The 72089-nt window shown below is 37.0% G+C and overlaps 1 protein-coding gene across 2 annotated transcripts; it reads right to left on the reverse strand.

The window, feature by feature from the left end:
- Nucleotides 1-37078: 37078 nt before the first annotated feature.
- Nucleotides 37079-41969, reverse strand: LOC113062742 (protein ALP1-like). 2 transcript variants are annotated; one of them, XM_026232703.1, is made up of 4 exons: nt 40903-41969; nt 40327-40561; nt 38409-38523; nt 37079-38014 (listed from the first exon to the last, which is right to left on the reverse strand). In XM_026232703.1, exons 2-4 carry the CDS (start codon nt 40509-40511, stop codon nt 37751-37753), a joined length of 564 nt encoding a protein of 187 aa, XP_026088488.1. In that variant the 5' UTR covers nt 40512-40561; nt 40903-41969; the 3' UTR covers nt 37079-37750. The 2 variants fall into 2 exon arrangements, 1 of the variants encoding a protein (XP_026088488.1); XR_003278579.1 differs by lacking the exon at nt 40327-40561 and having other exon boundaries at nt 41557-41969.
- Between the last annotated feature and the right edge of the window lie 30120 nt (nt 41970-72089).

The following is a 72089-nucleotide window of genomic DNA, read 5'->3' on the forward strand; positions in this document are numbered from 1 at the left end:
ACCAATAAACCATGACAAAACATGCTCAAGTATGTAAACTTACATATATATATATATATATATATATATATATATATATATATATATATATATATATATATAAAATCATTTTTTAATCTGCTTGTTTATAATTATTGTTATTAGTCTTTTTATGAATGTTTATATTTTTTGCATTATTTTTCTTGAATTAGGACTATATTATTTTGTAATTATTCGCCCCATTTTTATCTAAACAATTTATTTTTTACAACTTTTTATAAGGCCAAATTGTTTATGGCATATGATTAATTATTATGTATATATTAAGGATTAATATATATATATGATAAATTAATAAATAAGGCCTAATTAAGGCATTAATTGTAATATATTAATTTATCTGTCTAATAATTTCTAAAAATATGATAATTATCTTTACCAAACTCTGATAATATATGGAATATTTTATTAACGGACTATCCATATTGTAATAAAATAATAGGCCTATGCCTTTAGAATCATGGATGTCTCACACAAAAATGAAATTAGTCATAATTTACTCGGGTTGTTCTAAACATGCATAAATTTCCTTATTCTGCTGAACACAAAAGATTATACTTTGAAGAATGTGTCTCAAGGAACTAAACAGCTGCTAGTTGTCACTTCCAGATCAATGTTAAAAAAAAAAGTCCTATCAGAGTCATTAGGTACGAGATACAGTTTTGTTACCCACATTATTTAAAGTATCTCCTTTCATGATCAACAGGAGAAAGAAATTATTAAAGGTTTGGAACTACTTGTGGGTGTTTAAACATTTTTGGGTGAATTGTCCTTTTAAGTCAGACAGTCCACCGTGAAGAACTTAAATGCTTCTTTGCAACTGCGTGTTCATTGTTAGTTACAAGACAGCCACATTAATAACTTTCCCATTCAGCCTTACATCTGGAGAGTCTTGTGTTCAAAGGGCAGATGTGAGCTCCTATGTTCTCAACTGCGCATGTTTGTTTACTGCATGCTGCGCTCGTGTGAAAGGGATTTAATGGTCCGTGCTCTGGAGACTCCGTTGCTATGAAAACAAAGACACCAATACATGTGCAAATGAATACTTCTTATGAAACCGATTTAATACTAATTGCTATTAGTATTATAAACACTGCAACATACTTATTTGTTTATTCATATGTGTTGGCATTTGTAAAAAACGGGACAAATCTCATGCTGTATTGGTTTTGTTACTGAATGCATAGTTTTACCTTTAAATACGGCACCATTCTTTAATTTAAGGGATGGGTGGCAACCCTACCTGTTCCTGTCACACGATGCGTGTTTTCCGAGAATGCGTTAGTGTGAGAATGGTGAGTTCTGAAATTTTACAGGGGTGAGTTTGGTTACAGAATGCAGCTGTAAATCCTTTAAATAACTGTATTGTGTATGAACGTAACTGTATTAACGACTCAAATACAAGACTGACAACCGTATTCTGGTGCAATGTGAACATGTCCTACACGTACTGCTTAAAAGGTGTGATGGGGGCAGTTACAATCAAGCATTCACATTAAACCAGGCCTCCCTGCTAAATAAGATGCAGCCCATGCATTCAATTCTTTCCCCCAGTGAGACGTGAGGAAAACATTACGGGTGCTACTTCAATAGCCCGTCCCCTTGCCTAAAATGAAGGACTTACATCCATCCCCACTACTCTAAATGTGTCCAGACATTCCCAAATACTTCACATCCTATAATGTTGAGGCAACAGTCCCTTTGTGACTGATGTGGACTGCCTCAAGTACTAGGTCTGTGACACAGGTAAGCTAAAGGGATCTTCCCTTGGTGCAGTCTGTAATGTTCCTTCAGCAATGTCATTATAAGGGCCTCTCCCTCCCTCTGTATGGGGGCTGGTGGCCATGTAAGACAGCCCCCCACCCAATGATACATACATTAATTACTGTTCACAGGATTGACACTAGAATCAGAAGGACAAGGCTATATCAAATTTACTTGGGCTTAACATACTTCCATGCAACACCCTCTCGCCACCATCAACCCATTCCCTCTTAACCACATAAACTATAAACCACAGGTATATCAAGATTATGTTGTGACATGACAATATATACAATCCACCTCTCAATGTCTCTCTGCCCAATCGACAAAGGTTCCCCCTTGACTTTACGATCAAACCCCTTCTTTTGAGGAAATTGAAACTTCTGAACTTGTTTTCTGGCTTATTTATAGGCAGTTACTAATCTTTTATGAGCACTTTATTTGATCTTTTACTGATGCACCCAGCTGCTGACTTTCTCTAAAAAATCCATCTCCCCCCGGCCCAGCATAACATCAATTGGCAATTTTGCATGATGGCCAAACATTAAACAAATAAGGGGAATAGTCTGTAGAATGATGGGGTATGTTATTTTAGGTTTTTACCAATTCTGCACTATAGTGTAATCCTATTTTATGATCATGCCTTAAAGGGATAGTTTGCCAAAAAATTTTTTAATTAGGCCATGATTTAAGGAAAATCAGTCTCCTGCTTATATAACTGCATTTCGTTGCCTTATACCTTACATGTGCAATGAAAATAAAGTTTAATCTAATCTTATATTGAAATCCTCCAACATTTTTCTTTACAGATCCTAGTTTTGAACTTCTGATTTCTGATTTCTGCTTCCGTATTCGCATGCACTAAGCCTTCGTCCTAAGTTATCTGCTGGAACGTCTTCGGCATACAACAGTTAGCGCAAACTACAGAAAAGTGGTTATAACATTTTAAATATGGATATGTTTCTTACAAAAAAGCAATAATTCACTGGTGGCCTTAATTCACCCCCCGAAGTCGCGTGAGGCACTTTATGTTACGGATCTATGTGCTTTATTGGACTTTTTTTGGACTTTATAAATCTTAGAGGACAAGGGAATATTGTTGCGCTCAGATGAAGGCTAGTTGTAAGTCCAGGTGCGTGAAAACCAGTAAAATGTAGAAGAGACTGTAAATGGTTCGCACTCTGAAAGACTAGACAAAGTCTTTAACAAAAAGAATCAATCATTCATTTAGAGCAAGAGCAGACGTTTCAGCCATCCAGCTACTCTCAATGCTCATGGACTTTATAAATCTTGGAAAGAGCCAGGACATTATAACTCAGATTGGATTCGTCTGAAAGAAGATAGTCACAAACACCTAGGATGCTTTGAGGGTTAGTCTATCATGGTGTTATGTGTTTAAAGATGGAACGTAACACATGGGCCAATACAATTTTTGGGGGGAACCACCCCTTTAAAGTACCCAGCATACTCAACATTGTCTGATTAAAACATTCACCTTGTCCATTTCCTGGGTGATAGTGAGTCGTATGAGACTGATGTTACAATGAACTTGAGCATAACCCAAATGGCTGTATAAAGAATTTGCACAACACTGATCCAGAGGGGGCATTGCAACTGCATGAGTAAAGTGGTTCATCATAAATAAAATGTTACTGTTCCCACTATCCCCACACTTTAAACATTCCTTTTCCGGCTTGCCGCTACGATGGCGTCGCTGATGAGCGCTCTGTGCAAACTTTGCTGTTTTTTGTGTTATTCGTGTTACTTAGTATACTTACTTTTGCTCAGACAGTACAGACTCTGATACAGTATGATCGACAAACACTACTGGACATCCGATCAAATTTAAATTTCAGTTCGGAAACAACAGAACCTCTGAACTCCAGCTTCAGCGTCTACGTGCTCCCTCTGTTGCCGGCTTGCGTCCTAAGACACCGTCGGAAAAGGAGGAAAGGCAAACGTGCTGGAATTCTATGCAGATCGCGAAAAAGAAGTTGTAATCCTCCTCTCCCTACCATCTTGTTAGCCAACATACAGTCTCTGGATAACAAACTTGACGAACTTAATGCAAGAATCACATACCAACGGGACATTCGTAACTGCTGCGTTCTGGCTTTCTGTGAGATGTGGTTACATTCAGAAGTACCCGATACAGCCATTACACCGGATTCTCCATTTTTCGCCACGACAGATCGCTAAACTCCGGTAAGAGCAGAGGTGGAGGTGTGTGCTTTATGATAAACACTCACTGGGGCTCTGATGTTAGTTTTATCTACACACTGCTCCCCTGAGATTGAACTGCTCTCCATTAAAGTGCGCCCCTTCTACCTCCCGCGGGAGTTATTCAATCATTCTCACAGTTGTTTACATCCCGCCTCACGTGTACAAATCTAAAGCATTGGACGAACTGTACAGCACCATAAACGGATTAGAAATTGCTCACCCTGATTCTGCTTTTATCGTTGTTGGAGATTTTAACAGGGTGAATATGAGAAAAGTTCTTCCCAAATTCTACCAACACACAAATTTCCCTACAGGTGGTGATCAGACATTAGATCACTGCTATTCAACACTAAAGGACAGTTACAAACCCCTCCCCTGACCAGCATTTGGCAAAGGTCACCACATTAGCATACTGCTGTTACCAGCATACAGACAATGCCTCAAACAGGAAAAACCAGTTACTAAAACAGTCTCCAAATGGAGTGGCCATCGCCACACTGCAGGACTGCTTTGATTCCACAGACTGGCAGATGTTTCAAGATGCAATAGGAGACAACATACAGGAATACACAGACTTTGTGATAGGCTACATTAACAAATGCACAGAGGATGTTGTTCCATCCATTAACGTTAAATCATTTCCAAACCAGAAACCATGGGTCAACGGTGAGGTGCGGGCCAAATTAAGAGCACGGACTGCTGCCTTACACCTCTGGTGATTTAACTGCTTATAAGAAGTCCAGGTATTACCTTCAAAGATCAATAAAAACAGCCAAAAGAGCCTTTGGGACAGAGTGGAGTCAGAATATCATGGCTCTGACCCCCAATGCATGTGGAGCAGTCTACGCTACATCACAGACTACAAAGGAAGGAAAAGCAGTGGTGTGTCTTTGTCTGCCTCTTTATCAGATGAGCTCAATACATTCTATGCTCGCTTTGAGGCAAACAATACATTTCCTGCTGTGAAAATACCTGCTGACACTGACACCTGCCCCTTGGTTCTAACCACACACAAAGTTAGTAATGCCTTCAAAGAGAGTCAACGGCCACAAAGCTCCAGGTCCAGATGGCATACATGGACGTGTCGTGAGGGCCTGTGCTGTCCAGTTAGCAGATGTCTTCACCAACATCTTAAACCTCTCCTTGAGACTTACAGTGATCCCCACATGCTTCAAGCAAACCACGGTCATCCCTGTTCCCAAGAAAACAACTGTCTCCTGCCTGGACGACTACCGCCCTGTAGCACTGACATCAGTCATTATGAAGTGCTTCGAACATCTAGTCAAATCCCACATCTGCTCCTCTCTGCCTGACACCTTGGACCCATTACAATTTGCTTACCGTTCTAACAGATCCGCTGATGATGCCATTGCAATGGCCATACACTCTGCCATGGAACACTTGGAGGGAAGAGACACCTATGTGCGGATACTGTTTGTTGATTACAGCTCTGCATTTAACACCATCATCCCTACCAAACTTATAGCCAAACTGAAAATTCTGGGTCTTAACAGTTACTTATGTAACTGGGTCCTGGACTTCCTGACCGGAAGACCCCAGGTGGTCAGAATTGGCAATCACACATCCTCCTCACTTATACTCAGCAGTGGTGCCCCACAGGGATGTGTACTCAGTCCTCTCTTGTACTCCCTGTTCACTTATGACAGCTCTGCTAAGCATAGCTCCAACATCATCATCAAATTTGCTGACGATACTACTATCCTAGGACTCATCACTAATGGCGATGAGACATCCTACAGAGATGAGGTTAATAACTGTGAGATTGGGAGAATTGGGAGATGATTGTGGACTACAGGAAGTCACAGAGAGAGGGTCACGTTCCCCTTCATATCAACAGAGAGATAGTAGAGACAGTTAAGAGGTAAAAGTTCCTTGGCATTCACATCTATGAGGATCTTTCCTGGAGCCTTCACTCAGAGACCATAGTGAGAACAACCCGTCAGTGTTTCTACTTCCTGCGGAGACTGAAGAGGTTTGGCATTTCCTCTAACATCATGTCAAACTTCTACTTCTGCACTATTGAGAGCATTCTGACTGGCTGCATCACTGTATGGTACGGCAACTGCTCTTCTTTGGACCGCAAAGCTCTTCAGCGAGTGGTGAGAACAGCAGAGCTCATCATTGGACATAAACTTCCAGCCTTACAGGACATCTATCATACTCGCTGCTTGAGAAAGACTCGCAGCATCAAGGACCGCACTCACCCTGCTCATCGCCTGTTTGCCACACTGCCATCTGGCAGACGTTTCCCATCCATCCGATCACGGACAACCAGACTTAAGAACAGCTTCTATCTTCAAGCCATAAGACTACTTTAACAATCAGCTGTCTTCCATCTGAAAAAACAAATACATGAATACATGCTGCTCTTATGCTGCTCTTATGTTTACTTTCATTGTACTTGCACTGCCACTTTATTTTTAATATTCCTTAATGTTACTCTGTGACACTCCACAATGGCATTTTGGACATTGCTCTACTCAGGAATACATCTGAATGTGTGCTGCTCCTAAGTTTATTTATTGCATCTGCACTGCCACTTTAATTTTCCTCCTACGTCACTCTACAAAGACATTTTAGACACTGTTCTACCCCAGTAATCATAATATTACCTCAGGACTTCTTATGTACACTATAACTCTAAACACTGATTACCTTTATTGTACCTGTCACTTCCACTTATTTGTATGTAATGCTCTGTCCATGTCTTTCTGTCTATGGGCACTGTAGTCACTCAACGACTTCAGTGCTCTCCATGTACGTCTATGTCTTATGTCTTGTTATTGTCACTGTGTGTCTGAGCCTCGTCACAAGCATTTCAATGCCCAGTTTTCCCCAGTGTTAACTATGCAAATGACAAATAAATGCCTCTTGACAATGCAGTCTCCAATGACAAATAAGAAAACAAACATCTGAAGGAGGTGCTCTGATTGTATAGATTCAAGAGAGGCACTCGTGGGCTGGAGTCTTATGCAAGCTGCTTGAGGCACCACTTCTCAACAGTTATCAACAGGTAACAGGTATCAACAGTTACTAATACCAAACCTTCAGGTTAGGCGCTCCATTTTCCAGAGAATTCCAGTGTTATCAGTGAAATCATGCATATGTTCATGTGACTTGTTATGTCTTCATACTTCTCTCATACCACATCAGAGAGGACTCTTTTATAGCTTATTTTCTGGCAAACTGTTCAAGGAAAGATTTACTGAAATTCAGTGAAAACACTACTGAAACACTTAATGAATTACAGTGCTTTAATATTTAAAAAAACATTAGTGTACTGAAATGAAAGTCATATAATGAGACTTTCATGATGGCACAATGTGGTGTGACTCCTGTGGACCTTCATGAAAAAGCAGAAAATTTGACAAGGTTAGTAAGTTTGACTAATAATCCAGAAAATGCTAGCATATATTTATACAGGAGAAACCTTCGTAAAGTTCAATAACTTAAGAGGTTATCACATTTAAGTTATCCAATAATAGCTGGAAAACTACTTTTTTTTTTTTTTGTACTTTTTTTTTTACTTTGTTGTGTCTTTCAGTTAAACTTGAAACAGTAAATTAATATAAAATCAATCTTAACACTAATAACCTGGAGCAGTAATAGAAATTCGTTTTTGTCTACCTCTCAACATTTCCAAGTTGTTTTTGTATAGGGAAGTTTATTTTCGAGAGAAGTTGAAATGAACAGGGTTTTTTTTATGGTCTCATTGTTAGAGTGCTGACTATGTTTAGACAGTAATGAATGGAGGTGGTTGTAGACAGTGTGTGTAGTAGAAGGTGTGAACGTGACTGCGTGTGTAGGTGGGTGTTTCTCTGGGCGGGTTCAATGGCTTTGGGATCTCTGGCTAATGATGAAACAGTCAGTGATGATGAAACTGACTGGCTGTAAAAAGGGTTTCACTAAAGTATGATGCAACAATCAAAGAGAATTCCCCGACTCATTATTTGTCGACTACTCTCTCTCTATGTTTGTAATTCTCTCTGGCCTCTTCGCCCACACTTCTTTCTGCCAGCAAACTGTAAAATCTATAAATATAGACATGCAGCAAATTGTAAAGTGAACACACACACACACACACACACACACACACAGTTCACTGATTAGCATATGTAATATAGCCTGCATAATCCTCCTTTTAATTTGTGACAGTACAGGTCAATGCTGAATTGCAAAATCAACCTGGAAATCTCAACCATTACTGAAATACTTCTTCTTTTTCTTTTTTTTTTTTTTTTAAGCTTCCCTTTTCCTGTAGTTCCTCGTGATTTCTGTCAATCTTTTGGGAAGGCACAAGCTTTGAGGTTAACAGCTTGACTAGAAAAGACTAAAAGACAAGTAACTGTACGAAGTCAAATGAAGTAGCTTTCTGTAGTATTGATCACATGAATGTATTGCATATTTTACACATATTTTGCTGTAATGACATAAATTAGAATGTGATGATATAATACATTTCCATAATTCCAGTAAATCTAAATGTAGTGCAAATGTGCACTACATCTGCAAGATGTTTGTGATGTTTTAAACACTTTTAGGAATAGCCTTAAGGCATACCATACTTGCAACAATATTTTTTTCTATACCCATCCATGACTCGTTTAGTGTCGGTTTATAAAAAATAAAAAGGTTAATTAGGATTATATCAAGTGACAGAAGAGGTCACTTCAATATGTATAAAACTATATAAGGGTTAAAATAAACGTTTTATTTTTTTAAGTATTTATTATGTAAGGACAGTTGTACCAGACTGGTTTATTTTTATTTATTTTTATTTTATTTTTTCACCGGAAAATATCTACATGAATTTTAATTCAAACATAAAAAAAAAAAAACAACAGAAAATCTGTAATCAAGTCATGTTTATTGTATTTTGGAGCACATCATTTAATATTGCGGTCTTCATAATATTTTTTGTGACCCATCAACTTTCATTATTTATCCACTGATGAAGTAAGAACATTGCATAGTTTAACACCTGCAACTGGGTTTGTGAATATACACAGGGACAAAGGTGAACCACTGGCTGGCTATCTTTATCTTTTGTCACATAAAACACTTTATGGGATGTAAAAAGGATGTAAAATAGCTTTTCCTTCTGTGCTGGAGATAGATTCGACTTTCTTGATTGATCTCTCATGTGCCTGCAAGCATTTGTGTGGGCGTTGGGTAATCCCAGCTCTCTCTCTCTCTGTTGTCCTGGCTCTTTGGAGGCAAGCCATAGCAGCATGCCACCATTTGTCTGGTTTCAGTAAGGGAACTCTCTTGAGTGGGCAGATCCCTTGCATAAAAGGAGGCCAGGACTACAGGGAGATGCTCATTCTGCACCTCGCTCACTCATTCATTCAGCATGGCAAAAGCTCTTTACATCTGTGGTGTGGAGGACCCTGAAGAATCTCTGAAGATTGCTGAGAGCAGCCACCAGCTCAGGCATCGGGTCTGTTCCTACAGTCTCCTCCAGGTCCTTGTGGGTTTACTGGCGGTCTCCGTGCTGGCGCTGGCTGGAGGGTTCATCTGGATGAAGCTGGATCAGGTAAGGAGACTGGGTCTTTTTGTATTTATGATACTTCCAAGGAAAAAGCATGGATAGCAAATAACAGCATCCAGATTTATAATACTACAGAGTGGCTCAGAAAAAAATCAGGTGTATCCATGCTGTCATTTTATACTAACAGCAGGTGAACAAAAAAGGTTGAATAATTATTCAAAATATCTTTTCTTTTTAGGAGAATAAATTCGTATCGGTTTCGTAAATATGACAGTTTTCATTTTTGGGTGAACTGTTCTTTAAAGCTAAATTTAGTAAAAACATAATAATGAAAAGGAATTGAAATAGACTGCTTCTCCTTTAGAGGATGTTTTTCAGTAAAAATCTGTAATCCAAATAATGCAACTGCAATACGATTAAATGTTCAGTTCACTCAATAAAATTGTATTCACTATTTAAATTCTACAGGTTTCCCAAGAGAGGCTTTGGACTGTCAAGATCTCCGGTGAGTGTTTCACATCAATGATTGATGTATAATATGTTAAACTATGTTCTCTGTAAAGAGAACTATTTTCTCAATTAATACGGTTCATATGATTTTGCAGTAGAGAGTTAACTCTAGTAACTGTACCTAACCATGAGACTCTCTATTTTGCTTCACAGGAAATCAAACAAACTTCATTTCACCTAGAACTCAGAAATATGCAATCTTTGGCTCAATCTTCACAAAAACAAATGCGACTAAATGCGATAATAAGTTCAGGCTCCATGCTGTTGCTTCATTAAACAATTCTACAATTATCATGACTCAATCTATCCCTGGGATGTTTGCCAAAGATGATGTTGAGCTCATGGAAGGAGCAGGACTATTCATAGCGCTCAACTGTAGAGTGGACATTGATGAGGAGAAGTCCAAACTCTACGTTTATCAACAGAACCTATGACCTTGATGGAGATGCCGAATACAAGCTGTTGCTGGTATCCAACCCTAGAGGAAAGCCCTGTCTTTATTTTATAAAGATTTACACACAAAAATTTTACACACACATAGCTGTCTCTGAATGAACAGACACCTACTAAAAACATCAGTGTTCAAGGCTCACTTGTGAATGTTTGGTTAAGCAAAAATGACAGTGAAGTTCAGTAGAGCGTTTGTTTGTTCATCACTCTGAGTGTGGTTTAGATATTGTTATTTAAATATTTTATAAATCACGTTAAATCTATTTTTAGATATTTGCTGATTGTATTTGAATTATATTATTTCTTTATACTATTTTTTTTGTTTGTTTAAAATGTATTAATAAATGTAAACGGATTGTATTGACACCTATGGTGTCCACAACTTTCTACTGTTCAGCTCCATAAAACCTGTGTTTGTATTCATTACACATGTTATTAAACAATTTGCCTGACAAAAGCATGTTTGCTTGCAAATCCTCATTCTTTAATAGTTTTACATTTTTATATTGAAAGGTTTTTATTTATGAAGGATCTAAGCAATCATAGGTTTGGGATTTGTTCCTGATGTTTTATACCATTTAATCATGTAATATTAACCTATTTGTTCATTTTTATTAAATTATTATTAACTTATTTATTATACATGCCTGCTATTGTTGTTTTATCTCGCAAGTATGTCGTTTTTATAGTCTACATAAAAATATATATATTTTAGTGTAATCTCTTCGATGTATCAAAACTTGCTGAATTTGTACAAATTCAGAACAGGCATTAAAAAAAGATACAACAACAACATGTGATACAACTAATATGAGAAACATATATATTGGCCAGGTGGACAGTGATACAAATTTAATCATGAAAGCATGGGAAGAAGATTTAGGTTTTACTATAAAGGAGTAGTAAAGGAGTAATGTTTGCAGAACATACATGAAGGTTCCATAAATACTAGGCCTAACTTAAAGCTGCAGTCCTTAACTTTTTTTTGTTTAGGCTGTAGATAAATCGAAATCTACACGCTAAAACACACTATAGGCAATGCTGATGTTGCTTAAATTAATTTTAGAATAAAGTATAACAATAACAATAATTAGTGTAGTTTTATGTGATATGAGCTAACCAATCTTTCGATTAACTTACCATTGGTAGCGCAATTTATTGTAATGCTTTTTTCCTCAGTTGGTCAGAACAAATGTGGCAGACCCCTTGAAACAAAAAGCTTCAAAACAAAGCATAAATGCAATAAATGCAAAGCTGCAAAAGGTATTGATTCAATCATTATGGACATGCAGCAAACTCCACAGTTACTGGACTGATATCTTTGATTTGCATTAAAGGGAGTACACAAAATGAATATTGATCCAGACCCAATGATCTCTATATTAGGGGTTATTGATGAAGACTCCTTTAACTCCTTTAATTTTTTCTTATTTATGGTTCTTGGAAAGAGATACGACTCTTTTGAGGTGTAAACTGGACTCTGTTCTAACATTCGATGTGTGACCTGATGATGAATATACAATTACAGAGATCATGATTCCGAACAAAAAGTCAGATCTATTTAAAAAAAAAATGTGGAAACCTACAATAGAGCTCCTGGGAATATGATCACTCCATTCTGGTCTTATACACTGTTTGTCATTTTGTCATTTTCATTGTTATGTATGCATTTATTTTTCTCTATACCTTCAAGATGTAATCATTTTGATCTTCTGATTGACTGCCTTTTTAATATTGCATGTATCAGTGATGTATATTTCTGATAATTAATACTGTTTTCATTTCCATGTATCTTTGTATATCAACTGTTGGCTTTCCTGACATGTTGGAAAAATGTAATATGATAGAAAATGATCACATTTCCAAGAAATCTTTACCATATGTGTCATATTTCATAAAAAAAAAAAAAAAACATTCACTCGTAAGCGGTCATGTGCTACTGTTTGTCTCTGTGTGACCCGGTTTTACCTGACTAAGGCATGATTAGATCTTAGTTTCTTGCCAGTTTGTTATATTTACTGTAGTTCTCTTGTCAGAACTTATCCTAGAATGGCGCAAGAAGACATACCTTTACAAGGTTTCATCATGTGCTTATGTAATGATGTTTGTCAATAATGTTACAAGTCAAATTTATTTCTGAATATGATGCAAAGAATCAGCTAATAATGGATGCTTTGTCAACATTGTGCTTAAGTCAGATATTAGGTATTTTCCACAATTTCATTGTTACAACTTATACACTCTGTAAGACTGGAATAGTAATAAATATAGACATGCATAAAAGCAAATGAAATGGGTTTAACTTTGAGAAAATGAAAGGAGTAAAAACCAACAAAAACAAAAGTTGAAACAATTTTACTTCAGATGGATAGGTTATTCAAATATTCAAATATTTTTTATTTAGTTTTTTCCCATTTGATACTTTTATGATACAGCATAGACATTTTTAAGAATGAATCTATCTATCTATCTGCAGACAAAAGGGAACAGCACAGGTAAATGACACTCTCACAGAGCTTTATTAAACGTTTCAGAAGAGGAAATCCCATGCAAGTGAGATAATGAGCTGAGGAACTTGCGCAGATTTAGCTGAACAGTCCCTGTGGATTTCCTTAGCAGGTTGTGTCTGATCCGGTGTGCTAAGCTGGGGTCAGAGGATGATGGCTGATGACTGGAATGAGTTCGATGAACAGGGAGCCAGGCACATGTAATGATGTTCGGCTCTTGAACGAATCGTTCTTTTGAGTCGGTTCTTAGGAAGTAACCGGTTCACACATTGGATTGATGACACAGAACACACAGGCGAAGTCCAACTCCAAAAGAACCGATTGAGCCATTTCAACCTCCTGTTGTAGTTTGCAGAGGATTACCGAGGACTCAAAAAGAACCGAATGAGCCGTGTCGAAGTTTGTCGAGGATTACCGAGGACTCAACAAAACCGAATGAGCCGTGGCAAAGTTTTTAGAATAGTACTGAGGACTCAACAAGAACTGAATGAGCCATGGTGAAGTTTGTCGAGGGTTTCCGAGGACTCAACAAGAACTGAATGAGCCGTGGCAAAGTTTGCAAAGGATTACCGAAGATTCTGATGAGTGAGTTGTTGATACTGTGCAAGCCTGAGGCGCATACTGGAAATATGATCATCATGACTGTTATTAATTTACATTTTATTTAAACCTGCAAAACCCTTTCTTTGGAATGATGTAAATACCTTTACAATAGTTTATTGTGCATGCATATTATATTTAAAGTTGCTTAAGCTAAATCAAGGATTTTATAAGACATTTTATAATCATTCTTTATACTGTAGACATGTAGAACATATCCTCTTGGGTGCACCAATGTGTGTAAGGTGTGAAACTTTTAGGAATCTTATTCAAGTTGTTGGCTAGTCAATATTGATCAGTCATTTTTGACATAAATTCGCAAATGAAACTGCCTACAAACACCATTAACTTAAGGGATATATGGTAATATTCAGAAATATGCTTTCACACAAATAACTTTATTTTTTGAATGTTTCAATATGTGTTGACACAAATGACTTATTTGAATTTTGCACTGACACAACATTGCTCTTTTGTTGTTAGAAAATGAATGCGTAGGAACGTTAAAGGGCTTGGCCGCCATGATGATGGCCTCCTTTACTACTACTCGGACTACTGTGCAGTGTTTAGACGTATTCCCTCTCAGCCGTGTGTCTTAATTTGATTCATTAAAAATCTATTTCAACCATGTATTGTGGGGTGTAATAGCGCAACATATAAACACCATGGGGAAAAAATGAAAAAGCATTAACTTTCCATCGCTTTCCTGCTTGGAGGCGCGACCACAGAGACCAAGTTAGGTATAACATCTGAATATTAATTTATAAAGCTTAAGTGAACATTGAAAATAAGGGAAATTTCCCGGGTTACTCATCCAAAATACGGGAAAATTTCAACATTCATCTTTCTGTTGCTGTCCCTCTTCCCACAGTATAAATTCTTACTACAAAACTGCTGCATTAACTAAGCAGGTAATAAAGCTAGGTATTTTTCCTTTCTCCCAACTCTGCTTCTTCTGGTTTGACTTGCTGTATGTTTACATTCGCAAGGCCATCAACATGGCCGCCACATCCCAGAATGCAACAAAGCGTCCAAGCCCTATTTCCTGATGACGGCAGGAACCGATGAATCGCCTTTTGGAAACAGTTCAATTAGCTGATCTATCCGAAAAAAACGGTTCGCAAAAATGAATCGGACTTTGCATCAATAATGAGTGGGTGGAGCTGAAAGATCTGGCGTTGCTGGGGTCCATTCTTCGTAAGCCGCTTACATCCTAAATCAAATGACACATCCAAGATGATATCATCGCGCTAATCAGGACTTCAGTTCTTCGTACGCACCTGTTGATGATTGATTAGTATGGCTGGATTGAGTTATCTGAGATAACTGCGCGTTCATGGGGGTTGGTTTAAAAGCGGCTATTTATCGATACTCAAAACCAATATCAGCAATGCAGTGATTGGCTGGCGGCAATACAGCAACCCAATGACGACATCTTATTTTGAAAAAAGACAGCTGACAAAAGACTTGACAAATTTCTGGACTTTTATATGGGAAGTCCAGAACGATACAAGCGAACAAAACTACATAAATGTTATAATAGATATATGAAATGTGCATGTGTGTTTTTTTTTTACGTGCTTCCCAATTATTTCTATTCATGATATCTAATTTTGTAAAGGTTTTAAATTTTTATTTTAATGTAGCAATAAGCAATTCATTTAATTTTATCTTTGAAACAGATTTGTTAAGTGACAGTTTTAAAGTTTCAAGGGTCAAGATTATTTTATGACGAATAAATCGATCAGTAATTAAAACTGTCCGTTTATAGGATTGTAGACTACACAATATTATGAACCTTTATTGTATTGAAATAAATTTTTTAATTATTATTATTTTTTTAATTATTGTTCCTGGATCAGTAAAATACTATTGTAACAAAGTAACGGTGGCTGGGAAAGATTTTAATGATCAATTCTGCTTAAAAATATACAATCTAATCCTGTTTACATGAAATAAGCTTGCTCCCGACCAGGTTTAATTTTACGGACCTGATGCTATGACTGTAACTCTGCGATACTCTGGGACATGCTGGTCAGATAACATTCTGATCTGAAGCTTGTTTACAGTTCTCTTTAATGTGTATATCAAGCAGAACCGTCATCAGTCAATCTCATGGACAGATTATGACATGCAAAGGTCCCGGGGCCAATTATGTCCAAGTTCCCCCACCCCTGCATACAAATTTCCACTGTTCTTTCTCTTAGCTGCACATTAACAGTAATAAAAAGTGGAAGTTACGCTCACGAATAAGCTATTCCAACCGTTAGCATTCTATAAAATGCATGCCCTGCACTATTGTACAGGGTTTACAGAATTAATATAGGACTTATACACTTTTCTGATATTTTTCTATCTGTCTAATAGCTACAACTTATAAATCAACAATAATCACAATAATAATCAAAATAAATCAACAATACGGCAATCTGAGGTGAATGAAACGCGTCTTTAATGAATTAACTGTCAAGTAGCCTACACATATTTAATCAGAATCAGAATGAGCTTTATTGCCAGGTATGTTCACACATACGAGGAATTTGTTTTCGTGACAGAAGCTCCGCAGTGCAACATAACAGCGACAGAACAAAAAACACAATAAGGAATAAAAAATATAAAAAAATACAAATAGGTGGGTAAGGAATGACAATATACAAATGACAATGTATGGCAGGTATATTACAATGAGCATTTATGTATGTACATGTATATTATGTGCAAAAAATGTAAGTGTACGCTAAGTATGTGTGTTAGATAAATAAGTGTATATGTATATAAATATAAAGTGTAGTGTGATCCACAGTTATTATCAGCTGTTCATAAGATGGATTGCCTGAGGGAAGAAACTGGTCCTGTGTCTGGTCGTTCTGGTGCACAGTGCTCTGTAGCGTCGACCAGATGGCAACAGTTCAAAGAGGAAGTGTGCTGGATGTGAGGGGTCCAGAGTGATTTTGCCAGGCCTTTTGCTCACTCTGGATAAGTACAGTTCTTGAATAGAAGGGAGGGTTGTACCGATGATTCGCTCAGCAGTCCGGACTACCCTCTGTAGTCTTCTGAGGTCAGATTTAGAAGCTGAGCTGCACCAGACAGTTACTGAAGTGCAGAGGATGGATTCAATGATGGTGGAGTAGAACTGTTTCAGCAGCTCCTGTGGCAGGTTAAACTTCCTCAGCTGGCGAAGGAAGTACAACCTCTGCTGGGCCTTTTTCACAATGGATTCAATGTGAATATCCCACTTCAGGTCCTGAGAGATAGTGGTGCCCAGGAACCTGAATGACTCCACTGCAGTCACATGGCTGTTCATGATGGGGAGTGGGGGGAGTGCAGGGGGGTTTCTCCTGAAGTCCACGATCATCTCCACTGTTTTGAGCGTGTTAAGCTCCAGGTTGTTGAGAGTGCACCAGACAGCCAGCTCTTTTACCTCCTGTCTGTAAGCAGACTCGTCACCGTCCTGAATGAGGCCAATGAGTGTGGTGTCGTCTGCAAACTTCAGGAGCTTGTTAGAGGGGTCCTTAGACGTGCAATCGTTGGTGTACAGGGAGAAGAGCAGTGGGGAGAGAACGCAGCCCTGAGGAGCTCTGGTGCTGATTGTACGGGTACTGGATGTGTATTTACCCAGCCTCACTAGCTGCTGCCTGTCTGCCAGGAAGCTGTTGATCCACTGACAGATGGAGGTGGGCACGCAGAGCTGAGTTAGTTTGGGCAGGAGGAGGTTTGGGATGATCGTGTTGAAGGCCGAGCTGAAGTCCACAAACAGGATCATCACATAAGTCCCCGGTCTGTCTAGGTGTTGCAGAACATAATGCAGTCCAATGTTTACTGCATCGTCCACAGACCTGTTTGCTCTGTAGGCAAACTGAAGAGGATCTAGCAAGGGTCCAGTGATGTCCTTCAGGTGGGCCAGCACCAGTTTTTCAAATGACTTCATGACTACAGACGTTAGAGCCACAGGCCTGTAGTCATTTAGTCCTGTAATTTTTGATTTCTTAGGGGTGGGGATGATGGTGGAGCGTTTGAGGCATGAAGGGACTTCGCACAGCTCCAGCGATCTGTTGAAGATCTGTGTGAAGATGGGGGCCAGCTGGTCAGCACAGGATTTTAGACAGGCTGGTGTAACACAATCTGGGCCTGGTGCTTTTTTCCTTTTCAGCTTCCAGAAGACTTGGCGCACCGCATCCTCGCTGATCTGAATTGCAGGTGTGGGGGAGAGGGGGGATGCAGGAGGTGAGAATTGTGAGAGTGCTTGATTGGAGAGGTGTTCAGGATGGTTTGCAGGAGCTGTTAATGGTGTGAACGGTTGTTTGGAGAGGTATTCAGGGCTGGTTGCAGGAGTTGTGAATGGTGTGAATGGTTGTGTGGGGAGGCGTTCAGGGCAGGTAATGGGTGTTCTGTCAAACCTGCAGTAAAACTCGTTCAGATCATCTGCCAGTCGTTGATTCTCCACAGTGCTGGGGGGTGGTGTCTTGTAATTGGTGATCTTCTTTAGACTTTTCCACACTGATGCGGAGTTGATGGAAGTGAACTGAGTCCTTATTTTATAGACATAGTCTAATTTTTCATGATATCTTATTCAGATTTGAAATAGAAAGTCATGAGACACTTTTCTAGATTGCTCCAGGACTGATTTCATGTGTTTTTATATCAAATAAAAATATTTAATTGTGTTAAAAAAATATTAAAGGCACTTCAGTGTCTATAACTTTTCATATTTTTGAGCATTATCAAATCTGGTTCATAAAAAGTAAAGCCCAAAGGGTCTTCTTTCCAAAGACACCAAAATTAACACTGAAGTAGGAAACTTTTACAATTATAAGTTAGGTAGAGCACTTTCAGCTGTGAGTCCCATAATGGGGGGTGCTGGCTAACAGGTTAATTCATTTTTTTTTTATTGGCGTTGTTTACAATATTCTAGTTTTAGAATAAATGAATAAATGAATAAATAAATACCTGTAGCCAGTCGTCCTCACAAATATTTTATTAAACAGGTTTAATACTTTTCGACTGGCTGCACTGGCGACGGTCTATACTCTGGAGATGCATTTTTTTTAGATCATTAAGCATCCTTTTATTTCAATAAGAAGTCTAATAAATGTTAAACAGGAAGAATAAATTTAAATAGGCCTAGGCTAGTCTATCAAATAAAAAAAATCTAACATTTGTAAATAAAATAATGTTACTATATATATACACTTCAATTATATCTAATATATTTGAGGAAATATGATGAGGAAATATCTCAACATATCTCAGATGAAGTCATAGAGTTTAAAGTGTTAGACGTTGGGAGCGTTATTTACTGTAAACTCATCAAATTAAAATGAAAATAAACAAATAAAATTTAAAATATTTTTGTTTTCGGAATAAATAAAGCAGCATTTTATATTATATTTTGTTCTGACATGAACCGGAAAGAGAAGAAAATTAGCGTTTTTGCCAAGAAAGAACTAATTAGTTTTTAAGGCCTGATTTGACAACAGCCTACTTTTCTGTTTGATTAATAGAAAATAAAAACACTAGAAATGTTGTGAAATGCAATTAACTAAATGAATCAGCAAATGCGCTACAACACATTCACATAGAACGTTTTTGCTTTGAAAAACGCGAGCAAGGAGTGGGATGGGAGTAAAACGTGTTTTAGCTCCAGAGAGGCATTTTAAAACTTTTAGAATGCCGTGTCATGCGCGAGACATTGCAAAAGACTGCAAGATGCGAGCGTAATGGGTATACACGGGTATACCCTTATGAAACAAAAATATATTGCAGTATATTGGAAAATATCATGTTATATATTAGGCATATATTCTTATATATATTAATTTTTTTCCAATATATTGCAATATATTGAAAGTGGCAATCATTTGTATATTTTGCAATATAGTATATAATATATGTATCATTAATATATTATTAAATGTATATAATTATATAATATATTAGAAAATAAAAAGGGAAAATAATATATTACAATATATGACAATGTATTATAAGAAATATATTGGTAAATATATTTTCCTTTCGTATGGGTATAGAGAAACAATGTAAAAATAGTGCACTGGAATGGAAAAATGCTTTCTGTGGCCCCCAAGTGAGTTTTGCTAAATCATTATTAACAAACTCAATTGCTCTCCCTATGCCCCTACTACGTATGTACTGTTGTTGTTTCAGAGTCTGCACTATAAGTTTTTCTGTCACCAAAACAAATTCCTTGTCTGTGCAACAGCAATAAATCTCTTTCTGATTCTGACAAATAGAATGTGCTATTCACTGCACCTAATTGTAAATATATATATATATATATATATATATATATATATATATATATATATATATATATATATATGCATACATTGTATTGAACATTAATGGAGCAAAATAGTTTGTGTGGAAATAAATAATTGAAGTTGGTTATTTTGTCTAGGTCCTCCCTTCCAGAACTTGTTTTCAAGGGGGCCCACAGCAACAACCTACATTGGGCCTTGGATGCTCCAGTATTCCCGGATAGACATGCATTCAAGCATAAATAAAAATATGATTTAATTGGTAATGTGTTTTTCTTACCAACTTGTATCGCACGACATTACAGCCCTGACCCATCCCCCTCAACATCATCTGGATACAGGTCGCATGTTAATGCCAACTGTAAACGCAATCACTAGCATGTCCTATACCAGAGGTAGTCGAGGACACATTGTGATCGGATCTCAGTAGAGCTCAATCCAGCCATAATGTCTGCATTCAAAGGTCGATATCATGCAAAATGTTTTTTTTTTTTTTTTTATATTGTAATGTTTTTTATATTTTTATTTTAATGTCATGAGAGAGAAACTAAGTTGTGTTTTTGTTTTTCATTTACAACTCTCAGTTACACTGGCAGTATAATCTGTCCTTCACTTTTGTATTCAAATGGCATTATGACAAGTTTTATGGGTAAGTGTTATAAAACTTCTCCATGTCTTCAAGAAATTTCATGTCTAGCCTAGTTGAAACATTAAATGACTAGTAGATAAAGAAAGTAATTAATTCTTCGACTCTTAATTTTCCTGCAGACAGTGCTTGGCTCAGTGATTTTACCTCGTATATGCAGCACTAGTGCACCCATGTACTTCCTTATTCCAAAAATATACAAAGTCATCAAACAGTAGTGGAAAATATGGCTCTCACAGATGGTGGTATACTAATTTGCTTTAAAGTTGTGCTTATACTAAATGGCCAACAGCAAAGCAGTGTTGTAAATTGTTAAAGAAATAAGTAGTCTTAGTGTAGTGTAGGGAATCAAATATACATAGAAAACGACCTTGTCTAACAGGCTTTCTCTACCACTTGAGGGTATGATGTAACGATGAATAAATTAAGTGGTTATGTATGTGTGAGTGTGCATACTGACACAATTGCAGGTTAAGCAGCAACTGCATCTATTTTTAGTTTCTTCTTATTTACCTTATTTACCTAATTTTCGAATTTACGACACACCCTTACAGGAACAGCCACAGAGGGTAAAACAATGCTTTGCGCCACTGACCGCCAGTTAATTTTTCAAGGTTTACAATAAGTATAATTTAATTTAATTTTAATTTAAGTATAAATGTAGTAAGACAGATATATTTAAAGGCCAAATTCAGCATTTACCTTATTGATGATTTTTACAGGCAAGCAGATGAACCCAGAATATTAATGCAATCTGCAAAGTTTAATATAAAATTTTTAGAACACCATTATAAAGAAGATGGTTTTCCCATAGGACACCATTATAAAGAAGATGCTTAACCATTTAGTTCAGGGGTGTCAAACTCAATTCCTGGAGGGCCGGAGCCCTGCAGAGTTTAGATTCAACCCTAATTAAACACACCTGATCCAACTAATTAAGTCCTTCATACTTATTTGGAAACTATGTGACTATATGTGTGTTAAAGCAGGGTTGGAACAAAAGTCTGCAGGGCTCCTTGATTAAATGCATTGTGCTCATATTCTGGGCTCATTTACTTGCCTGTATAAGGTATGCGTACTGAATTCAGTCTTTTAATATCACTGTTTTAAAGTGTTTTTGCATTAAATGTTTTAGTATGTACTGCTGTTTTTACTGATTTAAATATTACGGTGGGTGATTTATATGGATTGCTAATGGCCAAAACTTTCATTTTGTTAACATATCTTTTATTTTTCTTTTGATAGGTGGTCTAAATATTTTTGGACTGGAACAGAGAGAAAATTGACGGCTTGTGCTGCAGTTCTATGGATGTTTTGCCCGCCAAGTTTATGAGCCAGTCACATGACTGAAACCTAAGAATTGACCCCTGAGACAAAGCTCAAAAGGAAAATGTATTTCACGTGGGTTCTTAGGCTGTTAAAAAATTCAGGAGATCTGAGTTATGCAACAAATTTGTTTCATCTAAAATTCCTTATGATAGATACAAATAGACACAAATGGTTGAAGTACAATATTATATAAGCATGACTATTCTTAATGTGTTTTAGCCCATCTGCTGTAAGAATAATTTTATGATCTCATTTGAATTTCATTGCTGTCTAAGAGAAGATCTTATGGTCAAACGATCTGCGCTGAAGCTGAGATCGTTCACCAACTTAAGTGAAAGTTAATGTGCCTAGATCTTTACGGGTTACGTGTGAACGCATGCCCATATTCCGAGTAATCACTGGCAGTGTGAAAGTGCAAAATTTAGTGACCCGGGAACAATTGCCGGGACACGTTACCCGTGTATTTTCTGGATTCGCAGTGTGAAAGGGGCTATGGTGTCAGAAGTGTGCGTGTAGTGACGATGGCACAAGGACTTCGTAAGACTGACCCCCTCGTCTTTGATGAGAAAATTGTGGACAACTGGAGGAAAATTAAGTGCGAATGGAGCATTCACAGCAACACCGGCCTTTCAGCAGCAACAAAAAAAGTACAAGCATACACGTTTCTGAACCTAGCTGGTCCTGATGCCAAAGATAAATATGACACTTTCCCTTTCGAGGAGGGGCAAGATCGGGAAGATTCAAAGGGAATTTGAAGTGTAAGGAAATTTGCCTGCCTGTAAAGAATGTAATTATGGACAGACATGCATTTAATACAACAAACCAGAAGCCACATGAAACAATCCAGTCGTACGTTGTCACGTTAAAAACACTAGCCAGAAAATGCGAATTTGGCACTCTGCATGACAAACTGATAAGAGATCAATTAGTATGTGGCATTCACAAAGACAATATCCACACACAGCTGCTGAAAGAAAAAAAAAAGTTTAAACTCAGCTATCGAAAATATGCAGCTACATGAGCAGTCTGAAAAAGGAAACAAAGAAATAAAAAAAGATCCAAAGAAGGAAAGCGGCTCTTTGAAGGACAGCAATGCGCAACCATTGTTGACGACATCCTTGTTTGCTGCAGCACAAGAGAAGAGCATGATCTCTGCCTCCAGCAAGTCATGGACAGAATATGCACCATAAATCTTAAGCTCAACCCTGACAAGTGCCGTTTCCGGGTGTCTGAGGTGTCATATGTGGGTCACCTTCTAACTGACCAGGGCATAAAACCTGACCCTACAAAGACAGATGAAGTCTGTTCTATGCCAACCCCAGCAGACAAACATATTGTGCAAAGGTTTTTGGGCATGGCAAACCATTTTTCGAAATTCATCCCAGGCTATATCGAAATCACAGCACCCCTGCGTCAACTCCTGCTTCAGGATGCAGAATGGAGCTGGCAGGAGCACCATATGGCAGCATTCACTAGACTTAAAGAACTCCTCACAAGTCCTTCTGTACTCCAGTACTTTGACATGCACCAGCCAGTGGTGTTATCTGCAGATGCCTCTCAGCACATGCTGTCTGTCTCCAGGACAACAAACAAGTGGTGCTTGCCTCAAGAGCACTTACAGAGACTGAGTCACGATATGCTCAGATAGAAAAGGAGCTTCTGGCCCTTGCCTATGCTTGTCAGAAATTCCACAATTACATATATGGCTGTCCTGTGACCGTCGAAATGGATCATCAACCCTTCATCAATATTCTGAAAAATACACTCTGCACTTCTTCAGAGGATAAAGATGTCCGATGCATCTGTCTGCAACACAAAAGGGAGAGAAAAATCAGGAGAGTGTAACAACGGCCCACCACACACACAGCTCCGTCCACTGGACCGTATCTGGCACCTCCTTTTTAGTAAGATCTGTCAAGGGGCTGGTGAGGTCCGAATAATTAGGTACAAACCTTCTATAATATCCCACCAGCCCCAGGAACTGCCTTACTTCCTTTTTGGTCTTGGGGCGTGAAGCGGCCGCAACGGCTGCTGTCTTATCAATTTGGGGACACACCTGTCCATGCCCCAAGTGGAAGCCCAGATATCTCACTTCCACACACCCTTCGCACACTTCTTCTGGTTGGCCGTGAGTCCGGCCCCCCTCAGCGATCTCAGGACAGCCCTCAGATGCTGCATATGCCGCTGCCAATCATTACTAAATATAATGATATCATTTAAATATGCAGCCGCATATGCAGCATGGGGCCACAGAATCTTATCCATAAGATACTGAAAGGTGGCCGGTGCTCCGAAAAGCCCGAACGGAAGGGTAAAAAATTGGTGTAATCCAAACGGCATGGTGAAAGCTGTCTTTTCTCTGGACAATGGAGACAAGGGGATCTACCAATATCCCTTTGTTAAGACCAGTTTTGAAAAAAAAAATGAGCCGTACCGAGCCGATCAAGCAATTCGTCAACCCATGGCATTGGTCGAACTTCGACACAGCATTCACCATGCGATAATCCACACAGAAATGGACTGAGCTATCCGTTTTCAGAACTAAAACTATGGGGCTCGTCCAGTTACTGTTGGATTCTTCTATTACTCCCATTTCAAGCATCGCACCTAATTTAGCCTGAACTACTTTTTGTTTGTGTTCAGGCAAGCGATGCGGCCAGCTGCGAACTACCACGCCTGGCTCCATCTCGATATGGTGCTGAATAAAGTTAATACGGCCAGGTAGGGGCAAAAACACGTCGGCAAACTCTGCTTGTAATTTAGCTAAATCAGTGAGCTGGGACGGCGAGTGGTGATCTCCACCTGGGGCAAGTGCGAGGGATTGCGTTTTGACATTCACCTCAAACGGCCCCTGCCACTTTGCAAGAAATTTAGAACTTGACATTGGGAGTAATAAAAGAACTTTGTCTCCCGATGCAAATTTGTGTTACTTAGTTCCCGTTATACAGCCAGCTCTGTCTGTCCTGGGCTTGTAACAAATTCTCCATTGATAGCCGCCACAAAGTGTGGAGTTTTGTTCTCAAGTCCAGTACATACTGAATTTTGTTTTTACTTTGAGATGGTCCATCCTCCCAAGTTTCTCTTAGGATGTCCACGCGGAATAGAGAAGCTCAAAGTGAGAAAACCCTGTGGAGGCTTGCAGGACCTCTCACACAGCGAACAACAGGGGCTCTAACCATTTATCCCAATTATTGGTGTCTTCTTGGACAAATTTACAAATCATGGATTTAAGGATGCAATTAAAACGCTCAACCAGGCCATTGGTCTGTGGGTGATAGACGCTGGTCCGAACCGATTTAATGCCCAATAATTCATAAAGTTCACGTAAATTACATGACATAAAAATATCTCTTAGCAGAGATGTTGTGGAGAGCCACTGCTTCAGGATATCATGTTGCATAATCCACTATGACTAATGCAAAATGATGTCTCCTTGCTGATCTCTCTAATGGCTCAATGAGGACAATACCAATTTTCTCGAAGGGGACCTGCATTAATGGGATTGGGTTCAAAGGCGCTTTTGGTGCGGCCAGTGGGACATTCAGGACAAGACGCGCACCACCTGTGCACATTCTCCTGAATGCCCGTCCAAATAAATGGGTCATGAGACGATTTATTATCGTTGCCTGTCCTATGTACTCTGCTATTGGATTAGAATGAGACGTTTGGCAAAGTATTTCCCTGCGGCTCCTTGGAACTAACAACTGGGTTGTATCTTCGATATCGATATAACCAATCTTTTTAAAATAGCAAAACACAGATAGGCAAGCATGTGGGCAGGATGGAGAGGCTGATCGTCGATGGTACGGACCTGTTCGGAAGCGTGTTTTAACTATCTGCTCCTGGGGAAAGTCTTTGTGCTCCGAGTGAATGAGTCTCTTGATTTCGCTCTGTTCCACTGAACCAGAACTCAGTGGTCCCCGTTCAGTTTCTCCCAACTGCACTTGCATGCCCCCTTCTGTTCCACGTCACTTCCCTCAGCCAATAGCCAATTGCGGTAGGAGTCCCGGAGCTGTTGGGCCATCGTGAAGGGCTGACCAGATTAACCCAAGTCCAGGGAATGGAAGCACTGGAAATGCTGTTTGGGGCTCCGGCCGAACCCGCTGGATGATGGCCCTCTTGAGGTCGTCGAAGACCAGTAGGTTCTGTACTGGAAGCTGCTGTGTGGCCACCTGAAACTCGCCCGAGAGCAACAGGATTAGACGCACCAGCCATTGATCACAGGGCCATCCGCATGCTTCCGCTGATTTTTCAAATAGTTCGAGAAAAGCTTCAGGGTCATCCTGTGGTCCCATCTTATTCAAGGGCACCACAAGCTGTCTGTTAGCTTTGGTACGAACCTCCGGGTCAATCCAGCTCTGGATCTTCTCGCGGTCCTCCGTTGGGCTTGAAGAATGGCATGGAATAGCCCCTCCGGGTCATTTCTCGAGTACAGCAGGGCCTGATGTTTCTCCTGATACAAGACCGCTAGGGATAAGATGACTTCCACAAATGGCGTGGAGGACGGGGTTTGCATGGCGGCGGCTCTCCTTCTTCCTTTCCCGGGTTTCAACACCAGTGTAATGCATTCATGAGTGGAAAGGAAGTGGACGGGGTCGACTTGATTGCTGACGGTACCTTTATTTGCACAGTTCACTCTTCAACTGCTCACAGTGTCAACAACACCAATATAAACACAACTATCTCAATAACTTTCACTTTCTTGAGGTTTCTCTTTCTGGAATGTGTTATCTTTCAGCAGTCCTTTTTCTCTATCTTATATTCCTGGTGTTAAATACTCTCTCCACACCAATAACTGAAACAAGACACAGGTGTGGGTTATTTGCGTTTAACCCACTCACTCACCATTCTTCTCCTGCCTCTCTCTCCCGCTGCAGACTTTGCTAAACCACGCCCCCCTTGCTACATCATGATTTATCTTACAGAGTACCATATTCTGAGGCCAAAATTATGTCAGTTTTATGATGTTGTACAAATGTGTACAGAATCATCCTTTTTGAAATGTGTATTTGGCATGAATTAAAAATTGCCATTATTTATCATGTAGGAGTGAATTCACTGAGCCTCTTAAGCTTGATTGTACTGTACATAATGGGTTTTACACTTTATAACAATGGTCTTTAAAGATCATAACAATGGTCTATATTTAAATATTAGGGACAATATTGATTTAATGATAAAATGGTTTTGGCTGATGCAGTATGACCCTGGTGATTGGTTACACCTCACAGCAGGACTTCTAATTATTTTCATTTCTAACTTTTAAGGTTGCTCACTAAATGAAAACAAATATATGAAACATTGCTGGCCAACTTTGGCTGAATGCACAAGATAAAGTGGCAAAAACCTTCTTTTACATTTATTGATTAAATAAACTGACATACGTAGTGTATTTTCATCTGCCATGATTCTGAGGAATCAAACAGTCTCTGGGTTTTGTTGCCAGAAGATAGACTTTATTTCAGAGAGAAACGAAGCCGAGATGTTCTCTGCGAGAAGATCTTCCGAATGCTAGGTGGCATCTCTTTATATACCGTATACAGGGCATTCTAAATAGTCAGACTTTGCCTTATGCTTACAATTTTGATACCCCCCTAGAGAGAAGGGGCCCCTACTTGTTTTGGAATAGAGAAAGGCCCTTTCTGTATGTCTGACCAGATGTTTCTCATCTAGTCTGTACAATCTGGCAACGTAGGTATATTCCTGTCTATACTTTACCTATGGGATTATAAGGGAATAATAACTAGCAACAAAAATGGCTAGATTCACATTGATTATACTTGATTAATTAAAATCTTATTAATAAAAATCTTCCACACATATTATAAATGTCATGTATAATAATGGACAAATAACACATGAACAAAATGTAAATGAAAACATGATTATTAGGCAGGGAGAAGAAAGGGGGAACATTTTCATCTGGGTATTAGATTTACACATTTAGCCCCAAAATTGGCCTTTTTACCTGTATTCACCCTACACTACCATTCAGTAGTTTGGAGCATGTACGATTTCTTAATGTCTTTGAAAGAAGTCTCTTATATGTTCACCATATTTGCTTTTATTTGATTGTAAATCCAGTAATATTTTGAAATGTTATTTCAATTTAAATGTACCGTAGCTGTATGTGATTGTAAAGGCCAAAGTATACTTCGACCTTCCACGTACAACAACGCATGCACAAAGTGAATGTTAAGCGCAAGCGCAGGTGGAATTGTGCATGTGTCGAGCTCGTCCGTCCATACTCATTCGTGGTTGAGTATACTTTGAAAGCTGTGCAGATGCAGCTGTGCAAGGGGTGGAACGGAAATGCGAAAAGTGTAGTATATCCAGGCCTTAAACAGTGTGCAGGGCTGTAAAGCTGAAAGTGCATCATAATAAAGTTATTGTCTCTCAAAAGTAAGAGTTCACTCTGACCAGTTGAATTTTATAGGGGTAATATGGCGTTGCTAAAAAGAACTTTTTTTTTTTTTGTGTATTTGGTGTAATGCAATGTGTTTATGCGGTGTACACACATACTGTACATTATTGTTGCTCCTCTATGCTCCGCCTTTCTGAAACGCATCGATTTTTTAGAAAGCTAATCATTCTGAAAAGGAAGGTGTAAACTGATTGGCCAGCTATCCAGTGCATTGTGATTGGCCAAATTCCTCAAGAATGTGACGTAAATGTTATGGGCCTTAACATACGGTGATAATATGTGTCCCGGCGCGATGAGACAAAACCAATAAAAGTCAGAAGCGCCAGACTGTCCTTGCAATGTTGGAATTGCCCCACCTTATAGAAAACGACAATAGCATTGTAGGCTACTCTCACAGGAAACAGTCTTTGTCCTCCGTAAAATACGCTGCACACATCTGAATATTTGGGTTGAACTGTTCTGGAACAGTGTTGTAGATACAACTTAACCACTGATCATGCACATAGTGTTCAACTTCAGAAAGCAGGGAAATGCGAGTGTTCATTTTAAGCATATTGACTGGCACTAGATGATTGCTGTGCAGTGTGATAGAGCGACTATATATATATTGAAAGTATAGTTTCTTATATCTCACTTCAGTAAAAAAATAAAAAATAAATAACACTGTCATGTTTGAGCAGCCCTACCACAAGGGTCAGCTGACATCCTGTGACCTGCCTGTAACTTCCTGTCTAGGCCTTGGCCACAGATGTTTATATAGTTTCACCTGAAGCTTGAGCTGATACCTTTTGCAGACTACAGGTATTTCAATCAAAACTCTTTCGGATGTGGCAGTCACTCCTAAATGAGTCAATATCGAGTAATATGCCAGTTTTTACCAGCTCATATAGCATTCCTGTTACTTCATTAGTACGGACTTGTCTGACATGATGTCACTATGTGATTACATAAATAAACTTGTGAATCAGTTATTTAAATACAGTATGTCAGGTGTGACGAGTCAGCTGCCTCCTCCCTGATTATCATCGGCACCCGTCCTAAATCGCCGCCCTTCACCAGGCTCCCGACAGGAGTGGGTGTGTGAGACAGGAGGGGCGCTGGACGAGTCAGGGCTGGCAAAATGTGATGGTGTACACCTGATGTGAATGGAGCCTAGGGTTGCCACCTTCAATACAGAAACATAAGGGACGTCTGGGGGGAACACCCCTTGGGGCCACGATGACCACAGGTCCCATGACGTGCCAGTGGTGGGTAATCACAACTTAAAATATGTTTTCATAAAAATATTAATTGGTAATGAACTTTAGTAATTGTATAAGGTGGAGTGAATGCAGATTTTGGATAAAATTCATTGTTTGCAGACAGTAACACCATCCAAACAGTGAAACCACATAATAAATAACCGATCTACAAACATTTCTAAATTCATGTAAAACACAATTTTTTTTATTATTATTATTGGTAATTTAATCTATTTTATATAGTCTATTGTTAATTCTACAGTAGCCTATTGAATAGTGCAATAATTTAAATTAGTTAAGTTGTTTATTTGCTTCACATAGGCACTATATTTTTATTATTAAATATATCTGTTACAAACACGCTAGGTTCCACCTCCACACAATCACAGCGCACACCCTCACCTGAGTACTGAATCATCCCCACCTGATCCTCATCACCAGTCATCCACCACAGCACCATAAAAGCCACACACGCACACAGTCATTGTCTGGTCACGTTCGCGACAAGATCACTCATCTGCGCTAACTATAATGCCTAACTCCTCTTTACCTTCTCTCCAAGGATATTCTCCGAAGTCTACTTCTCCTTCTTCTTCTCTCTAAGGATTGCTCCCGAAAACTCCTCCAAGACCTCACGGTGCGTGTGTGTGTGCGTTCACCTCCATCCCGGCACGGATCCCAATCCCTCATCCACTCCTCACTACCTGCTCCTCTGCTTGTGTCTTTAAATAAACATCTTACTCATCTGTTACTCCTCTGTCTCCGAGTGATCCGTAACAATATCTCTCTTATCTTGTATTAAAATAATGCTAATATGTCTGACTGTACCTTAACCGTAATAAACAAATCGCTAACACTTTAAAATAAGGTTCATTAGTTAACAGTTAACTACATTAACATTAACTAATAATGAACTGCAATTACTGTATTACATGTAATAATACTTTATTAAAATCTTTTTAATATTAGTTAATGCACTGAAATAACATGAACAAACAATGAAAAGATTTATTTCTATTAACTAACATTAACAAAGATGAATAAATACTGTAACAAATGTATTTCTTAATCATTGTTAGTTCATGTTAGTTAATATACTAATGTTTAATAAATGAACCTTATTGTAAAGTGTATGAATGTTGTTCTCCGGAAGCCTGCTGTCGCACATCTGACAAGCCACTGTGCGCAACAGAGAACACTCGCCAACCAATTGCACAATTGGCTTGATACTCATATCCACTGATGCTTTTTGATTCCTCCCACTCTCGTCTGTACTTTTGCTTCCGCTTTCATTTCTCTCTCTTCGAGAAACTGGTCTCTCCCCATAGACAGTAAAAGAAATGGATACAGTGACCTAATTGGATTCAACGGAAACAAGTGAAGTCAATTAGAAGCACGCACTTCCTGGGGTTCGGGCGTACTGCATAGAATCAAACTGAACTTTGTAACGTAAATGTCACCTGAACAACCTGTAAGTCTTCTAACTGCTGTGCTAAGAGAAATCTGAATCGCACGCCGAATCTTGCAGACGTTGTTGAATAATTATGTCCGTTGCTTTTATGGACTCTCTATGGGCTTTTCCCTTGACGTCATGCCTCCACGTCCCCCCGATTGCAGATTGCCTGCAAGCTTCTCCTCCTGTACATACGGTAATTTCTCTACTGTGGTTATGCCACAATTGTTAGCCTATTTTTTACAAAAACTGCTTCTAATGGGCCACAACATAAGATACAAGGTAATGGGGCCTTTTATACATTTTTGTGCTTCTTTAGAAATAATGAATGGACAAATGGAGTCTTTAAATGCCTCAGATGTAAAGTTATTCACTGTCAAAGTGACGCCAAAATGAATGGGAGTCAATGGAATGCTAACAGCAGGTGGGGGTCCGCTAGCCAATGGTGGTGCCCAGGGGTGCTTCAAAAAAATATGAAACCCTGCCCTTTCTCTTCCCCGTGCATGCACACTGGTGTCCTTGTGGGTCCAGGAAGGGTGCGTTGTAGTGATGGGAAGTTTGATTCTTTTCCGCGAACCGGTTCGATTCAATAAACTGGTTGAAAAAACCGGTTCACCGGTTCTTTTACACTAGACATAATGACGTGACGTCATTGGCGATGATGTAATGGCGTCAAGTCTATCAAACATTCAAATATATAAAGTCAGAAATCATAACTATAGTCAGCTAAAAACCTCATAATCATGAAACGTTTACAATTTTGCAACAACGCACCCAAATACAGAAACAGCAATAATGTGCATACGAGGATTTAAGTCTTCAAGATATAAAGTAAATAAATTAGGTGTCATCAGTGCAGAAACAACGATCCACTTAATATACATAATCTATTGCGATGTATTTGTTATTAAATGAACTTACATTTCGCCAGATTGCCCTTCATTCAAGCCTTCGGTTTTCCTGCGCTCATAACATTAACACAGAATCAGTTCAGAATCAATCATCAAAAGAACCAGTTCGGTTCAGATGCTCTGTGAGTCAATCGGCTTTACGCTGAATCACGCATGCGCAGTATCATCAGCTCCTCAGTTCTCGAATCGGACGTGTCCGAAAGAAACGGTTTTCAGTTCAGTGTACTGATGATCCGAAAGCCGATGCAACCGGTTCTTGACTCGAGAATGAGAACCGCTCTAACCGGCACGTGCTGCAGTTCAATATCATCAGCTGCTCTACTCGTGTTCATATTCTGTTTAGTACAAACTCAATTTGTGAATGTGTCATCATTAACTATAAATACAGTACAGATATTTCATAAATCATCTCTTATTCCTATTAAACATATAGCCCTTTCACACATACAGAAATGTCCGGAAAATTACCGGTAAATTGTCATAAAGTGATCATGTGTGAACAGAATCTTTTCAAAAATACCGGTAAATTCGTTAAGGCAATTTAACGGTGTGAGAAGTTGTAACATTACCAGTACATTTCCGGAATTCTGCTGTGTGTGAACGCAGAAGGAAAATTACCGGTATAAGCACGTACGAGTTCAGAACGTGGTGACGTATGACGCCTATTCAGGGCCAACCATAACAATCAGACGCAGAAATATTTCAGAAGTTATTGTAGTAAAGTTGCTAAACTCAAAAGAGCACAAGAAGAGAACATAATTTCAACCATTGCATACCTTTCATCCAAATGCCCTGATAGCTTATCTCTGGAGGAAAGTAATAGTCTTTTCGAGCATCAGCACAAATTGGATGAACTTTATAAATTAAAAGCTCAAGGTGCTTTCGTAAGGTCCAGAAGACGCTGGCTTGAAGAAGGAGAACAAAATACGGCTTACTTTTTAAGTTGGAAAAATCCCTAACTAAAAATAATATTCATCAGTTGAAAATTGGTAAATCTATTTCGGAAGACCCAAAAGAAATTGGCAAACATTGTTCTGAATTCTATAAGAATCTTTATAGCAGTCAATTCTGTTATGACAGCACTATATCCTTTATGAACTCTATAGACAATATTAATTATATTAGTGCTCCTGACAAAGATTTTTGTGATCGTCCCGTTACATTATCTGAGGTCCTTGAATCAATCAACTATTTAAAAGTTAACAAATCACCAGGCATAGACGGCCTTACTTCAGAATTTTACCAAAAATTTGCAAAAGATTTGGCCCCTTTCTTATTAGAAGTTATATATGAAAGCATTAGGGTGGAATATCTCCCCCCTACCCTAACTCAAAGTTTAATAACTCTTATCCCTAAACCTAAAAAAGACTTATTACTAATAGACAATTGGCGTCCAATCAGTCTTTTAAATTGTGATTATAAAATTATTGCTACAATCTTTGCAAAACGTTTAAAAATTATTTTACAGGATATAATAGATGAAACACAATCAGGCTTTCTTAAAAACAGACACATCTCAAATAATATTCGGTTGGTTCTTGATTTGTTAGACTATTCAGAGTTAGTGAAGGATGATAGTTATATGCTTTTTCTGGACTTTTACAAAGCCTTTGATTCTATAGAACATGATTTTATATTTAAAACTTTAGAAAAATTTGGTTTCGGGGACCTGTTCACTAAAACTGTTAAAACTTTGTATGCTCATGGTAACTCTTCAATTAAGCTTAAGTATGGTACTTCTCCAAGATTTGATCTGCAACGAGGTATACGTCAGGGGTGCCCTATTTCACCATATTTGTTTATATTGACTACTCAATTATTAGCCAGTCACATTAAGAATAGTACCTTGCAAGGGATTAGTATCATGGGAAGGGAAATCATCATCAGCCAGTTGGCTGATGATACTACCCTTTTCCTTAAAAATTCAGACCAGATTTCTTTAGCTCTTAATACTATTAAAATGTTCTCCAATGCTTCTGGGCTTCTTCTTAATATGCACAAATGTGAATTGATGCCAGTTAAGCAACTCTCTGTTTCCAGCATATGTAATATCCAAGTCAAAGAGGAATTAACCTACCTTGGAATAGTAATATCCAAAAATCCAAAACTTAGATGTGAATTAAACTTCTTGCCCATTTTAGAGAAAACTAAAAGAAAACTTAATCAGTGGCTTCAGAGAGACTTGTCTCTAAAAGGAAGGATACTCCTTTCCAAGGCAGAAGGGATTTCACGTCTAACATTTGCCGCCATCTCTTTAGAACCTGATAAAGCGATGTGTAAAAAAATTGATCAACAATTATGTAACTTTGTATGGAAAAATAAGACGCATTACATCAAAAAATCTGTTCTATCTAACAGCTACAGTAACGGAGGTCTTAATTTGGTTGATTTTTCAACGTTAAATAATACCTTTAAAATCAACTGGTTGAGGAACTACTTGAAAAATCCATTCAGTATTTGGAATATTATACCAGAGTATATATTTTCACAGTTGGGAGGTTTGAATTTTTTATTATTATGTAACTACAGTATTGAGAAGATCCCTGTTGCTCTTTCTAATTTCCACAAACAAGCACTTTTGGCATGGTCTATGATTTTCAAACACAATTTTTCTCCAACTAGTTACTTCATTTGGAATAATAAGAATATCTGTTATAAATATAAGTCCCTATTTTTTGAAAACTGGTTTAAGAATGGTATCAATCGGGTTAGTCAATTATTTCATAATAGTGGTTACTTGTTTACTTATCAAGAATTTCTTTCTCACTATAAGTTTCCTGTTACTCCAAAACAGTTTGCCACTGTATTTGGTGCTATCCCGAATGGTGTAATCATGTTATTTAAGGGCTATAACAGTGCTTTGACAAGTTCTGAAATGCCTCTCCCTGACCCAGTTGACACATATGTAGGTGGGATATGTTTTAAATCTACACTGAAAAATAACAGAAATATTCGTTTTCTTTTTCTTAATGACTGTGTTTCCACTCCTCATGCTATTTCAAAATTGAATAGATCAGTGAAAAATATTTTGTTGAAAAAAGTTTGGACGCTTCCTAACAAGTATTTATTAGTAAATAAGGTTAAAGAGATTTCTTTTAAGCTCATTCATCAGTACTATCCTGTTAAAACATTTATTGTGTCGAAATTCAAATTAAACATAGATGTGAACTGTACGTGTCTGTGACTCACAACCAGAGTCTGTCCTGCATCTTTTTTGGCAATGTGTTTACATAAGAAAACTTTGGCAAGATATTTGCCAATTCATTGTAAACTTCATACACAATGACTTTGAGCTTTTCTTTAAGGATGTTTTGTTGGGAATTTTCACTTTTGAGAAGCAATATGGAAATGTTTACTTTCTCTGCAACTTAATTATTTTGCTTGCAAAATATTTTATCCACAAATGTAAGGTTATGAAAGTCACGCCCCACTTCTCTTACTTTCTAGAAGATATTAAAATGTATATAAAATCTTTATCTACCTCCTGTAACAAAAAGGCAACTAAAACTTTGAATGTATGCTCACTTTTTGGTGTTTTTGTATAATTTCTATCTGACTGTCATCTTATATTTTGAAGGAAGAGGAAGATTTTGGCTGTGTAATCTGTTTTCTTATTTCTTTATTTTGTTTTATTGTAATTTTATTTTATTTTTTTCTATTATTTACTATTTTCTACTTTTTTTTTTTTGATTTGTAATTGTTTGGTCATCCTTGAACCCCTGGCTCTTTTACTTGATATATGCTGTATCATATTTGTATTTTTGAAGGAATGTTAAATAAAAAAAAAATAAAAAAAAAAAAAAAAAGAAGAAAAAAAAAAAAAAAACAATCAGACGCAGGAGGTGACGCATTCACTCCGCATTTGTTTACCAAAATAAAAGAAATGTCATCCAACTGGAGTGACAGTGAAATTAAAGCGCTTCTCTTTATCCGTGCGGATGAAGAAATTTGTCGTAATCTTAGAGGAACTGTTAGTGATACAGTAACATATGATAAAATGACTAACCGTCTCCGAGAGCAAGGCATCCTCACGACAAAAAGTCAGGTCATCAGTAAATTGAAAACATTACGCCTTAAATATATGAAAATTAACGATCATCATAAACAAAGTGGCAATGGAAGAATAACTTGGATGTATCATGAGCTTTGTAAATCCATTTGGGGATCCAGTCATAACGCAAATCCCGTTGCTCTGACTGGTAGTTTGAATTTTGAGGGACCCCAATCTGGCGTTGCTATAGCAATATATATCCTTATAAGGACGCGTGTGATGGCAGCACATCAAGTCAGTCGGTCGACACAGAGGCACCAACTTGTAATGCAGAACTAACGGATGAGGTTACAGGTGGGTGAACTAATTCATTGTTTACATGATAAACGTGTTATAACAAATAGCCTATATTCGTTTCGTTTTTTTTTTTTTTGGTAAATGAAAAGGTTATTTACGTTTTTATATGTTTGCACTAGTTAACAGGAACTAATAATGAACAATACTTTTAATAGATTTATTTCACATCCATACCTTTTGCATACGGTCAGCCAAAAAAAGTGACTTTCCCTTCACCCTCTCTTCCTAATCAATCCAAAGGTGAACAGATGATATATAATATATTTCTACTTCCGCCAGGTGCCGCCATTAATGCAAATAATAATAATAATAATAATAAATAAATAAAAACAATAGGCATTCAAAATAATGAAACTGTGCCTGGATCTTACAATTTGTATTGATCATGTATTTTTAGGTTTCACTCAGCCACCAAGGAAGAAGTAAAAAAAAAAAAAAAAAAAAAGATCACATGATTGACTCCATAGCTACAGTGCTACAAACTATGGAAACACCATTCAGAGAGCAAGAAGCACTCCGTATACAGGAGCAAAGAGAGTATGAAGAAAGGTTGCACAAAGAGGCAAAGGAATAGCAGAAGGAGGAAAGGGCAAGCATGATGGCGATGTGGAAGGAAATGATGGAGTTCCAAGGAAACCTCTTAAAGGACATTATGACGCGCCCACCCCCAACAACGTCTCTTCCTCTGAATCCACATTACCAACAACATCATCATCACAGCCTACACTTCTCTTTTCCAAGCCCTAGCACTAGCTACATGGCACCATACCACCCACCAGATCAAGATGCAGAGGCCTCACTCCATCCTCAATTCAAGTCTTCATTCTTAGAAGATCTGCAAGACTAGACTAAAATAAAATAAAACAGTTCACTTCAAATTTTAGAAAAAATATGCTTTAATTGTACATGTTAGGAATTACAAGTGTTAGTGTTCCTGGTGTTTTTGCAAACCAAGTGTATTCTGTGCACTACGATAAGTATTTGTTCATATTAATAAGTATACATGTTAATATTTTGTTTTGATAATATTTAAATGTATTTATATAAATGAATTTGTTAATTGTATGATTTTTTAAACAATAATACATTAATAAAATGTTATGTTTTATGCCTTGACCCTAGTTAATACAATTTTAAGGCAAAAATAAACTGTCCCCTTAAGAAATTCCCCTGAAAAGGAAGTTGTTATCAAATGGAAAAATGTACAGTCATATTTATATTTCATTCATCATTTACTCACCCTCATGTAATTGTAAACCTGCATGAAGTTCTTCCTTCTGCTGAACCAAAGTAAGCTATTTTGAATAATGTTGGTAACCAAACAGCTGTTGGGCACCTTTGACTTCCATATTATATTTTTCTTGCTACAGAAGTAGAAAGAAGAACTTCATGCAGGTTTACAATTACATGACGTTGAGTAAATAGTTTTTGGGTTAACTATTCCTTTAACTCATCAGTGTTGCCAATGCCCTCCGAACTGCTTGCACGTCATAAGTTACTCTGTTGTTCTCTCGGTCAGTAACAAGCTACAACTATATCAGACACGATATTTATGTCGACATCATTGCGCTTCAGTAAACATCTCCAGAGACCTTTGAGGCGACCGAAGGCATTTTCTACGACCATTCGAGCTGAACTCAAGCAGAAATTGTAGTGAGACTGGTTGAGTGTCAGATTTTGGTGATTTGGGAACCCTTTCATTAGCCATTTTTTAAGGGGGTATGTCGCATCTCCAATAAGATGGATGGGAACCTCCTCTCCATTCACCACCATAGATTTCTGTAAAAAAAATTAATGTGTGATTATTTCAAAATAAGTGGCATTTCAAAAACTCTTTTGCTGCTTTTTGGAAACTTGAAAATACTTTGCATGGTAATAGTTTTTGTTAACACTTCTTACTATTATCCTAAAATTCTCAATATTAACTATTTGCTTATTAACATGTATATTAGCTGTTTATTAATGCTTAGAGCACATATAAATGCCTTATTCTGTATGACCATATTCTGCTTCACTTAGTCCTACCAAATACCTAAACTTAACAACTACTTTAATAACTATTAATAAGCAGCAAATTAGGAGTTTAATGATGCAAAACTTGAAGTTAATAGTGACAATTAGACCCTAAACTAAAGTGTGACTTAGTTTCTTAATAATGTTAAAAAAGGTGTACCTCACGAGGAAACAAATACCCATCCTGTGCCTCGGCCATTTGGTATATGGGAGAGTTGGCTAGCACTCTTGCATCATGAGTTCGACCAGGCCAACCCACATACACATCCGTAAAGCTGAAAAAACAAAACAAGAATTTGTATTATCTCAATATAAATTACATTTTAGAATGAAGACATTAAATAAATCACAAATTTATATGCATATGCATACACTTAATGATAAAAGCTAGATAAATATAACACTGTAAAAATATAGCTTCTGTAGCACATAACTAGAACAAGTTCAAACAATATCAACATTTTTCAATTCAATTCAAGCTTATTTGTATAGCGCTTTTTACAAAACAAATCGTTACAAAGCAACTTTACAGAAAATTATGTTTCTACAATATTTAGTAGTAGCTAGTAGTTTGTGCACATTTGACAGGATTTTAGAAAAAAAAAATAAAAAATAATAATAATAATACAAGACGTAGTCAGCTAGACGATGAACTATCAATATTATTAATTAAGTTATTATATGATTCAGTCACACATTTAGCAATTATTCTTAGTTCTGTTTGTTGATTCAGGGTTAGCATCATCTGAGGTCCTCTGAGGGTCAGCATCATCGCTTCTCAGGTGTTCTGGATCCAGACTGGAGCTTGTGTAAATCCTAGTGGCGAAACATAGAAACAAAATACAGACATCATTAGCATAGCTGCTGATCCAACAAAGTAAAATGAGTTTAACCCAAGCTAATGAATAAAAAAGCACCTTTGATCAGATTCAACTACACTCACAATTTAAAAGATACATTATTCGAATGCTTGGCGAAAGAGATGTGTTTTTAATCTAGATTTAAACAGAGAGAGTGTGTCTGAACCCCGAACATTATCAGGAAGGCTATTCCAGAGTTTGGGAGCCAAATGTGAGAAAGCTCTACCTCCTTTAGTGGACTTTGCTATCCTAGGAACTACCAAAAGTCCAGCGTTTTGTGACCTTAGGGAGCGTGATGGGTTGTAACGTGGTAGAAGGCTAGTTAGGTACGCTGGAGCTAAACCATTTAGGGCCTTATAGGTAAGTAATGATAATTTGTAACTGATACGGAACTTAATAGGTAGCCAGTGCAGAGACTGTAAAATTGGGGTAATATGATCATATTTTCTTGACCTCGTAAGGACTCTAGCTGCTGCATTTTGGACTACCTGTAGCTTGTTTATTGACGAAGCAGGACAACCACCTAGAAGTGCATTACAATAGTCCAGTCTAGAGGTCATGAATGCATGAACTAGCTTTTCTGCATCAGAAACAGATAACATGTTTCGTAGCTTGGCAATGTTTCTAAGATGGAAGAATGCAGTTTTTGTAACATTGGAAATATGATTTTCAAAAGACAAATTGCTGTCTAATATAACACCCAGATTTCTGACTGTAGAGGAAGTAACAGTACATCCGTCTAGTTGCAGATTGTAATCTACAAGATTCTGTGTAGTGTTTTTTGGTCCAATAATTAGTATCTCTGTCTTATCCGAATTTAATTGGAGAAAATTATTTGTCATCCAATCTTTTCCATTTTTAACACACTCTGTTCGCTTAGATAATTGGGAAGTTTCATCTGGTCTCGTTGAGATATATACATTTCATCTAGTAGAAGGCTGAATTGGACTAAAACCTACAGTTACTTAGATTTATTAGACCACCTTCATAAGAAAAGCAAATATTTTAGGAATCTGTGAAAAAATTATTTAAAACTAAAAAAAAAAAATAGTCATTTATTAGGCAAAAAAAAAAAGAAAGAAACTGAAACAACTAAATAATGTTTTATAGTATAGTATTTTTATTATTAACCATTACAGAAACTTAAAAATGATTTTGGTAATAAATGTGTTAAGCACTGTGCATTTAAGCCTTTGAGGTTTTTTTTATATCTCTTACCATACATTGTGATCCACAAAGGCCTGCAACACAATAGAGTGCCATCCTTTATGGTTGCAGTAAGCCTGGTCCTCATGAGGTTTTATTATTGGTATGTGGCATCCATCAATGGCACCTGCACACATCTTGTAGCCACGGGCAACAAAACCATCAATGGTTTTTTGGAGACGCTGGCCTTGAGGCATGCATATAAACCGCTTGCAAAGGGTCGCCTTCAGAGCATACAGTATGTTACCTACGGTGGTGAAGTTAGTTTAACTTTAGTCATTCAGTTTCATAATAAAATAAAATTATAATTAAAATAAATTATGTTTGGGTGAACTCCTTTCAACTACCCTTACGGAAATTAACCATGGTTTTGTTATCTTGTGTGTGTGTGTGTGTGTGTGTGTGTTATTCATTATATTTGTATAGTTCTACCACAAATTTAACTTTTTTTGCTTTTATTTTGGGGTCACATGGTTTAACAACAACAACAAATAACGTAATTAAATCTTATTAGCAATAATAATAATAATAATTGTTGTTGTTATTATTACTATTTTTCTGTTGTTATTATTATTGATTATATGTTACCTGACGAACAAGCATGCAGACTGTTGATATTCCAAGGCCAAATAAACAGGATATGGTCCTGTATTCACTTGGGGTAGCGTACCACCACAACACAACTGCGAGTCTCAGTCGGGGTTCCAGCGGTTTTCGCCAGCCAGTAGTTTTTCGTAGCAAGGGTCTCACAAGCTGCAGCACATACTCAAACGTATCTCTCAACATGCGAAAGTGTTCCGTCCACATATCTTCATCAAAATTGTTCAAAACACTTTCCCATGTATACGCGGAATGGCCCATGTCCGTCGCACAGACCTCTGTGTAGCCATATGAGTAAACATTGTTTTTTTTTTTAGCTGCAGGTATCGCCTCTGCCTTCGGATGCAAGCGACAACATTTTTTCTCCTATAATTAAGTATTTTTGTTTGTAGTCGTCTATCACGTTGTCTCTCTGTCAAAAGCAGCTGCATAAATGCGAAAGTTTGTAACAAAAATGAAACCAACAACAGAAACATTGATCGCGTATTACCCTCCATGTTTACAAATAACCTTACAAGCACAGCTGTTTAGAGACTAATGACGTCACATAATTTACCGGTATTTTTGAATGGTGTGAATGGTGCTTTTCCGGAAAAAGACGGAATGTCGTTGACTGTGTGAACAACGCATTTTTGAATTTACCTGTAAAGTCGTTCCGGTAATCTTACAGAAATTTACTGGTATTGCTGTGTGAAAGAGGCTATAGAGTCCAACAGGTTCAACTGGTTATCTAAGAAGAACCGGTTAAATTTGACGATTTTTTCATGAATCGGACATCACTAGTGCGTTGAGGGACTCCTGCGCCACCAGAGACGTGAGCTGCCGAAGCCACGATCCGGGCGAGAACCGCACCCGTTTACACGGCCGATGGGGCAGGATGCCGGGCTGTCCGTCCCCTGCAAGCGCCGTGGCCAATGAGAAGGATGCGGCCTCTAGAAGAACCCGCGCCCCTCGTGCCCCGGACCGAAGAGGGGAACCTGTGCGGCCGCCGGACTCTGACCCTGGACCCTTCCTCTAGAACACTGCCCGACCCACGTAAACCGAGAAGAGTCTGACTTGCATTCTCAGAAACTTGTGCTTCCACTAGCGACGTCACTTGCAGTCTTTATTTTTTTATTTTGTACTATTTATTAATAACTTTTTGTTTGAATATCTCATCATTTTACAACAGTAGCCAGGTGGTGAAGACAATAAAAAATAATCTAATTACAATGTAACTTGCAATCGCCAATTGCACGTTGATTGCAAGTGACGTAGAATATGCTACCTGTGACGTCACTTGCAATCAACACAAATCGTGTATTTTGCCAATGGAGACAAGACGATGTGGTGGTGATTAAATGATTAAAACTAAATTAGTAGGCCTGTAGCTGTCACTGAAAAGGTTGAATTTCCGTCATTTATTTTTGTGAAAAGGTATTTAGCTCACGAATAGTGTGTAATGTTCATTTGTAATTTGTATTTGAGTATTATAAATACTGGGTAATAGTGACACTTACTGGTGAAATGTGTAACATTAACTGAATTTGTCACATGATCTAGTTAGCCATGTGAGTATCAGATCCACAAACGAAATGCGCACATCCTAAAAGCTGTTTAATTGTACGATTGGTAGAAAGAATGTCTACATAAATGTCTCCTGGATTTTTGATTAGAAGGCGCACACGGTATGTTGTTTATAATTTGGATTGCATCTGTTACTTTGCAAGGTTAATGTATTGTGTGTATTGATATTGGTTCAGTAAGAAACAGACTTGGTTAAACTGCGGTGGAAACAGAAACACACTCACAGGTTATTTTTTTTCAGTTTTTTAGGGTGTCGTGATGTAAAGATGTCAAGATGTTAATATCCAAAGGGTGTCACAATGTTTAAGTGATGCTGAAATATAATCAAGATGACAATTAAGATGACACTTGTACTTTTTAAAAAGAAGAATATAAACGTTAAGACATCAGTTGAAGCATGATTCTTTTAATCAGAAGAAAACCTTCAGGAGCTGTTACAGTGAAAAACGCTTTCAAGCCCCTGGAAGAGTGCAAGAGCTCATTGTGGAGAAGGGAAGATTGTGGCAAGCACTACATGTGAAGAGTATCCAGTCGACCTCGGTGGAAAATTGCAGCTAGTGGTGGAAAATAAATATATGTAGTCATTCAATGAGGCAACATGATTTCGTCACATTGAAACTCTTTATTGTCTTTCGCATGACTGAATTCCTTATCGGCTGAAGTGCAATGCAAGAAGATATTGCTGCAGTGATGACAACAGCAAAGCAGCAACGTTGCAAAGTTTTGGACAATTTGGTTGGCAATAAGAGTTGCTACCTTGGATTTACAGGTCACGCTGTATATTTTCACCTTGAAATCTAATTTTTTGGTTGATGTTACTTTAACATTATGCTAGTTAGAATTGTATTCAAATGGTTCAAACAAATATTAGCATTTGATAATTTTCTGAGTTGGTAAAATTGTGTAATTTGTTTTATAATTGTATTTATGCAATTTCCAATATATCACAGCTTGCTATCGGTGTTTAACAAGAAAGCATTCCTACTCACAAAAAAGCTTGCAGACAAGTGTCGCAGACAAGATGCCAGATTTGTTGGATTGTCCTGTGGGGCTTCTGATTGGCTACCAAGGGCTCTGAAGCCAACCCACATGATTTCAGGGAAGGATCATGAACCATACGCATGCGGTCAAGACAGATTTAGGCTGGAGTATAGTGGGAACCATAACTCCCAGTACTTGCTCCAGAAATGTAGCAGGGTTCTGTCATCGCATTTCTGTGAAGGAACTCCCAGCTATCACACCTGCCTCTATAATCAGGACATTAGAAGCAGACTTTCAGGACACAGACTCAAAAGAAAAGACAATATCTCAGGAGGACATTCAGTTTCTCCAACAGCTGGATAAAAGTGTTCAACACAACAGAGAAGGACATGTTGAAATTCCCTTACCTTTCAGAGAGCGTCCTCAATTACCAAACAATAAACAGCTTGCTACGGTTCGTTTAAAACATTTTAAAAGAAAACTAGAGAGAAGTCCAAAATACAAAGAGGATTACATAAGATTTATGGACAGTGTTTTTAGAGAAGGTGATGCCGAAGAAGCAGCTGCCACAACAAAAGAAGGTTACACATGGTACATTCCGCACCATGGGGTTTACCATCCCAGGAAGCTGGAAAAAATAAGAGTTGTGTTTGACTACTCAGCTAAAATTTAAGGTACATCTCTAAATGACCACATACTCACAGGTCCACACTTAACGGATGCTCTGTCTGGGGTGTAGTGCAGATTTTCTGAGCATCAGATTGCGATTGTTTGCGATGTGGAGAAGATGTTCCATCGCTTTCATGTCAGTCCAGATGACTTCATTCGAAAAAATTTCTAAGTGGATGATAAACTTGTCAGTGTTGATTCCAATGAAAAGGCCAACAAGTTAGTTAATGAAGCACAAGAAGTCTTGGCAAAAGGAAAACTGCATTTGCACAAAGTTTGTGTCCAACAGCAGTGAAGTCTTGAGTTGTAATTCCAGAGAGTGAACAAGCAAGTGCAGTGAAGGATGTAGATCGTAACTACAATGAACTTCCAATGCAGAGTGTGCTGGGAGTAAAATGGAACATAGAAACCGATGCATTCTATTTTAAAGTTGATCTTACTGAAAGACCAGCCACTCATACAGGAATTTTGTCATTGGTTGCGAGTGTGTATGACCCATTAGGTTTTCTCGCTCCCTATATCTTGACTGGGAAAAGTGTGCTCCAAGAGATTTGCAAACGAGGGGTGGGATGGGATGAACCGCTTCCCTCTGATCTGAACCCGAAGTGCGACGCATGGCTCTATGACTTGGAGAATCTCCAAAGGGTTCAAATACCAAGATGCTTCATTCCTGAAAATATGGGTAAAATACAGAAAATAGAGATTCTGTCCAGAAGATAAGAGACTCTACAGATCCAAAACAATGGTTCTATGTGGAAACAAGTCACAATCCTGCTGACTGGGCGTCTAGGGGTCTTAAGGTGGCAGACCTAGTGTACTCAAGTTGGTTGATAGGTCCTAAGTTCTTATGGATGTAAGGGCAACAAGTCAAATTTAGCTCAAAGGAAATCATTTAAGATTTTATATGGAATTTGAACAGAATCACTGTTTCACGGCTGATCACTGAGACGTCCTGCGATTCACTGAACGAGCCATTTAACATCAAATCTGCGCTTGATATTAATATCCAAAGTATAGTGAAAACACTATCAATTAGCACAGTAACAAAATCGTCAGTTTAAGGCATTAACTTGTAAGCACAAAATACAAGATACTTCTCTTTTCAATATGAATAAGGTTTTATTAGATAAATCTAAGACATATAAACTAATCTAACACATAAACGTACGCACTCACACATTCACACAAGTTGCAGGAAGATCGAAAGTTATGGAAAGATGAGTCTTAGACAATGGAAATGTGGAATCCCAAGTTTCAGCAATACGTGAAATTGCATAGACATGAACAACCATCAATCACTTATTTAACCCTCGCATTGAGTTCCTCGATGAGGTTAAAATTATATTAAATGCACCAGTATAGATCAGAGTCTGGAGGTACTACTTGCGTCTTCTGTGTAAAGTTGTTGTTGGGTTTCCCGATGTCGCTGATTGGCTGGAAGTTCAGTCATTCAAGTGACGTCTTGGGAAACCACAATTGTGGTTGAATGCAAAAGTAATTCACATGGCCGTGTGGCATACGGGTCAGGTAGCCTGCTTCCATCCGCGAGAGTTAATTAAAAAAAAAAGCAGTCACGGTCCCGCAGAGTCAGGGACATATTCGGACATAATAAATCCCTCCTAAAACATGCTAGCTTACGCTTGTCAACATTGCGTACGCGCATCTTTTTGCCTACAGTTAAGCCCCGACCACCTGGAGACGTTGCAATGTTTACAATCTTTTAAGGGGTCTATAACGTTACATACAATATCCACGATCCACCAAGGATGAATAGTCCAATGGTGCGCACATTTGGAGAAATAATAATTTTATGACATGTTTGTAAAATATTTCATCATACAGAATAACATTTCTATTCATTTTGCACTGATTTATGTGATCTGAAGAGCTCAAACAGCTAACAGAGCTAGTGATTACTCTCCTCTAATTGATTGATTCACGTCAGCTAAGACATCAGTGTGATATAATTAGTTTGTAAAGCTGTCAATCATCTCACGTGACCAAAAGGATGCCCTACTGCAATGACGCTGTTTGTGTCATTCCAGTCTTATCAGAATTTTCTCAAACTTCTCCAAAGCCTCCCATGATATGGTCTTACAATTATAAAATGCATCATTTGCATCATTTCATCCTCAGATTTGAAATGAAGCATGACCACACTTGTAGCTACACTTTAGTTGTGGTTAGAGTGTAGTTGATATCCTACATTCAAAAAAATATTTTATACATTTAACAATTGAAAAAAAAAACTAAAGTAAAAAATTATTTGATTTCAGCTTGTTAAATGTGAATATGTTCTAGTGTCTTCTCTCCTCTGTGACAGTAAACTGAATATCTTTAAGTTGTGGACAAAACAAGACATTTTAGGACCATTCTTGGGCTTTTGGGGAAACACTGATCCACATTTTACTGACATATTATAGACCAAACAACTAACCGATTAATTGAGAAAATATTCGACAGATTAATAGAGTATGAAAATAATCCCAAATCCCTAATCATTATGTACAAGTGCATTGCATTGGAACCCCTGGATATAAGCGTCCCTCTCTATCTCTCTCTCAAAAAATTTTGTTCCGTTTTAGTCATTTAGTAAACTTTATAGATTTCAACCATATTATTCCTTCTTGAGTCTCTTTAACAAGAGTTTAGTTTAATGTATGAATTGAATAGTGATCGTGTGACCTATATTGGAGAACAACCAGTGATACCATTGGTAGTAATATCAAATGATAGCCACAGCATCTTGTCTCCATTGGCATCACGCACGATTTGTGTTGACTGCAAGTGTCGCTGGTAGCAGAGAGGGCAAGTAGCGATTGCAAGTGACATTGTAATTAAGTTTCTTTTTTCTTGTCTTCGTCACCTGGCTACTGTTATAAAATGTTGGGAAATTTAACAAAAAGTAATAAAAAATTCAACAAAATAAATAATAAAGACTTCAAGTGATGTCACTAGTGGAAGTGCAAGTCTGAGAGTGCAAGTGCAAGTCTGCAGCCAGACCCTCTTGTGTTTTAAATACTGCCATGTGTTTTATCTCCATATTTTTTTCTAGTTATCCACCTTTCTCCTGAATGCACAAGTTTCATCTGATTCATAGAATGGTGCTTTATATTTCTGGTCTCTGGTATTTCAAGTCAAATTAACATATTTACTGTCCAGTTAAATCCAGTTAAATCCAGTTAAACTCCATAGCTTCATCACTTTACTGTGAAGCAATGACCATCTTTTTGCAGTAACACACGTCATAGTTTAAATGAGTGGGTAGATCACAGCAGCCCGAAGTTATATGCACTGAAAACACACGAGAGTTCATATCCTTCACACAGCTCCAGATCAGGGTGAGGTTTGAGGAATTTTGCTCTGCAAAGGATGTTAGTAGACAGAATTGTGAATGTGCATTTGTGATATTTACAGATGAAAGTTTTGAGGAGTTATTTACAGTTGTACAGTCCTGAGGTGTGTAATGTCTGGTTCAGGTGGGATATGGCCGGGGGATAAAAACTGTTCTTGTGTCTGTTTTACTGCTTAACGCTCTGTAGCTTTGGCCAGAGGTCAATGGTTTGAAGAGGGAGTGTGCTGGGTGTGTGGGGTCCAGAGTGATTTTACCAGCCTTTACCTCATTCTGAAAGTGTAAAGATCTTTGAAGTTGGGCAGAGTGACACCAATAATCCTCTCAGCAGTCCTGACTGTCCGTTGTAGTGATTAATAACTGAACAGTTATAGATGAACACAGAACAGACTCAATGTTGGCCGAGTAGAACCGTGGTTCCTGTGGCAGGTTGAACTTCCTCAGCTGGTGAAGCTAAAACTTCAGGAGCTCGACAGATGTGTCTTTAGAAGTGCAGTCACTTGTATATAGGGAAAAGAGCAGTGGGGAGAGCACACATCTCTGAGGGGTGCCAGTGAGTTTTCCCAGCCCTCTAGCTGCTTCCTGTTTGTCAGGAAGCTGGTGATCTACTGCTGATGGAGGTTGGCACGGAGAGCGTTTGAGAGAGTTTGTCTGATAGAAGGTAATAAAGGTTGAACTGAAGTCTATAAATAAGATCCTTGTATATTTCCCAGGTCTGTCGAGGTGTTGAAGGATGTAGTGCAGTCCCATGTTGACTGCATCATCTACATGTTGTCCTTCATGTGGACCAAGACCAGTCTTTCAAATAATTTCTTGAACACAGACTTGAAGACTAGATTGAAAGTGAGTGGTGACAGGGTTTTGTAGTAGCAGCTCCCAAATTATTTTAGAAAAGATTGTGCGCGTTCATTCCATAGATGGAAGCTTGACGATCATTGGAATTTCCATCCGGGCAACCTTCCCAAAGTGTATATCCAAATCTACTGAATTTTGGTTCTAGTAGAGGGGTGACAGCAGCTTGTGAGCATAAGAGAAATAATGAATCATGTAAATGTTGCTTTAAGGTGTTAAATGTGTATATTCTTCAGTGAACAATAAACAATTATTGCACATGCAATTGTGTAACAGTCCTTATAGTAAACTAACAGTTTACAGACAAAAGGCAATTAAGGTCACTGTTATAATAACTGACTGAAGAGACCTTTCTACTGACTCAGAAAAACACTAAAAGATATCGAGCATTGCGTTAGTTCAGTCAGGCCACGTTAGTCATGCTTGCATCAGCTGACAGTCAGCTGTTCCTGACGTGTACCAATCCAGTCTTGACACCTCATCACCTGCGGTCTATTTAAATTCCCATTCTTCAGTGTCTCTTCAATCCCATCGCTGCTTGCAATTAACTCCCTCCTCCAACCCCAACTCCTCCAACTGAACCTGTAATCCAATCTAACTTTGTTCTTTCTTTACAGTCTCTTCATTGAAAGCAGTCTCTGTCACATTTTGTTTACAACTTATGTAATTGTGAATTGTAATTATGTATGCTTATAATGGTTCTGTTCTGTACCCCAGGGGGGGTTTTTTCTTGCTGCTCTCCCCGCTCTGTCCACCAGTGATGGGAATAACGGCGTTATAAATAACGGCGTTACTAACGGCATTACTTTTTCCAGTAACGAGTAATCTAATTGATTACTCTTCTCATCTTAATAACGCCGTTACCGTTACTGCCAAAAAATGCGGCGCGTTACTATAACTGATGATGAAGCTGTTTTTTTTTTCATCAGACCAACTAGATCTCTGAGCGAGAGGCAAATACTTTTTTTTACTGTTCTTCCTTGGTTAGTGGGCAGAGCACGAGACAAGCGCATAAATGCTGACGATTGGCTGAGGTAGAGTAAAATTTCATTGTAAGCCAATCAGAGGTAGAGTTGGGCGGGTTTTCGAAAGCACGCATAGTAGTGATGGGAATTCGGCTCTTTTGACTCAGCTCACTGAAAAGAGCCGGCTCTTTGGCTCACAAACGGCTCTTTAAATGACTTTGACTATAATATTTCAATTTTTATTACATAATTATTTAATTTCTATAGGCTAAATTTGAAAAAATAGAGTTGGCTCTTCAGATATGGGGGCCAGCTCCCGAAGTTCAACTAAAAAAGCCGGCTCTGGCTTATTCGCGAATCGTGAACGACTCATCAAAAGCTCATTCGCGAACGAGTCGATCCATCATCACTAACGCTCATTCGCGAACGACCCATCATCGGACAGGACAGGACACACAACGAACAACACAAGCCAGTCAGTCAACGAGAGACAGGTATGGCGACGAGCCCAAATAATCCAAAAGTAGCCTTCTCTAAATGGAAGTATATACATTACTTTTTCCTTCAAGAAATTAAAGAAACAATAAAAGGAAATATCAAAAGTTCCCAAAAATCTATTGTGTTATTTGCATTGATCCACTATATAAACATAATATCTACATACATGCCATTTGATTGGAGGCTAGTCTCACTTTGTCCCACAGCAACTTTTTTTTTTAGATGTGTGTACAATGTTTCATGTTTCTGTTAATAATGTATTGTATTAAGTGTCCATTTCATTATAATATTCAGATTTATCATAAATAATTGAACATGCACATGTATTTTAAGTTCCTTTAAAGAGGGGTAGAGGTGGGGTCACGTTTGAGCATTTAAAATTTAATTTTACTTGAAAGTAACGCAATAGTTACTTTCTTAAGTAACTAGTTACTTTAAAAATTTGTAACTGAGTTACTAATTTAGTTACTTTTTGGAAGAAGTAACTAGTAACTGTAACTAATTACTTTTTAAAAGTAACTTGCCCAACACTGCTGTCCACGCATTGCTGCATGGACAGGCATGTGGAGTGTTGCCCAGAACATAACCATACCGCCAACACTAACTGTATGCAATTATAATTATCATAAATATACTTGACGGAAGTGGTCCTGATTGAAACGCAGGATACACAACAACTCCTCTTGTTATCTCCTCTTATCTCCAAAAAACAACACTTACACTCTGTAGTGAAGTGAAGTGAAGTGAAGTGAAGTGAAGTGAAGTGACATTCAGCCAAGTATGGTGACCCATACTCAGAATTTGTGCTCTGCATTTAACCCATCCGAAATGCACACACACAGAGCAGTGAACACACACACACACTGTGAGCACACACCCGGAGCAGTAGGATTGTGGAAATACCACAAATCTAAGATAAAGTCATCTTCTAAATTTGTATTGAAAAGTACTATATAACAGCTCCTGCCAAATCAGTTATGATGTTCTCACACAAGCATGTCTATGCCACTCCTCCACATGTTGTAATATCATGCATCTCACAGAAACAGTGACCACATTCCATCTGATGAACTGAACCACAAACACAGCCTACTCATCCGTTAATTAGTGGTTGAGTTGAGGGGGTTGTAAGGGTTAAAAACTCACATCTACATACAGACTTAAGTGGATTTCTCACTTTTTTTGGTGCTTTATCTGATCACAAGTGGGTCATAGGAAAAGTATTTGACATTCTTGTTACTATTAGGCTTAGATGTCATGCAGGGGAAAATTTGATGCTACAGGTTTTATGTGGGCAGATCAGATAATCCCCCCCCCCCATCAGCCACAACACCAGTCGCTGTTGATAGCATATCTTTAATGGAGATGAGATGACCTGCCTACTATCACTTCTTATCGGTTTAGTTTTGGTTGTTTGAGTCCTGGGCCCCATTTCAATAAGGAGATTCTACCAGCTCTGAGTTAAAACTTGAACTCTGAATTGAATTTCCCATCTCAGGTTCCCATATTTTTAAGTCTAGGCTAAAGAGTTTTTTATTATTTAATGTTTTAATGCTGCTTAGTGTGTTTTTGTGTTTTCTTTTTGTTTTGATGACTTGCTGGAAAGCATATTGATTAACAGAAGTTGTAATAAATTGTGTTATATAAATAAAGTCATAGTAATTGTCATTATATCAGGTCGAAAACAGTCAGAATGTTAAATTACTGAACTAATATTCATTTGAATGGTATTCCACCGCAAAAAATAAATAAAATAAAATTAATAAATAAACAAAATAAAAAATAAATACAAAACGTGGCAGCAGCTTAAAATTACGTATAAAAACATGACTATCTGGTAAAGTTTAAGGATAAAAGATTTGTGGCTACATCATTGTATCATTCAGTGTCTATTTCAGTGTGCAGCAGCTTTTTCCACATAATCTAATGCCATTTTCACATAATTAAATATTCTCAAATCCAACCTGACACATTTCTTAAGTAGGGTAAACAAATTGACATTTGGCTTGTGCTTAATCGGCAAAAAGGCTAGCAAAATGGGGTGAAAGTCTGCAAAAGCACCACTGACAGATAAAGAGGATATTCTCAGAAAGAGCTTGAGAGCGAGACACACTTTCCTCATCACTCTAATTAAGCGGTGTTACTTTTCTGCTCTGCATGCATGTTGTTTTGTTGCCTTGTCCCGTTCTGTTCTCCCTTGTCTTGGATTAGTGTTATTTCAATGGTTTATCTGGTTTGTTTATTAAAAGATTCATTTAAAAAAGTTTTACACCGCAGCAGAGCAAGAGTTATTGCTAGGTGATATCCGTAATGTACATAAACGGCATCTAAAACAGAAAATACAGTATTTTGACCTGAAACACCAAAAATTAAGGGGAGAAATAGAACTGTAACTATAAATTGAGTTGCTTCTAAAGGAACTTAAGAGTAAGTGCTAATACACTATTTCACACAGAGGACTATTGCTGACCATGGATAACAATATATCTTATTACAGGAAAAAGATGACCATCAATGGCTTCTATTGACATAATCATTGAAATAAAACTCCAGGAAGTAAGCATGTTTTCTTTTATTTATTAATTTAATGAAGGCTTTTGTGTGTAAAGAAAAAATCAAATCAAAAACGGTGTTCTACAATTCTGTCCGATGCAGCTCTGCCTCTAGGGTGGTCCAAGTGCACTGGCTGGAGATCATCATCAGGCTGTCATCAGTACTGCACTTGCAACAATAATGTCACAGGCCCTGTCAGGTGCAACCCTCAGACCCTTCAGACACTGAAATATTTCCTTTAGTTGCCCAAAGATCATTTCAATGCAAGCCCTCGTCCTGGTTAGAGCTGCATTGAAACGGTTTGTGGTCCGGGGTTTGGGTCAGGGAATGGCATCATAAAATACTGCCTGCAGGCATACTGTAGCCCATGTCACCAAGCGGGATCTCGTCGTAAGTACCTGGAAAAATGCAGATTTGTTGGACTCTGAATGAATTAATGTAATACAGTGAGCTTGATATTAAATTGTTCCTTACCACGTTCAAATAATGTGCATAAATGTGTCTCTCTGAAAATCCTAGAGTCATGAACCGAACCAGGCCATTTTGTTTGCACATTTGTGATGTGGAACATGGAGTCACACACCAGGATATTTTTAATCAGTCAGCTGCATACTTTTTGATTACATTACTTTTGTTATCATTTCATATCATATATAAGGAAGTGTAGAATAAGAATCATCATAGAACCGTGAAATCCCTTTCGGTTCACAAAATCCCCTTCATTGGGGCCTGGTGGGGCTTTGATGGGGACATGTGTGCAGTCTATGGCACCAATCACATTAAGGAAGCCTAATGAAGATATACTGTAAGTCCTACTTTTTTCGCATGATTATGGTTGCATGATCTTCATTAACAATTATAATGTACCTGCGGTGGCAAAAAACCCCCCTAAAAACAGCTTGAGTGCCAAATAAACTTTGCGAATGGCACGACAGACAGCACTTTTCACCAAGTTTTCTGCATCACCAATAGTCTAAAGGAAAGTGCCACTCGCAAAGAATCTTTAAGAAATACAAACAGTTTGTGCCGTTGTTAAAGCCCGACTCTAACTAGTCGAACATTTCACGTGTGGTTACAACAAATTAATGATTATATGACACCCTCATGAGAAAAACGATATCTCTCAATAAGTACATTGTAGTGATGCGCTAAAGGATCCTGTCTATCTCGCAAAACACGATTAGGTCTAATTCGAAAAGCTCTTCAAATTACTCTGGCATCTTCAGCAACAGGTTCCTCTTGTAAAAAACGGACAAGCCATGGCTGCGAAAGACTTCCCGTATCACCTCCGCTTATAAAGCCCGGATCTAATCCTGTTAACATGAAATAAGCCTGCTCGCGAGCAGGTTCAAGCATGGGCACCTGTTGCTATGAAAGAAAGTCCAAAATGAGCTTCGAAGAACCAAATAATCCAAGATCATCCCAAATCTCCAATCAAATCCAGCTAAGTGAGTTAGCGACGTACAAAGAATATGCCCCAGGTTAACTGTACAACATGATAATATAGAATCATTCATGAAGTTAAATGTTAAATTTAAGTATAGATAGAGCTGGCAGTGTTGGAAAGAATCCCATAGCAGTTTTGAAAGATAACTTTGGAATATTAAGAATTAAACTTCAGTGCAAAAAAAACAACAACAACAAAAATTTACTGGGAGTAAAACAACGGTGCTAATGAACAATAAAATCCCTAGGCATATGCAATCATCAATGTGTCTTGACTGCCCTTGACTTTACATATTATTACATGTTACCATGTAAGCATTTGCTCATGGCCATGATTTTTCTAGGGTCCAATTCATAGCTCGAATTAATGTAAAACCAGGTCAGACGTAGTCAAAAATTCATTTTCTCGTTAAAACATCTCTTGAGTCAGTAACAGTCTAACGCTTGCTAATGCCCTGGTTTGAGCTAAATTCCACCTTATGCGGCCCCCTCAGTAATCAGGTTTTAAATGCTTTAAATTATGATGTAATTTCCTGTATCTCATCAAGTGTGGGTTGTTTTTCTGTGTCCTGCTAAAGGTTTTTTTTCCTTTGAAAAGAAAGGTCAGTGCTCACCCTATCCTCCTACTAATAATCAGATAAAGCAAAATCATCAAAAGAAAAAGCAAAATTGTATATTTCAGTATGAATAAGATCACTGCCAGTGAATGATACCAGGAGTCCATCTGAATTTGAAACAAACATATTTTCTGTGAACTGCATACCACTGATTGTTATAAACCTTAGAAAAGACCAAAGTTTTTCACTTTATGATTGTATTAAAACCATTAATTTTGACCCGGTTTTAGAAATGACAGGGATTAAAACGGCTCTCTGCCCACACATGAATTACAGTGCCACTGCAGCACTTTCGGGAACAAATGTCATCTAAATGATGGAATGAAAGACTTTGAAAGTCAGTGGTAAAACAAACATATAACACCAGATGCTCCTTTATGAAAATGTCATATAGACAATGTTATAAAGACAAATATAACCTATAACACCAGATGTTCCAATGTTAAAGCAAGGGGCGGAAACCATACAATTTTTTATTCCATACAAATTGTACTTTTTTTAAACTGATAGCGCTTTGATCTCCCAAATGTGTTTAGTACTGCAAAAGCAACATAAAAGTAGTCTTTTCAGCAAATGACACCAGATGTTCCTTTATGACAATGTTAGGGCAAGGACGAGAACAATACATTTTTTCATTCCATACAATTTGTAGTTTTCTAGATTGACAGTGCTTTGATCTCACAAATGTGTTTAATACTGCAACATAAAAGTAGTCTATTCAACTTACTCAAATTCTATTCTCAAATTCTTCTCTATGCATGAAATAACTTTGTTTGCTCAAAACTCAAATTTATTTGCTGGAAATCTTGAACTAAGCCTGGGCCACAGCTCCAAATTGCACATATCTATGATGATTAGAAGATTTGATAATTTTACTGACTCTTGTTTAATCTCATTCATCAAAATGAACTAATCTTTGTTCTTTAATCTTTATTAAATATTATTTTGTTCATCTGAGTGACATTAAATGTTATCTTTTCCACAGCAAAATTCCCTCAAAACATCCACCAACAAAAATCTTTACCATATTCCCGAATGAAGAAATGATTATAATTACAAAGAAAATTTTTAAGGAACAATCAAGAAAATAATTACCTCCTGAGTATTTAATTCATTTCTCATGTTACATGTTACTCACGTAACAAAGTAAGCAAATTCATTCATGAATGACATATTCAAAATAGTGCATATTCAAAATAGTTATGCTGTTATTAGTCATAGGAGGCATTTTTCTTTATTTGTGTCCCACAGAACAAAAAGCAACTTATACAGGTTGGGACAACATGACTAATGATGACCAAATTAAACAATTTCTAACAATATATCAGTGAGAGGTCAGAAGACTAAAATGTCCCTGTACACTTTCACAGGGTGTACCTCAGGGTTCTGTCCTTGGTCCTCTACATTTCATCATCTACCTGCATTCTCTTGGTCATCAATTTTTTTGTCATTGTTACTATGTCACTGATACTCATGAAAGTTTCTCAAAATAGATCGTACTAATGGATCACAAATGTTTATTTCTTATAACTATTCTTTTTAAAATTGTTTACAGACTTCAAAACAGCATTCCTAGTCCACTCTTCTCCCAAAGGTCATCGATAACATCACCTAAATCATTGCCTTCAAACCTATGTTTATAAATCATTTATTCTCCAAGCACTACTGTTTTCTTCTCATAGTTTTTGACTCTTTTGTATATAGATATTTGATTTGACACTTGATTCTAAATTGTAAAGTGTGCTTGAGCATTTGGAAATGCACTGTATAAATAAGTATTATATTTGAATAAATGTAATATCACCAGGGTCTATCTAAATACAGAAAAAACAAATTTTCTGAACATATATAAGATTTATATTATAGTTTAAATTGTTATTCAAAATAAACATGCACTTTTTACAGAAATGTAATGTAACAAAATGAGTTTAATGTTAACAGACAATAATACGTCTTAGATTAAATAGGGTGAGTTGAAACCTCAATGCATTCGAACAGGCCCACAATCGTGGTGTTTTAATCTAGGACATTTTTGAGGGGCTGAGTCATTATGGACCTGAGATGGTTTGTTTACAGGGGAAAGCAGAGGAAATCACAGCTATGTAAGCAGTGGCTTTCATGGAAAATTATGTTTTTTTTCATTACTCACTCTCTGTAAAGATGCACACTTGAAAAGGATCCCTTCGTCTTTGGCACAATGGGGAAGTCCACATCATTCACGGGGGTTGTAGGTGTTGGGAACCAGTCTGTCTTTGCAAAAATGACTGGGTTTTTTTTATTTTTTTTGTGATAACTTACTGATTGTGCAGATGGTGGTGGAAGGGGCTGTTACACCATTGGTCCCCTCTGAAGCACCATTTTCGGGCCATGCAGTGATCGGGACTCCCCCAACTGAGTCAGTTAAGGCCTGTGGTCCAAATATGTACCTGCACCTGAAACCTGATGAAGCCCAGACCTCCATGAGCCTTATGTGTCTGCAAATGCTTGCACATGCAGTGGAAGTTTTCTGTATTGTTTTGCAGTATATTACATAAGCTGCTTTATGTCAGTGTATGAGGTTTGACCTATCACACTTTATACACATGCTCCAGGCTCAAGTCAGGCGAATGTATGTAGGGCTAGTCAATATGCTTATCCATCTGCTAAAAAGTTCTAGCTGTAGTTTCAGATAAATTTTTAAAATTAACATGCATAAACGTATGTAATTATTTACAGACTTCAATACATTCTAAACAACATTCTAAAGCCCACTCTTCTCCCAGAGGTCATCAATAACATCACCTACTGTATATCTATTGCTAGTTATTATGGATAACACCACTTACCCTCTAAATGACATGCTTGTTGCAGGAGGAGTAACTTTAGAGACTGATCTTGCCTCGGTGCAATAGTGAACGGTATAAAAGGTATTTTGTACATACTGCAGGTAGACTGTATAACACATCTCTCAGATGAAAATGCACCTCTTCTACAAGCTTCTAGTGAACTAGATAATTAAACTTATCCTATATCTTTATATACCTTACCTACCTACAGTATATCTATACCTATACCTATATACCTTATTCTTCTTTATTCAGGGATTATTAAGTACCTATCCTATCCTATCCTATCCTATCCTAAAGATATGCAAGTAAACATTGCCCTAACCACACCTTTTGCATAATTTGATAAAATAAATCATGATCAAAATAAGCATTGGAAATGGTGTACATGTAAAAAAAAAAAAAATAATAAAATAAAAATAAAAAAGAATAAAAAAACATTTTTTCAAGTGATATTTAACTTTATTTTACTTAGTTTTTATCAGACATCTCAAGTAATTTTGCATTAAGATTTAATGGCACTTTTGTGTCCTTGGTAAACAAGTACACTAACTATAGATAAAACTTTATTACAGCCAAAGCTGTACATTTTTTAAGAAATCACTCCACAGTTTAGACAGCAATAAATCTGAAATAAGGATGAAAAAGTCTGAAATAGGTTTAAAAAGTATACATAGAAAAAAGAAAAGTAGCCAAATTAAATAAAGGCATAACATAAAATTATCAAGAGAGTTTTGAAGTGATGTTCAGACAACAAAAATAAAAAAACTGATGATGATGATGCTGATGAAAGATTCTTGTACTTCATGAAACAGCTTACAGTCGATCTGTCATTTAGCACTCCAGATGACAGATTTATAGCAACCAAATGACTAACCGAAGCACAACAAACAGAGAAGCACAACAAAAACAATATTTAGTTTACATTTTTGACGGGACTTCACGTCTGATTCAAACAAGAATGAAACTGTGGTTTCATTTATCAGTGTAAAATGATAGATCTACAGCCTTTTTTTACTTTCTAAAGGTGTTTAAATGTGGTAAATGTTTGTGTCTTGTAAATAACAGCTCTCCCCGTTTCCCTGCACACGTGTGCATGAGAGATCGACACTGGCCTTGTGGCATCTCCCTCCCGCAGCACAGTCATTCAAAGAGCTCGTAAATATCAAAGCCCATCGCAGAAGACATCACAGATAACCTTCAGGGGACTTCACTGACATTCGAGATTGGCCAGGGTAAGTATTCTCAAAGACAACAGAAAAAGGAAGGAAATGTTTCGAGATTGGCCAGGGTAAGCATTCTCAAAACAACAGAAAAAGGAAGGAAGTGTTTCAAGATTAGATTGAGGTTATGTCGTGTACAGACGTTGAATGATAGCCAACTTTCACTTACATAAGGCATCTAATAACAAAACCCTTTCAGTTGTTTGTTATTATGAATGGGAATTTTTTAGTTAAAAGCAGTTAAATCATGGTAACTGTCAGGATGAACAGATGCAAAGCTATATAATAACTTTAAACTGTTAAATGTCACCCGATCCCGTATACGGGACGCCTACGTTGACTATACTATATTACAATCAAATCTAATCTAATCTTGACAAACTATATATCGTTGGAAAGTTCTAAGACCCCCAAATATATATTATACCAATATTTTTTGTTAAAAATTATGTAGGAAAAGTAATAGATCAATTTATGACAAGAGTGCACCCTCAGAAATCTACATTACAAAAGGAGTTTTGACCTTTGTTTAAAAAAATGACTTCCTCGTTGCCTTTTTCTCTATCACTTTTTAGAAATCATCAGAAGTTATATATCACTCGAAAACATAAAATCTCAAAATTCATCCTTTAAAACCCATTTTAAAATCAGACATTGCATTACCATGTAAATGGCACATCAAAATCATGTTACAAAATGTTTTCAGTCATGAATTATAAAAATTTAGGTTTTTATCATGCACATTCAAGTCTATCTTCAAAAACGTGAGTGACAGTTAACAAGTTAATTTATAAACCATTAAGGAACATTAAAGAATGCTTAATGGATCATTGGTTAAAATGTCAACAGTGTACAGGGGTCAATTTGATTATTATAAGGGAACACGGTTCAACCTGTTTATATTATATTGTTTAATAAATGAACAATTGTTTTCTTTTTGAAAATAATTAGTCCTGTTTATTAATTATCGAAGGAAAAGCTTGTTTAATGATGTACTGAAGAGTGGTATATTAATGTGTTAAGGCACTAAAAACAAATTTCTTTAAAAAACAAACATCTGTTATTTTGCAAGCATTTTGCTAAACTTAACCAGCCACCCTTTACACAAACCTATATTAGCTAAAAGTCCAGTGCCTGTAAAGAAATGATTAGTGATCATTTATAAACATTAACAAATGATGAATAGTTTCAACTTTAGATTGGCCTCTGCAAAAACATGAACAAATGATTAATGAATGATGTGTAAATAGGGTACATTGAGGTGTTTCAGGACACTTTTTGCCATCAAGATGTCTGCTCATAAAGGTATTAAAGATTAGTAAACATTTGCAAATGATGAATATGCAAAAACATGAACAAATAATTCATAGATTATTTGTTCAGATGTGAAAGCAGCAGAAGTCAAAGACAAACAAATGAAGATTATAAAGTATTTACAGACATATGTAAGCACTTACATTTATATATGAAATAATCATGTTAATAATTAGTTAATGTTTAGTAAGTTCATTAGTAAACATTATCTCATATAATATATATTAACTAATGATCTGTTAAGCTTTATATGATGTTTGTTAATGCTTTATGTATGAAAGTTAGTATAAAGTGTCACCAGACTTTCTACTAATGCATTGCAGGCAATGACAACTGTCTTTGGTCTCCCAGGGGGTTTACATTCATGCAGCACAGTTAAGAATTATGTGATTTATTTACAACAAAACATAATGTTTTTTTTTTTTTTTTTTTTTTTTCTTTTTTTTTGCATAACAAAGGAAATTTAACAAATTCAGTGTTGATTCATTTCCAGATAATTAATCTGTGCAAAGGATTGTGGGTGACTGAAAAAAGCTAAGTATACACCTAATGCATCCTTCATCTGCATGTAAATTTATCATTGGACTATTATATAGACCCAGTTAGCTCCCCATATTTTAATACAAGATCTGTCAAAATAGCACAACACTGTGAATGAAAGATATATCTAACTCATGGAATTATGGAATAATAAGCCCATAAATTACAATAAGTATTAAATAAATAATAACATTGGAAACAACATGCCCATAACATGTCATTTTGCTTTTAACGTCAGGAATTTCAAAACTATGCTTTTATTTCAGGTCAGTGAGCAACGTGATCCGAAATTAGCTTCAGAAAACATTTTCTCTTTTTAAACATTTGCAGTAATGAAAGCTGTGATTCATCAAGTTTCAGCTTTCATAATTACATTTCATGTGAAACACACAACACAATTGATCATAGTTTCAGCCTATCTGGTTGTAAATGGCAACAAGACGACTTCAAACAGACTGTTCCAAAATAACCTGAAATTCTGAAATGATCAGCAGAATTGGCAGCTTGCATGGGTGTAGTTTAACTCGGGCAGTGAAAAACACGATCAGCCAGTTCTACATTTTCCATAAACATTTAGAGATTAATATCCATTGCCTCACACACATCAAGGTGATCACCATGTTTAGATGTCACGTTCGTCACAAGAAAAGGAGAGAAGTCCAGACAGTTGGTTTGGAACAGAATCAACTAATTTTGCGCAACAGATGTTTTTGAGTAGCATTATGATTTATTTTCCTTTCAATGTAAATGTTTTTTTTTTTTTTTTGATCCCATCAGTCTGTTACTATTATAAAAATATCTGTTCTTGTGTACATGAAAATGCATGTTGTCCATTATGACATACTGCAATGAAATGATGAAATAGTGTAATTCACGTGCCAGTGAAAACATCTCTTAATGACTCAAGTACTTGAAAACAAGTGTCAACACCTCAGGTGGCTCACGTTAAAAATTAAAAGTTAATTGCACTACTTCATCTCACAATTCAGTTTTTTTTTTTTTCAATGTTTTATTTTTTTCAATTTTCTTTTGCAATTTTTAGCTTAATTTGGTCTCACAATAAAATAAAATAAAAACATTTGTTTTGGAGTTAATGAGAAAAAAGTCTGAAGTGTGGGATATAAACTCAGAATTGTGAGAACAAAAGTATGAATTGTGAGAATAAAGGGCTAGTTCTCACAGTATCCAGTAAAACTGCTGGTTTTTCATGTTACGTGTTGACCAACAGAGTGGTTAAAGAGATGCCTTTGAAGATCTGGTGAGAAATGTAATAACAAGTGCATCTCTACAACATTAAAGCATGGAGGTATATGTGCCATGAAGTGGGGAGCCTTTTCAGCTGCTGCTACTGGTGAGTTGTTTTGAAGTATACTGCAGAATGCTTGCAGAACTGAAAATCTGTTATCAAAAGAAGAAGGCTCCTGCCCAACACTGCAAATACAACCAAGCTGCCAGCTCTGAATCGTCCAGCACCCCTCCTCTCTCACACACCCACTCCTGTCGGGAGCCTGGTGAAGGGCGGCGATTTAGGACGGCGTGCCGATGATAATTAGGGAGGAGGCAGCTGACTCGTCACACAACACAAAGTTTAATCAGAATAATCCACAAAACAGATAATCCGAAAGGGCAGGGAAGCACATAAATGTAAACGGTGACTGGACAAAGAGAGCCTGTGAAGGTGTAACTTAAATATATAGACAAATAAGGGGAAATTAACAAGACACAGGTGAACAAAATTAATCAAAAGAAGACAGAAACTATTTAGGTAGCTAAGTATTTCCAAACAAGCTGACCAATGGTTTCCTAAGTTTTTTATGTGTATTTATTTAAATTTGCCACTAATTTCATAACCTTGATATCACTTTTCAAAACATTCTTCACAGGTTATACAATATATAAAACATTGGATCTCATTCCAGATTTATATTTCTGACTAGACCGCTATCGTCAAATGATAAGTGACAGTTAGCATACAGTTTGGATTGGTGCTATAATCTGTTCTGGGCAAACACTCCCCAGCCTAGCACTGATAAGAGCAGGGAGAGCAATGATATCCCCCTTAGGGTAAATAGAACAGAACCAAATGTAGCATATATCATTAATCATCTTGACGACAATTTACTGTAACAACATAATTCAAGATAAAGGATTATGATTAATTGAGGAATATCAGAAGGCCAGGTCTTGATTGTGGATGTAATTATCTCCTATTCAAAGCGATAAAGCTGCTGAATGATACTGAATTAACTTTATGTAGAGATGTTGTGATAGGTGTTTGTATTCCTACACACAAGGATAAGCTGATGCAAGCATGACTAACGTGACATGCCAAAACTAACGCTCTGCTTGATTTCACCACACGGTGAATAGCAAGAAAAGCTGAAGCGGCAAGGTTTCTCTGAATAAAAACACAAACATTCTCCTGTGCGTACAAATATGAAATAATCCACTAAACTGAAAGAGAGTGAGATGTACTGAACTGTGTATTCATATCTTTAAAGAAGCATTGTGCTAAGAGAATCATTGGTTCAAATAACTAATTTGTCATTAAATACAGACAAAGTGGAATCATTTACCAAATTTTGTAATGTCAAAGCTGAAAACATGGTCAGGAAAATGGTACATGGGACCATAAACAGACAGTGGCTGATAAGTAATGATGATGAACAAATAGGATCTATGGATATAACGTTTCAAGCTCCATGGGAATCAGTCTTGTCATCATGAGACTTTCATGATCCAAACATGGAATATTGTTCAGCAGTTTCTACAAAACTATGCATTAAGAGTAATGCAAGAGTATTGTCTATATGATTTAATTTATAGTTATCATTATATTAAAGTGCCCCCCACTAGCAACGTTCCTGGTTGTGAGTTTTGTGTATCTCGTTGTGAAAAATGAACAAAAACCATGAAGTTTCAAGTTCTGATATTAGTGTCAAAATGACTGTAAAAAAATGTAGTTCAACACTGTTCTATGCCTCAATTATTCAACACAGTGACACATTCAATTTATTCATATGTATATATTTATTTGTTTCATTTACAACAGAATTTGCATTTACATTTATTACAAAAATATGACTTAACTGAATATTTAATAACTTAGATTTTTTTATTAACCCTTTTCATTTATTATATTTTTGGGAGGGTGTTGATTGTTGATGTAGATAATTACTGAATATTATAAATAATTGTGAAAAAATAAATAATTTACGAAAAAACTCATTAAATTTCAAGAATAATATCTAAATTAAATGTTGAGAATAAACTTGAGAAAAAAAGGAGTTTCCTGTACAGAAGAAGCACAACAAACCAATGAATTAAGGGATGATGGGCTATTCTCCGTAAGCAGAGAGCACAGTTCTGGGTGTCCTTTTGCAGACGTTAATCAGTGATGGACACCTTAGTGGAGACTTTTTGGATAAAAGTCTGATCCAATTCTGCTTCCTTAACCTTATTCAGGTGTGTATGCTTTTAAAATGCCATTTTGTAGGCCTATGTATAATTCTATAATCTACCCATTTCTGATAAGGCTTACCAAACAGATTCTGTCCAATCTGCCAACAGTCAAGAAGAAACAATGCCTAGTGATTTTAGAATGAATATCGTTAGGAGCACTTGCTAAACTATGCCTTATAAATGGCTATAAAATTGAGCATACACCATACCATGTGCAATATATATATGCTTTTTTTATATCTGTAAATTTAAGATTTTTATGTTTTTTTATTCTAGGATTAATTTGATGAAGTTCTGAGCACAGTCTGGAAATACTGGAGAATCAGGACTTACAGACTAAAACCTGTTGACATGGATGTAGCAGGCTATTGTCAGGTAGAGTGCAGCCCCATGGGTCAGTTTCCTTATGATGAGACAGTTTTGAACTCTTCTGTCTGTCGATGGATGAAAACCGATGGGACACTCTTACGGACCCATTTAGTGTATTTAGTCTCTACATGTTGTCAACAGCAGAAATACAACAAAATATTTGATGGTCACACCTATATGGCAACACTCTTATTTGTGTTGTGTATATTTCATTCTGCATATCAATTAAAATAGAGCGTGCTTACTAAACCCTTAACAGTTAAAATGTATACAAAGTGTCTGTATACATCACATTGTTTGTACAGCAGATAAACTGTATGTTGGTGTGTGCTAAGTTAAAAAGAATTCATTTGATACGGAATTACCAGCATTATGTCTGATTGATGACTTTATTTTGTATAGGTAAATGCACATTTCACAGTTTAAAAATGTTTATTTAGAACAAAACATGACTAATAAACAGCACTGAGCATCATGAAAACATCACAGAACTCCAGTTTTCACTAACAAGAACTCCTTGGCTTTTCATAAACACATATTACTGAAAGAACTTTAAGTCTGCACTGAAAAAAACAAACAAACAAACTTTCTTTCAGCATACAAATGCATGCATCACAGTGCATGATGGTAGAGAACAGAGTTCAGTGTGTATCAACGTGTATGTATATCATCATTATTATATAGACTATATAAATATCATATAGTTTCGGTGTTGCTCTTATTAACCTGAATATTCAATTCTAAAGTATTCATACATTCTTTGTAAACTCATCAGAGATGCATTCTGATACCATCAAGTGACATCCTGTGCAAAACCTCAGAAACTTTCCTAGTTTCTCATCATTCATTTTGTTTAATGTATCTTTTCAGATGATGGGCCTTTTCCCTTTGCTTTGCTGTCATATCAGCTGGGAACTTCAAAACTCCTAAGACTTTTTTAGCTGTTGGTAAGAGTTTAGCGTACATCTCTTTTAGCTCCTCAAAAGGAGATCTGTGATTGTGTGATTTCCTTCCAACAATCTAACACAAACATTGGCTCTTTTGTGAAATCTCCTTCAGAATTTTTCTGCGGCATTCATAGCTGATATTCAACAGAATCCTGTAATGGATGTTGAAGGATTTCTCGTTCTTGGTTGCTTACAAATTAAAGAAAGCATTCTATAAGGTCTCTGTATACTGCTCTAAAACAATTTTTTTTTTTAATTTAGTTGATGAATAACTGTCATCATAATGTTCACCGACGTTTTCTCACAGACGGAAACGAGATAATGAAATAAAAACTTGTTTTGAATCACAAAAATCTATTATAAGGGAGGGACAAATTGGGAAGAGATCCAATCAGGGATGCTTTTCCCTTACAAGAACAGGAACACACTGATTAACCACCAAAGTGCGAGGTATTGTTGTAGAAACTAACTAGCCAGTTGCGACTGTTTCCCGAACACGATCGCATATTAATCATTTCAACCCATTAGTGCAATAATTTAGGGCTGTTGTTAATGACGTCACACGCATGTGGTGGAGTATTAACTTCTGCTAATTATATGATTCGAGATCTCTGAGATGCTGCTGACCTGATGGCACCTGATGACTAATTTACTATTTTTTGTTCCCTGTCATTTTGTTTTATTTGATGTTTGATTCATCGTGGGTTTCCTCTTACGTCATACTCTGGGGTTTCCTTCCCTTTCAATAAAGGGGTCATATAAAAAAACATATGACCACATAAAAAAATGTATTATTTTGTGCATTTGGTGTAATGAAATGTGTTTTGCGGTTGAAGGTTCAAAAAACACATTGTTTTCCACATACTGTGTACATTATTGTTTCTCCTCCATTCTCTGCCTTTTAGAAATGTGTACATTTTTACAAAGCTCATCTCTCTGAAAAGTGAGGTGCATTCTGATCAGCCAAGCGTGTGACAGAATTGTTACGCCCCTGAACATACTGTGATGTTCATATTGTGACTTCTGGCGAGACAAGATAAAAACAATAAAACCCATTAAAAACTAGCCATTTGTTGCATCCAGTGGTGACATAATTACTGATTATAATGACTTATGCACATGTCTTTTTGCACGTTACAATGTGCCACTTAAACAGAAAACCATATCTGTATTTGTTTGGAGAAAATACAAACAACAAGCGCTACTCTACACTTCTCAAAACTCATGTTTGAATCATCAGTGGCAAATCCTTTAAATATGAAAATATACAGACTGGGAGTCAGCATTATTTGTCAGAACACAAATGAAAGTGTAAATACAAGTAGAAAACATGTCTTTTTATCACGGCTGACACAGAATAGTGTACGTAGTTTCTTTTAGTGGATGTTCTCCAAAAGTGAGCTACGGTGATGCAGAGAGACACAGAGGAGACAAATTTTTGAATAAAGTCGTTATTTATGTTTTCTTTGCATACAAAAAGTATTCTCGTTGCTTTGTAAAATTCAGAATGTACCACTGATGGCAGATGGACTATTCTGACGGTGTCTTTCATACTTTTCTGGACCTTGACAGTGTAATTTACTTGGCAGTTGATGAGACAGTCACAAGCCTCCCGGTTTTCATCTAAAATATCTTAAATTGTGTTCTGAAGATGAACAAAGCTTTTATGGGTTTAGTGACTATTGGCAAAATTTTATTTTTTTTCATTAAGTCACTAAGATCAAATATGAAATATACTAAATGGCTGTTGCCAGAAATATGGATCAGAATATAAACATTTTATAAACATTTGACAATAATGAGCTATAAAAAAAGATATCGGCTTTGGTTTGGAGTATATCCCAACTCCAGATTTTTATTGTATCCTTAATATTTAGCTGTTCTTGCATCCAGTTTGGTTATCTTTTATGTTTGCATGTCTTATTATCAGCCATTATTGTTTTACTCTGCTAATTAAAAGGCTGTATATATATATATATATATATATATATATATATATATATATATATATATATATATATATATATATATATGTATGTATATATATATATATATATATATATATATATATATATATATATATATATATATATATATATATATATATATTTTTTTTTTTTTTATTTATTTATTTTTTTCTTAGTCAAAGGGGGAAAAAAAAGTCCACATGAAGTGGCAAAATCACGCAGTCCCTGATGGCCAAATCTTTAACGGCTGGTCTATGTGGTCACATAGTACATCAGGCAGGACATTTATATGCTCACCTAAAATATATCGACCTCAAATATGGCTTATCATCTGAAATCATTTGTTCTGAAAATACTTTGTGATTTTTGATCATACAGATAAGAGAAATGCATATTTTGAATCTGTAAAGACTAATCTATAAATTTGCACTCAGAATAACAATGAAACGTTGGGCTTTTGTAAAATAATGAAAGCAAATTTCTGCCATCTTGGACTCTGTGAACTTGAGCGCATCACTGCAAAACTCTGGTTATGCTTGGCTTATTAAAAACATGGAAAATATATCTATAGAAAGTGAAACTTTTAAATGAACAAATTCAAGCAGAAAACAAATATTATCCGAGTATGTAATCTGTATGAAACATACATACAAGCGCTTGCTGTGGAGGTGAGTCAGTGTTGCCGACTTCATCTCTTAAACCGAAAACAGAAAGCACAAGCGCAACAATAATTGGTCCCACTTTATATTAGGTGGCCTTAACTACTATGTACTTACATAAAAAATAAGTACAATGTACTTATTGTGTTCATATTGTATTGTAAAACACTTTTGCTGCTATTGAGGTGGGATAGGGCTAAGGTTAGGGAAAGGGTTGGAGGTATGGGTAAGTTTAAGAGTGGGTTAAGGTGTAAAGTATGGGTCAACAGTGTAATTATAAATGTAATTACAGAAATTAAATATAGATGTAATTACATGTCGGTTTTTTTTAAATACAAGTACAATGTAAAAACATGTATGTACACAATAAGTACATTGTACTAAATTATTAATTAAAATGTAAGTACATAGTAGTTAAGGCCACTTAATATAAAGTGGGTCCCAAGAATTTATTTAAATGTTAATGCAGTGTACTTGCTGTTTTTCCCTAACACTTTCATAATTATTACATTTGCCAGTGCGCTGTGGCAAGCCTTTTTTGCATGCACTTGAGTGCTTATGTAGGCAATTAACGGCTCATTATTATGAGTTATAAGGTTTATTAATAGAATTGTGATTAAAAGTCTACTAATGCTTAAAATGAATGATTACTAGTCGACCAGAAAAATCTTCAGTCTAGAGCAGCCCTGCATATTAACTAATTGTTTACAAGAACATTCATACAAGTGGCTGACAATTAGCTGAATATATAGCCTACTTGTTTAATTAGAGACACTTATTTGAATAAAGCAACACAATATTGGGCTCTACAATACTTCTATGAATAAATCTCTGACAGAAAATATCAGCCAATCACTGTGAGCATAGTCAGTAAGTATGCTGACATCATCGAAGGGATTTCGAAGGGTACAACTGCTAGACACTTCAGGCTCTTATGATCCTTTGCATTGAGTCTTTGCTTGATGATGGTGCCTCCCTGTGGGCACGTGATGAAACAGTTGTTTGGTCCTCTACACCTTTCAACCCTTCAAACCTCTCAATCCGGGGGGTAAACCTTTTGAAGGCCCATGAGATTCAATCTCCTGCATCAATCGCACCTGAGCATGCTAATCAATGTCTTCAGGATCATCAGAAAATCACAGGTAAGTGAGTTTGGTTAAGGTTAGAGCTAAACTCTGCAGCGCATTGGCCCTCCAGGACAACCCTGAATTAGGGCATAGGGCCCTTCCGAATGGAATGCAGGGAAAATGTTTTGTGAATACAGGCCCTGATGTGGATCTATACTAATTTGGTGATTTCTAATTTTGGATGGTTTACTCTAAATGCTGTTTTATAACAAAGTTTGGGAGGAACAGTCGCAGTTCATTACCCTGATTAACACAAGTGGAGACCAATCAGTAATCAATGACAAGGTATAACTGCAGAACCTACCTCTGTTCATTGACCGTTTTCAGCATCCCTCCTCCACACCATTTCTCCTCACTTATAGATCCATCTACTCTTACCACAACCAGGGGGAGTACTCTGGGTTCGGGCCACATCCCGAGCTCGGAGCCCTCCACCCGGACAGCACGCCAAATACGCATAAACTTACGGTATTAATATACGTAGATGTGAACTCGTGAACTAATGAGTGTGATGACAGCTGTTGCTAATTTGTGAACGAGTAAAATTTTAATCCCAAGTGTGTCAAAACTGTAAGAATGAAGTAATTTTACTCTTATTCCTATACTTAAGAATAAGAGTGATTCATAAAGGTTCCTTAGTTTTAAGACCAGGGGCACTATAAAACACCCCCGGCATAATGCAACGCAAGTTTTTCTGTCGTTAAAATAGCAAAAGTGGATTTGGACATGCCCTGAGTGCACCTGCGCTGTGCGCTTTACACTTTGTGTTCAGATAATTAAAATAGGGCCCTACGTCTCAGCTCCTAAATTATTTAAGAGAGCTGAAGATGGCAGCAAAGAGGGGGAGACAAACACTTTCCAGTAAAGATATGACATATTGGAGTTATCTGATTATATGGAGTTGATGAAATGATGCAAACTTGATTGTCAAGATCAAAAAGTCTTTATTTTTTTTGTAAGAAATGTAATAACCTTTTCAACCCAACAAATCAATGCTCTAACTGAAGAAATTTAGTTATTACATTTTTTTTGGCTGGAAAATTGGAAAAATGCAGCAATGCATTGGTGATGATACAGTAAGCAGGGGCTTGCATATGTGGCACTAACCCCACCAAACAGAACAGTGGCCAAAAGCAATGTGTGGTTCTTTTTTTATTTTATTTTTATTGACCCCACATTTAATTAAACCATTAAAATACAAAGGGAAAAAACACTGACCAGTGTCGCCAACTGTTTTCCATTGAAAGCTGCTAAAACTGTCATGATTCTGCCCTCGTGTCCTTGATTTTTCCCTAGTCTTGAGGCAGGATCATGACAGACCCGTGTTTTGTGTGGCCTTGTCTTTGGGCCATGTGCTTGTGTTGTCTCGTTCCCTTGCCCCGCCCCCCTTGTTATCCTAGTCTTGTCGTGATTGTCCTATCTGTGCCACCTGTCGTGTCTTAGTTAGTTCCCCTATTTAGATCTCCTAGTGTGCTCTGTTTTTTCGTCGGTTCATTGTTCCACATTTGTGATTGTTCCTACATGTGATTGTTTACCATATCGTGAGTGTCTCTATATGTTCCTGAAGAAGTCTTTGTATTACCGTGAGTGTTTGTTTATAGTTAGTGTTTAGAGTCCTTGTTATCTGGTCAGCCCAGTCCTGTTTAGTTATTTAGTCTTTACCCTATTCAGTGTTTTCCCCCTCGTGGGTTTTATTTTCCCCTTTTTGTGTTAATAAACCCTTCGTGTTGTGATTTCCTGTCTGCATTTGAGTTCCTCCTTGCCAAACCCTGACAAAAACCTCCTAAAGATGAGTTCACTGATCTATATTTATATAGATCAGTGAACTTACCTTTATGATGTCATGGGAGAGTCTCGGAATGTAAATAAGGTTTGTCCAAGAAATTCATTGTTGCTAGTTATTTGAAAAAAGGTATCTAAAGGGATGAGGAAGTCGCTAAATCAAGTGACAAAATCGATAAATTGGCAATGCTAGCACACTGCCTAGAACATACGTTATTTACATTTCATTGATCCTCTTGTTTTTGCATGTGTTCATAATATGACAGCATAGTCAAAAATGATGACCGCACAGTTTGGCATGTTTCATTGCATTATTATCACAAGTAAAACAACTGACTAAGCAACTATGCAACATGCTTACAAAATCTTTTTGAAATTTTTTTTTTTTTTTTAAAGGTGAATATGTCAAATATTCATCACTTTTGGCCACTACTCTGACCACCAAACCATATTGCAAAAACAAGCCACTTTTATGAGGATTGTGGGCTTTCCTGGAGTTATTGGAGCCATTGATGGAACTCATGTTCACATCATTGCTCCAACTGTGAACAAGGAGACATACCAATAGAAACCAAAGCATCAGTAATAATTTTGTGATTAATTTTGTGCACAATGCAAAGCATTAAAAAAATAAATATTAAAACATTTCAGTGTCTTAATTCATTTATTTTATTGTAGTTACATTAAATGATTGGTGTTGTGCTGCTGTGATGTTACATGAGCAGGCTCAAGTTTCTAAAGATTCCATTCGCTTTCCAGATGTTCGCACCAGTAAACTTTGAGTTTCTGCTGCTCAACTGACAGCACTGTTTTAAACAATATGCTATTGCTTACTTAACATTTCTGTGTATAGCATTATAACTCTTTTTGTTTTACACCTAAAATAATAAAATTACAATACAACATTGTAAAAATAATGTTGTTGCTATTAGTTATAACAAGATAACATTTGGTGAGATGACTTAAATATCCTAGTTAACTAAATAAAAGTTGAATCAACATATACTTTTTTTTTAATGTTCAATTTTAAGTTGATAACTAATTGCATAAGTCAGCTTTACGGTTATGTTTTAATAGAATTCATTTAAGTACTTTTATGAAAATTAAACTTCTTATTTTTCATAAATATATATAATGAAACTGAATGTTTTATCATTATTATTTGTATTTTTTTATGAAATCTTCAGCAGAGAAGCTGCACTTTTCAGTGCCATCCTCTGAGCACTAAATATTGTTCAGCAAAATGACTTAATTTATTCAAGTAATTTCTTTGGCATCTGTAATAGATTTAAAGGCCCAGATGTATAATATATACATGATGCATCTAGTATCATGTATAACCCCCCGGCTGTTTAAACACTGCTATTTTATTGCACATCAGGATCTATAGGCATCTGAATACCTATGATGTGTCTTGTATCTCTTTTCACATAACTGTTTCTGTGTATAATAATGAATAGA

This window comes from Carassius auratus, chromosome 45 (genome assembly GCF_003368295.1).
Source record: "Carassius auratus strain Wakin chromosome 45, ASM336829v1, whole genome shotgun sequence".
In the NCBI taxonomy this organism is placed as follows: domain Eukaryota; kingdom Metazoa; phylum Chordata; class Actinopteri; order Cypriniformes; family Cyprinidae; genus Carassius; species Carassius auratus.

Excerpts from the sequence above, each read along its gene's own strand:
- LOC113062742 (XM_026232703.1), bottom strand. The coding sequence starts at position 40,511 with ATGCCTCAAGGCCAGCGTCTCCAAAAAACCATTGATGGTTTTGTTGCC. Across the intron at positions 38,524-40,326 it reads TTTGTGGATCACAATGTATG|CTTTACGGATGTGTATGTGG; the intron begins GTAAGAGATATA and ends TTGTTTTTTCAG. Across the intron at positions 38,015-38,408 it reads GGTATTTGTTTCCTCGTGAG|AAATCTATGGTGGTGAATGG; the intron begins GTACACCTTTTT and ends TTTTTTTTACAG.